Source organism: Aegilops tauschii, chromosome 1 (genome assembly GCF_002575655.3).
Source record: "Aegilops tauschii subsp. strangulata cultivar AL8/78 chromosome 1, Aet v6.0, whole genome shotgun sequence".
In the NCBI taxonomy this organism is placed as follows: Eukaryota; Viridiplantae; Streptophyta; class Magnoliopsida; order Poales; family Poaceae; genus Aegilops; species Aegilops tauschii.
Window position 1 is genome coordinate 70,949,569 of NC_053035.3, and position 72,089 is coordinate 71,021,657.

The window sequence follows — 72,089 nt, forward strand, 5'->3', positions numbered from 1 at the left end:
CATGCAATATGATAAAAAAACCATCTTGTTATCCTCGATGGCAACAATACTATACGTGCCTTGCTGCCCCTACTGTCACTGGGAAAGGACACCGCAAGATTGAACCCAAAGCTAAGCACTTCTCCCATTGCAAGAAAGATCAATCTAGTAGGCCAAACCAAACTGATAATTCGAAGAGACTTGCAAAGATAACCAATCATACATAAAAGAATTCAGAAGATTCAAATATTATTCATAGATAAACTTGATCATAAACCCACAATTCATCAGTCTCAACAAACACACCGCAAAAGAAGATTACATCGAATAGATCTCCACGAGAGAGGGGGAGAACATTGTATTGAGATACAAAAAGAGAGAAGAAGCCATCTAGCTAATAACTATGGACCCGAAGGTCTGAGGTAAACTACTCACACTTCATCGGAGGGGCTATGGTGATGATGTAGAAGCCCTCCGTGATCGATGCCCCCTCCGACGGAGCTCTGGAACAGGCCCCAAGATGGGATCCCGTGGGTACAGAAGGTTGCGGCGGTGGAATTAGGTTTTTGGCTCCGTATCTGATCGTTTGGGGGTACGTAGGTATATATAGGAGGAAGGAGTACGTCGGTGGAGCAACAGGGGGCCCACGAGGGTGGATGGCGCGCCCTGGGGGGGTAGGCGCGCCCCCCTACCTCATGGCCTCCTCCTTTATTTCTTGACGTAGGGTCCAAGTCTCCTGGATCTTGTTCGTTCTGAAAATCACGTTCCCGAAGGTTTCATTCCGTTTGGACTCCGTTTGATATTCCTTTGCTGCGAAACTCTGAAATAGGCAAAAAACAGCAATTCTGGGCTGGGCCTCCGGTTAATAGGTTAGTCCCAAAAATAATATAAAAGTGAATAATAAAGCCCAATAATGTACAAAACAGTAGATAATATAGCATGGGGCAATCAAAAATTATAGATACGTTGGAGACGTATCAGAGGCCTGAGTTGGAATTTGATATGAGATCTCATTCCATTTACATAACACTTAATGAACCATTGCTCTGATAGAGATGGGTTTTCCTCTTGCATTTCAGCCATCATTGATTCAAATTGATCAGTATATTCAGCAATGGGTAAGTTGCCCTGTTTGAAAGCGTTAAATCTGTCTGCAAGATCATAGGAACTAGTGGGTGAAAGTCTCTTCAGAATTTCTTCACAGAATTGTGGCCAGGTAGGATGTTTTTTGAGCAGTCTAGATCTTCTTAACCAAACATCAGCTCTATCGACAAAATAAAGTTGGGCCAATGAAACTTTATAATCATTAGGGGCCCCTGACATGTGAAAGTATTTCTCACACTGCCTAATCCATCCACCAGGATTTTCCCCATCAAACTTAGGGAAATCCATCCTAGGTCCCTTAGTGATGTTCTTGAGAAATTGGGTTCTCATCTCCTTCTCATAATTCCTGTAGTATTCGTCCCAAATCACATTGACTTCAGGTTGGTTTGACAGGGGAAAAGCTGAAGTTCTAGCAGTTTTCATTTGAGCAGTAGGGCTAGCAGGTTCAGACTGGATTTCCTGGGTGTTGCCTCTGTTGAATCTTGGAGGAGCTGATTTTTGTCCTATTTGAATAGGAGGTAATCTATTTGCATTCAACAGAGTATACCGCCTAGTTATCTCTTGTTCCAACAGCAGCCTTTTTCGCAGGTCATCAATTAAGGGTCTTGTTGCCGTCTGATCTGGAACTTCTTTCTGCTGGTCATTGTTCTGCTGAATTGCAGTTACTTGTTCCACTCGAGGAGCAGGTTGTTCAGGGACTCTACCAGGTGTTGGGTTAGAGCTTGAAGCTCCTGGTGTACTCAGTGTCTTCAACACATCAGTGATAGTGGATAACTGCTCACTTAATGAAAACACTGCTTTCTGCACTGCTGACAGAACTGTAGTCATATCATCTTGTTTGGAATTTGTGACTTGTACCTCTTTCCGCAACAGATCCACTTCGCCCCGTAGATCTGAGGTCTCTTCACGATTTGCGAGCATATCTTCTTTCAGTTGAAGGAGTTCTGCCAGATCTGACTCATCGATGCTTGCCTTTGAACACCCCATGTTCAGGTCGCGTGGAGAGGAATTTTACCACCGCAAATACGGCAACCCGATCCATGACACCGAACCTTCCGCCGCCCACAAGGATCGCCGCCGAACAGCACCACTCGTGCACGTACCTGGGATTTTACCACTGAGACAGGATGGCTCAGCAACCAGTACTGCCGTCCGAGCTGCCGTCGAATATCACCACCGCCTGCGCCACCGGTCACCGCCGCCGAAACAGGGTGGGAACGGGAGGGAATTTTTTTTTGCCTACTCCGCTTGATCTCGCCGCCGAGGAAACGTCTGGCTCATGATACCAATTGTCACCCCCAACAATCAGATCTGGGGAAATTTGGGGATGAACACGAACTAGGGTTGCGATCTGGATAGTATTATCTCGAATATGCTAGGTATATTCCTCACAGAGGGAGGTTTTTATGTATACATTGTTTTGAGGTTGAGCTCAGCTGGAATGCATGGTTACAAGCGCATGGCGCTGGCATATATATAGCCACTCTCTGAAACGGAACAGTAACAGAATGACAATAGAAACGGTACAGTAACGGTGAGCGAATGCGAGCCGTTAGATCTTCATAGCTTCAGCTGATTGCATCCGTCCGATAACTTAACCCGTTTGATACCGAATCTCATCTCAGGTCCTGACAGGGGGGCCCTTCGCCAAACGTCTAAATCTAGTAGTCCAAAACTCCAAATTGCGAGGGTAAAAAAAGCCACACAAAAATGGCGAGGGTAAAAACACATGTTGTGCGATGTATTCATTGCGCCGGACTGTTTGGAAGTAATCAGAGACGTCCAGGACAAGGCAGGAGGCCGCTACAGTGCTATTTGTTCGGGAGATTGTCCAACGAATTAATGATTTTGATGTGTGCCAGTACACTCACGAAGGTAGAAGCCACAACTTTGAAGCTGATAGATTAGCAAAATTATCACAGTCATTAGATTACGGCCGTCGTGTCTGGCTGGGAATGCCACAAGATCATGTATCTGCACCTCTTAATATCCTTGAATAAAATTGCATGATCCCTACAGAAAACTACAGTAGTAAAAGTTGTATGTATACATGTTTATTTTATTTTTTACAAAATCAAGGTAGGGGCGGCTGCCCTACCTTGTCCTACGCACAACAAACAAATCCCCCATTGCCCAGGATCTTCTCTCCCTCAGGTTCCACATTAATTTAGTTTTTTTAAGAGAATTTAGCATTTCAATTCAATTCAAAGGTGGCCAAAGATCCAGGCAAATTTTTTTGCCCAAGAAGTAACCGCAGAAAATCTGGGATTAACCCCAAAGAAAATACACAAGGAAAATATGAGAACCAACAGCTGCTCACAAAACAACGAAAGACAGCAAATGATCGTAAGACCATAACCCGAGATAGCAAGTATCAGATAAACATGACAACTCAACAGCCGAACAATACACTGTGTGAATCCTAAAGTTTTTTCTCTTTGTTGGTTCAGTGTTCTGTGTGTTTATGATGTGGTTTGTCGCTCCAGGAAGAAATCCACAAAAATTAGGGCTCAAGAAGCAAACGAAGCAATTGCATCCATCTCTTCTTGCAGCAGCAGTGCTTCGATGAAGACGTCCAGGCTCTCTCCCTCCATGACGTCCACTATGGAGTGGTGCGTGACCCCGACACGGTGGTCGGTGACACGCCCTTGTGGGAAGTTGTATGTCCGGATGCGTTCAGACCTGTCACCACTTCCAATCTACAAGAAGGTTAGGGCTTAGTGATCCCACCATTGCATTGATATGGGAAGCTGCCGAATAGTGAGGTACCTGCTCTGATCGGAGCTTCGACCGGTCTGCATGGAGCCTATGCCTTTCCAATTCATATAGTCTTGCCCGGAGAACTTTGAGAGCCTTGGCCTTGTTCTACAGAGATATATAAAATTAATGGAGCAGACTCATTTATCAACACATAATAATGGACATGAGATGTACAAACAGTTCATTGGGAGTGAAGCAATCCTTTTAAGTTTATTATGCTAATGACATCAATGCTATGAATGGACAAGCCAAAAAAGATGGGCCACACAAGTATACGTTTTCTGACTTAAAAGGGAAACATATGGCAAAAGCAGCAGATTAGTGTGTGTGTTTTCCAACCTGATGCTGTGATCTCTCATCTTGTATTGCAACCACTGTTCCAGTTGGAAGATGAGTTATCCTAACAGCACTATCAGTCGTATTGACAGACTGGCCTCCAGAGCCACCTGATCTGTAGGTATCAATTCTCAAATCCTCATTACGCAGTTGGACATCAACCTGCACTTGCAGAAGCGATTTTTAGAACTAGTCATGCCACAAATTGCAGAGATGAAAAGAAAGGACTTCAGAAGAAAGGGGCTATCGAAATTGCTATAGCCAATTCCAACCTCATCCGCTTGAGGAAGAACAGCGACTGATACAGCACTAGTGTGTACACGTCCAGATTTCTCAGTTACTGGCACTCGCTGCAAGGAATTGGATTTAGTCAAATAACTGAAAGGACGAGAAGGCCAATGTGATGGATAACAGAAAAATGACTTGTTATCAACTTATCATACCTGAACTCTATGAATACCACTCTCAAATTTAAGTTTCCCGTATACCCCAGAACCTGAAATGGTCCCACTAGCTTCCTATGTATTGAAGAAAAATGCAAGTTAGAACTTCAGAGAGATTCTGTATGTACAATATCATAGAGACAATTATGCTTTAGTGATAAACCATGTGCACATTCACAACAGGGAACTGCCAACAAAGTTGTACCTTGTATCCTTTTACAGCAGACTCCATTATGTCAATAGTATCAAATTTCCACCCATTATTTTGGGAATACTTCTCATACCTATAACATAGAAGAATGAAGTTAGTTGATAAGACAGACCAAGGGTCACAACAGACATTTGATCCGGCGAAACATGAACATCCACCCGACATTTTGAATATATCCATAGCAAACAAAGACGCTTCTTCTCCTCCAGTTCCTGCAACAGTATATCATCATCAACCACTACCGGCCTGATAAAAATGAGCAAACACAAGCAGGCAACTAAAAGGACGGATTATATTGATGGAGAGGGCAGGGTCTGTCTTACCTGCTCGCACCTCCAATATACAGTCCCTCTCATCAGCTTCATCTTTCGGAAGCAAAGTTCTGAACAACTCATGCTGCAGTCGTTTCTCCTCCTCAACAGCCTCAAGGAGCTCCTCGGCTGCCATTTCACGCATGTCTTTCTCTTCAACGGAGTTTGTCACCAAGGATGTCAATCCCTCAATTTCCTACTAACAATGAACAGACTGCTCACAACCTTTCATACCGTAAGTCGGACAATATACAACGTGATGGGATTTTCACCTTCTGCTTTGACCGTAGCTCCTTGATCAATTCCATGGTGCTCTCCAGCTTGTGGAACTCCTTGTTAGCCCTCGAGTATTCCTCCGGTGAGGCAGCCGGCTGACTTCATTAACACCACACCCAAATCAAACCAAAGATAATCGCAGTATGGATGTGTTGGTTCTTAGACAAGGATCAAGAACAACACTATACTTGTTTTGACACCTTACCACCTTAGGAACGAACAGAAGTGCACAAGAGGCATAAAGAGGAGGTCTTCCATCCGAAATTACCTGGTTGATTTGCTCCTGGAGGTATGCACTCTTCTGCTCTATCAATTTCATTCTCTGCTCCATGATCTGTACCAGGTTTGCAGGCAGCTGGTGGCTCATGTCTGATGCAAAATTGGGGGAAAGCAAAATTAGTGCCCGAATCAAATAAATGAGATCAAATTTGGACTTCTCTCCCCCTCCTCGAGCCAGAAAGGTTTCTCCTCTTGGAGCGGCGGAAATGTCAAAAGAGAGACCTAAAAATAAATACGCAAATCCCTAGCGGATACACGGCACAGTTCTACTATCGCACACAAACCCCAAGCTAAAGGGGGGCGGAGGAAGCGGAGATAGATCATAGATGGAGCAAGGAGAGACGCGGGAGGTGCTCACCGGCGGTGGAGTAGAGGCGGGGAGTGTAAGGGCATCTCCACGCCGCAGTAGGAGGTGCAGCGGCGGCGACGGCGGGATGAGGGAACTGGCGGACCCGCCGGAGCGCGGCGAAGGCGACGGCGCCGCATCGCCGTATTTGGTGCTGCATCGAGGTGGCTGGGAACCTAATGCTGCCTGCCTTTTCTTTCTCGGCCTTTTCAGGGGGTTTAGACTTATAATTCCGTCTTCTACATGGCGTTTACGTAGTTTGTGTGATCTCTTTCATGCCGCTTTCAAAACATTCTCCTCATTTCTTTCCGGGCTAATAATTTGATGACTCTATTTGTCTTGTGACTAATAATTTGACCTTGTTTTATCATAAGGAGATATTGCATCATACCGAAGGAAACGAAACAAGACCATCCAAACTTTAAAATTACAGCAATGTATAATTCACCGTCTGTCAGTTAAATCTCGATGTTCTTCGATACCTCGATAAAGAATTCACATAAGAGTATACATGTATTTAAAAAGCCAACTTTAGTTCGGTCTTCATATCGGACCGATCGGCATAATAATCGTTGATATGACAATTTTAATCAAAAATGCGAAAATCCATATCTGCACCTGCGCTGACGAAAAAAATCAAAACAAATACAAGAAAAATTAAAAAAATTCCAATTTTTTTTGTGTGGCAGACAATTTGATGTGTGAGGTCCGCTCCGATTTTCAAGTCATTTGGACATATGAGGAGCTCTCAGGAAAAAAACAAATTGGGGGTCTGTAAAAATGTTTACTCTTCATGTACTATTTTGGCTCGATTTGTCTTTTTTGCTGAGAGCTGCTCAGATGTCCAAATGACTTGAAATATGGAACGGGCCTCACGCATCAAATTTTCTACCGCACAAAAAAAATTGAATTTTTTTGATTTTTTTCGATTTTTTACGAATCTTTTTCTAGCCAGATGCAGATGAGTCTGGGCACCGAAACGCCCTACTCCCAAAAATGCCACTATTGTAGAGTCGTCATGTGCTCCTCTGCTTGCATAATTTATGAAACACGCTTTAAATCGAGTCCACAAGGCGAGGGGGTCAATATGGAGTGACCTCCATCTCGAACCACTCGCAAGGGAGAGAAGTTTCAGCCCGACCACTTCCTCTTCCACACAGCCCAGTCAATGATGCAGTCGCTTGTACAACAACCGCTTTCACCCCTGCCAATGCTGCAACCACTTTTCCGTCGAAAGCCAATTAATGGTTGCCGTCGCGTTTCGCATCCGTTTCCCCACCAACATGTGGCAAATCCACCCCTGTTTCCCGCTAGAGCGCACCCATTCGCGGGTATATAAATCCTCATCGCTCCCACCGCCGGCGCCACCACACTCACCCTATCTTCCCTCATCATTGTCGCTGCCACACTCACCCTCATTGACCATGTTAGTGCGGCCACGCCATCTCCATGGATCTTTCCTTGGCGAGACTGAAGAGGATTTCGCTAAGTGAGAGTTCTTTGAGGTGGCGTGAGACTACTCCAAGTGGGTTGAGGACAAAGCATCATAAGGGCATAAGGATGAATCGGCTGGCGGCCGCTCCTCACCTACTTTGACCGCATCTCAATGGCCGTCTGTGCAGAAATGGAAATTGCACTCACGTCAGCCTTATCCTGCATCCGAGACGCACAGGCGTTTGTCTACTGCGTGATTGTGGAAATTGTTGTCAAAGCCCTCCCGCGGCCTACGAGGTCACTTTCAAGAGAAGGGCGAACCCGTAGTTCAATTAGTACAGAATCATAGTTTTAAAATTGTTCAAATCATAGTTGTTATCTTTTTAAAATCCATGATTGAGGTGGGCAGATTTATTGAGGTGGGCAACGAAGATATCATCTAGCCACTGATAAACGGGTCCTACATGGGAAAATTTATGGAGCACACTTTATGTCGATCCAGAGTTTGTGCGTTGCCTCTCCAGCCTTCAAATGCATATCAAGCGCATTTTATATGCATTATGACGGTCGTAAATATGACGACTCTGTTAGAGTTACCTCGAAGGCTTTGAAAAGCTGCATTAGTTATCCATCACAAAGGTTGAGAATTTTAGACTATTGAACGCAGCATGGTCGGTGACACACCTCTTGCAATGATGAGGACAACACAACGATGAATACAGCCACAATAATTTCTTCTTCGACTATAGTTGATCAGGACATGATGGTCAAGTAATGAGATGGACTTTGGTTGTGTTGTCCTCTCCAACATCGCTTTGGATCCAAGAGAAACTAGTTTAAAATTTGACAACTACAAATGTTAACATTTTATCATCAATTTGCAAGCGGAAGCACCAAAATAAGCACATGAGCTTGCGAGTAACACTATGGCAAATTTGAGAAACTGTCAGTGTATGATCCTAACATATACCTCGGCAAAGCTGAAAGTTCAGTATTAAAGGCATATATAAGAATGATCGTTATGGCCAACCAAAGCATACAGATACACCATCTCTGAAGAACATAGAAAGATCGCTATGGTTATTCCTAGTTCAAGAACGTAGAAAGATCGCTACGGTGATAAAGGCCAGATGAGAAATAGATCCGCACATGTAAAAAAAGCATCACCATCTCAAAAGTTTTTCCAGACAAAATTGACATCAGTCATCTGTGCTCTTAAAATACACCAGACCGAAAGTCATGTTTTTAGTAGAGGGCACGACACCTCCCCTTCCATGGCACACATCACCAAAGGAAAAATATTAGGCAGAGGGGAAGCTTGCTGGGTACTGGATCGAGATTTCCAGAATTGCTGTAACCAGAAATCTTGGTGACTCTGTTTTCTTTGAACTGAATCGACGTTCGCTGCGTTTTCAAAAAACATCTATAGAGGTAGTACATGAGACAATGCGCCGAGCAATATATATGAGAATAAAAGTATAAAACGACTGCTAGGGAACTTGCACAGTGCGGCAATGCAGATCAATATTGACGCTTATACCTGAATTTATAAAATCATTTATATCAACCATATTGACGCTTATACCTGAATTTACAGGATCATTTATTCCACGACCACATGTCATGAATCAAAAGTAAGACACACAACCTATGACCGGAGTATTATCAGATGTAATTACGCTTTCGCAGCAAGTTTGGCAATGAGCTCGTTCAAAACAGAGGGATATGTGACTGTAATATGCTCCCAGTCACTGGTTGACATTACTTCTTGCAAACTGGAGGAGGATTGGACTCTGAGGAAATTCAAGCATGCCTCCTTCAAATCGTGGCAATGGTGCTGCTCAGCTATCGCAAGTGTGGACGTCACCGAGCTCACATCCATGCACTCAGACAATCCCTCTTCACAGCAAAACTTGAGCCGTTGGATATCATATCTGTCCGCAGCTACAAGCAAGTCTTGCATCCATTGCAGCCACGTTGCATAAACTACTTCATCCGCTTCTTGTCCTTCCTCAACATCTGCCTCATCATCCTCCATCTCGGGAAACAAGTCTGTGTAGATGAAACTAAGCAAAGCCCTGAACACATTTGCTTCCATGTCTTCGATCTGTATGTCACACGTTGCAGCCCCCTCCTTCATGGGACCAAAGAGTTGTGCCATGAAGACCGGAGATCGGGCTGCAAGCACACACCGGTGTGCGGCGATTGTCTCGCCGTTGACATTGAACGTCACATCAGCGCCTACCTTGGTTTCAAAGAGATGGTTCAGATGCTGCTGTATGTCAGGCAGCGGCACCTCGGTGGCACCGGCGTCCACGGTGTCGTGATCCCTGTAGACCATGACACCACACCGTATGGTGAAACTATCACCCTTGAGATGCTTTGATTGTTCGAGGGCATCTCTTCTCACAGCATCATCGAAGCCCCTAACAGAATCATCGCTGGAGAAGCTGTGTGTCTGAGTTTCACGAATATATATTGGATTTTGCCACTCAACCTGATCAATGAAACTAAACCCGAACTGCACCTTCACGGGCTTGGCGACATCGTCATCAAGGAGGACAAGATGGAGAGAAACACAGTCGGCACTGTGCGAGCTGTCACCGTTTGGCGCGTAACTGATGCACCAGCGATGGCCTCCTACGACGAATGGGCGAGACATGATGTGCTTGCCATTGGGTACCATCTCTTTTGTTTGCGAGTAGCCCTCCACCACAAGCAGGTGGTAGCCGCTGGCCGCGCCGGCGTCGACGTCCGACGTGGTGGGAAGGCACAGCTTGCCGTTGGCGATGACAGACACGCCGGCGAATGGCATGACGGATCTGCAGATCAGAACAGATATAGCTCGAGTGAAACTAGTGAACTGAACATTGACATATTCCAGAGTTGAGATCGCGGATTTGAGGGGCCAAACCTGATCACGTCCTGCCGCCGCGCAACGGAGGAAGTTTCGGCTTGCATGCTCCCGCTCGCACTTGCCGCGTCGCGCCCGGAGGCAGCACGAAGACGCTGCGCGGCCCCCGAGCCGCCGGAGACACCAAGACGCCCGCGACCACGCGCCGCGCCGCTCGTCTGGTTTCTCTGCACCATGCTGCCCCGGTCGCTGCCCCGCCGAGAGACGCCAGGGGCTCCTGGGTGCTTGCCTTTTCTTTTTTGAGGCAATCGTGGGTGCTTGCTGAGAGTTAGGGTTTTGTCACTTGGCAGGTATTTGGGCTGATATGGACCTTGCAGTCTTTTTGTGCGGCCCATTTTCATTGCACCTATAGATATTGTCTAATTACTGGCTGTGTGAAGTTTTTCATCGAGAGCAACTAATCAGCGAGTACTCCTTCGAGAGCCCCGCAAGGATCACTTTTGGTGGGCTGGAGCGCACCACTTGCCGCACTCTCAACCGTCGCCACGTGTTGAGCGCTGGGCGCTCCCTCTGGATTTTTTTCTGTACGGTTTTCGGCTTTTAGATGTGTTTTTGGTTTTTTTGGCTTTTCCATTCCACTTGATTTTTCTTAGGTTTTGGACACAAAAAAATTGAAAAAAAAATCTTGAAAAAACACGTTTTTTTGTGAGAGGCACACATTTAATTCTCATGGAGGCACGGATTTACTTCCACGAGAGGCATAGTCATGCCTCTCGAAAAATGTAAAAAAAACTGTTTTCTTTTGCCTTCTGCAGAGACACAAATTTACTTCCCGTGGAGTCACGAATTTGCTTCCGCGAAAGGCATAGACGTGCCTCTTAAAAAAGGAAAAAAAAATGTGTTTTTCCCTTTCGTGAGAGGCACAACCGTGCCTCTTAGAAAAAAAGTTCCATTTTTTATTTCTTCCACGAGATGCACACATATTTGCTTTCGCTAGAGGCACAGCTGTGCCTCTTTGGAAAGGGGAAAAACATGCTCCTGATTCGGGTTTTCTTGTGAAAAAAAAGTTCGTCGAAACCTATCAATATGTGATCTAGTTTTGAAGATTTCGATGCGAGGAATCCAACGGTGAAAACATTTCAAAATTGGATGCACGTTTTAAGAGATAAAACATTTGAAGAAACGACTCTACGAAAAAAAATGAAAACTCCCATGTTGCGACAAGTGATTTCGCTTATTTTCTTTTGAAATTGTGAAGATTTTTCATTTTGCAGTTCCTTGCTGCGTCAAAATTCTAGGCCACGTGCAGCCCAATTTGTTTTTGGTTTCTTTTCTGATTTGTATTACATGAAATGTGTGAATTGAGGATAGCTCCGATGGTAAAGTTCCTTGTGGTAAAACAGCCCACCGGGATTCGAAGTTCTAAACTTGGCATTGGTGCTCGCATATTCTCATATTTATTTTAAGCTTTCCAGTGATGTTTGTTCAGTGAGAAGAGACGTTTTTGTTGACTACGATACGCTTGTGATGGCTTCCTCAATCTCAAGATATTGTGTCGGCTCAATATCTCAGAGGTAGGGGTAGGATGTGTGTGCGTGCATTGATACGAGTGAGTGTGTGCGAGTATGTGAGCGTCTGCGTTTGTTTTTGTGTCAAAAAATTCAGAAAAAAACACAAAATATTTTTGAACTTCAAAAAAATATTCTATAACTCCTCAATTTTTAAATTATTTTGATTGTTTTTGAATATTTACATATTTTCTGAAATTATTAATTCATTTTTAAAAGTGTTCAACTCTTTTTTTAAATAGCTCACATATTTAAAAAAACGTCCACATAGTTTCTGAAATGTTCATACATTTTTCAAACTGTTCACGTCTCTTAAAGTAGTTCACACATTTAAAAAATCATTCACTTATTTGTTGAACATGTTGATGGTTTTCGAACAAAATATTCATTTATTTTTAATAAAATGGCCAGGCACTTTTCTGAAAAAAGTTCTCCACACTTTTAAAAAATATTCATGATTTTATGAACAAATAAAACAAATGGGAACCGAGCAAACTAAAAAAAAGTCACTAAGAAAACCAAATGAGCACTCCCGTAATTATGCAAATGCCAAACAGGGTTGGCCGACCACATCTGCTTGCGTTTGCTCAACTACATGGTTCTATTGTTAGTGAGATTCTTCAAAGAGCTACTTCTTTTAGTTGTCATTTTATGTTTGAGAGCCCCCGAATAGCGAAACTCATAATCTAGCCAAGTTTACTAATTCTTTAGGTCAGGGGCGCCATATGTGGCTTGGTTAACCCCATCATCGAAGGTGTATTCCATATTTTGTGGCTTATGATGAATAAAACTTGGTTATCCCTCAAAAAAAAAGAAAACCTACCATAGTGAGGGGACCTCCTAGAGGTGCCGGTGAGAGGTTCCAGCAGCCACGCGCCTGCACATATGGGCCGGCCCATCGCGTGCGACCCAGTTCTCTTCCATGACAAGGCACCCAGCTCCATCCTACCCTGGTGTTATGCTTCTAAACTTCAAGAAAAAAAGACCTACATCTAACTAGGAAACCTTGGTGGTGCCACAACATGCACACTCTGTGAGCTATTACCCAATCATATTTTGACAAATTTAGGTAATAGATATATCCCTTTTTGGTTGATGTTCAAAATTTCCTCACTAATAAGTCACTTTACTTAATAATGTATACTTAGAAACTAAAATATCATATTTTCCCTTCAAATAAAATGTTTTTAGTGCTTTAGTGAGTTCAACAATAATCACACAACTATGTATAGTAAACAATAATCGCTCATTGTCAGCAGGTGCATAAGAGGCTAAACAATAATACCACTCATTGATCTATCAAATATGTCCACTTGAACGATCCAGATGTGATGGAAAAAAAGTCCACTTTTTAGTTTTTATCGTTAAGCTCATAACTGCGGCGTTTCTGCACCCAGGTTCAGCTGCACCCGCTGATGAATGGTGAAATAAAAAAATAACAAAAAGATTTAAAAAATTGAAATTTTTAAACACGGTGGACATTAATGACGCACCATGTATGTGGTGCGCCACTGAGCAATGGCGCACCAGATACAGGTGCGCCATTAGTGTCCTCATTACTAATGGCGCACCACACACACGATGCGCCATTACTAACAATTTTTTTCCAAAACTATTAATGGCGCACCAAGGCACAATGCGCCATTACTAGTTTTAACTAGTAATGGCGTACCATACACTCTGTGCGTCACTACTAACATTTTTTTTTACTTTTTTTTTCAAAACTAGTAGTGGCGCGCCGGTGTACAGTGCGCCATTACTAGTTCAAACTAGTAATAGCGCACCACAACCACGGTGCGCCACTACTAACAATTTTTTTTTGCAAAATTAGTAATGGCGCACCACGTAACAGGTGCGCCATTGGTAACCAGGGTTACTAATGGCGCATTATTAGGTGGTGCACCATTGGTAACCCGAGAGCAGCTAGATATTTTGGACAGCCATCTACCACACTCACTTTTCCCACTTCATTCTCTCCACCTGCTTCTCCAAGCTTGTCTCGGCTGCCTCCTCCTCCTCACCTCATTTGCACCATAGATTCACCCAAATTAAGTGGTTAAATTACCTTTTTTTTATAGGTAAGTAAGGGGAAAGCTTTCTTTATGTTGTAGATCTACTTTTTTCTCCCTCCAACAATGTGCACATGCACTTTTTATGGCCTAGATCTACGTATGTTTGTGGTGTTGCATATGTTTGTGTTTGCAGGTACCGGTATTTGAAATGCGATAGTTGCCAATATTTTGCCGGAATGTTGATTCATTTCCGTTTCGGCGAGAATTTGGCACTATGCATTCTTTTTGGTCCTATTTTTAGGCAAAGTCATGCCAAATTTTTTCTTGGTTCTAAAATATCGTTTTGCTCTACCCCGCAGGCGACCATGGTCCGCACGATGACCGAAGGCATCATGAATAGTTTTTTGAGCTCTGCGAAGGCCGAGATGCTTCAAAAGAACGAGACGGAGATAAGATGTCCGTGTCGAAGATGCAAGCTGAAGAGCCTTATTACGGACCCGGATTCCGGACAGGTGCGGGACCACCTGCTCTTGCGTGGTTTCATGGATGGCTATCGGTGGCAAGGTGATGAAGATGACTATGAAGTCGTCCATGGGGGCCGGGCAAGAAATGAGGAAGGGCAGCAAGACAACCACCGCGGCGAGGGCGGGCGAGAAGACGAAGAATCTCCAGGACATGATCACGACGATGATGCAGTACACAGTCATCGTGTAGAAGATGCCGGACATGATGATGAGGAAGATCAAGACGAAGGGCATGATCATGAAGATGAAGATGCCGGAGCAGACGACGATGGACCATCGATGGGCTGGGTGCAGGACCCTCATATTCAAGATCTGCTTCTCAAGCAGACGGATAACGCAAGAACTGCCGCCCGAGAGAAAGCCAAGCTGGATCAACTGGAGATAGACGCGGTTACTCCATTGTATGAAGGATGCAGGCCCGAGGATACCCGCCTGAAAGTAACGCTCATGGCTCTGGAGATGAAGGTAAAACACAAAATGACCGACGCATGCTTCGACGAGAACATGTCATTCTGGCACGAACGTCTTCCCAAGGGGAACAAGTGCCCGACCAGTTTCGAGGAGGCGAAGAAAATCGTGTGTCCTCTTGATTTACCGCACGTGAAATACCACGTGTGCATGAACAATTGCATCATTTATCGGAACGAGCACGCGGAGTCTACCATATGTCCGGTGTGCGGCGTCACTCGATACAAGAAGAGGAAGAAAGCTCCTCGAAAAGTGGTGTGGTACTTTTCGATCACTCCTCGTCTGCAGCGGTATTTCACGGACCCTAAGCTAGCAAAGCTCCTGCGTTGGCACGCGGATAGGGAGGAGAAGAAGCGAGAAGATGACGGAAATGATCCGGAGATAAATAAAAAAGACAAGATGCTGAGTCACCCTAAGGATGCGAGCCAGTGGCAAGCGTTGAACTTCAAACACCCAGAATTTGGGGACGATCCAAGGAACAACGTGCTGGGCGTGAGCACCGATGGAGTCAATCCGTTTGGCAGCCAGAGAAGCACACATAGCACCTGGCCTGTGTTTGTGTGGATGTACAACCTTCCCCCTGGTTGTGCATGAAGAGGAAGTACATTCACATGAGTATGCTAATTGAAGGGCCGAAACAACCAGGAAACGATATCAATCTGTATCTGGGGCTGCTGAAAGAGGAGCTAGACACGCTGTGGAAAACGCCAGCCAATACGTGGACGCCGCAGAGAAAGAATATTTCCCTATGAGAGCCGCACTGCTCACGACGATGCACGACTATCTCGGTTACGGATATCTCGCGGGGCAGGTGGTCCCCGGATTTTCTGGATGCGTCAGGTGCATGGATGACACAACGTATCGCCAACTAGATAGAGATCCCGGGTCTTCAAAAACCGTGTTCATGGGACATCGAAGGTGGCTTCGCGACGATGACTCATGGAGAAAACGCAAGGATCTGTTCGATGGTGAAACCGAACCCCGAAGTCGCCCGCGTACGAGGAGCGGCAAGGAAATAGATGAGCTGTTGAAAAATTGGAAAGAGTGCCCAGAGCCGGGAAAGAAGCGAAAGGCGCCAGAGCCGCTGCTGAAGGTATGGAAAACGAGGCCTGTTTTCTGGGACTTGCCGTACTGGAAGATCCATCGTGTGCCTCACAGCCTTGATGTCATGCATATCACGAAGAACGTGTGCGAGAGTCTCCTTGGTACCCTGCTCAACATGCCAGAGAGGACCAAAGATGGGCCGAAAGCAAGGGCAGACTTGAAATCAATGGGCATCAGGGAGGAGCTTCACGCTAATGATGATGATGATGAGGCGAAGCAGGACACGGAAAGTCGTCGCAAAGGCAAAAAGGCCAAGAAGACCGGAAATGACTACCCTCCCGCGTGCTTCACTCTAAGTCAGGAGGAGATCGAGCAGTTTTTCACCTGCCTCGTAGGACTAAAACTTCCTTACGGTTACGCGGGGAAAATAAGCAGATACCTAGACTCTGCGAGGCAGAAGTTCAGCGGGATGAAGTCTCACGACTGTCACGTGCTGATGACGCAGATACTTCTAGTTGCAATCCGTGGGATCATGGACGCGCATGTCCGTGAAACGCTATTTGGCCTATGCAACTTTTTCGACGTCATCTCTCGGAAGTCGGTTGGCGTGAGGCAACTCAGAAGGCTACAGGAAGAGATCGTGGTGATACTATGCGAGCTTGAGATGTACGTCCCGCCCGCATTCTTCAGTGTTATGGTGCATCTGCTGGTCCATATCGTGGAGGATATCATCCAACTCGGGCCGACGTTCCTGCACAGCATGATGCCGTTCGAAAGGATGAATGGTGTCATCAAAGGATACGTTCGCAACATGTCACGTCCAGAGGGAAGCATAGCCAGGGGCTTTCTGACCGAAGAGTGCATCTCCTACTGCACGAATTATCTAGGCATCGAGAACCCCGTTGGTCTGCTAGTCAACAGGCACCTCGGCAGGCTCGCTGGATGGGGTCACCGCGATGGTCGCCGCGAAATGCATGTCGACTTCGAGGTCGACTCGCCGACTTTGAAAGAGCAAACCTAGTCGTGCTACAACACATAGACGTGGTCGATCCTTGGGTGGTAGAGCACAAAACCTTTATTGAGAAGACGTACAATGACCGAGGCCAACAGAGGACGGACGGAGATATAATCAAAGAGCACAACTCATGTTTCACGCGTTGGTTCCAGGAGAAGCTTCTGTCGTACCCTTTACATGATGATTCTTCCGCGGAAGAAAAACTCATATTCGCCTTGTCACAGGGCGCCGAGCACAACCTGATGACCTATGAGGCGTACGATATCTACGGCTACACATTCTACACCGAGGGAAAGGACATAAAGAGCGATGTTTATCAGAACTCCGGGGTAACGATGAAATCCTACACCGGTAACGACAAGGACAAATACTACGGAAAGATCAAGGAGATCTGGGAGCTGAACTACGCTGGAGAGAAGGTTCCGATGTTCCGTGTCAGATGGGCCAAGAGCGTCCTAAAAGAAGACCGGTATTTCACCACCATGGTTATACCCGAAGCCAAATCCAAGACCGCGGGCGCAAACGTCATCGCGAAAAATGAGCCATGGGTACTGGCTTCCCAAGTGGACCAATGCTTCTTCATTACCGACCCGTCAAAGCCCAGTCGTGTTGTCGTGAGGAGAGGTAAAAGGAAGATCATCGGAATGGATGGAGTCGCCAATGAGTAAGACTTCGACAAGTACGGCGACCCAAAGATGGAATATGACAACGACGATAAAGTGCCATACACCACAAGAAGAAGCAGGACCACCCTACCTAAAGGACGTCCGTTCAACAGAAGAACTCCATTTGCGAAAAAGAAGTTCAGAAGATTGTGAAAAGATAGCTAGCTAAGATCGATTGTATTTAAATCGTAGTCTTCATTTCTCGATTGTATTTCGACATATTGAAATGATATTTCTTCTGTTCTAGTCCTCATGAATATTTTTTTATGTTTATTATGGTATTGAATTTTTAACTCACAAAAAGTATTGGATTTGTTAATATTTTTTGAACTCATGAATATTTTTAAATTTCATGGGCATGTTTTGAATTCATGAATATTTTTTCAAATTTGATGATATTTTTTCATATTCATAAATGTTTTACCAATTCACAAATGAATGCAATTAAAAATCCAAAAAAAATTTTGATGATATTTTCAAATAACAAATTTGATGATATTTTCAAATAACAAATTTGATGATATTTTTTCATATTCATAAATATTTTTAAATAACAAATTTGATGATATTTTTTCACATTCATAAATGTTTTCAAATTTAATCGTCATTTTCTAAAAATTATTAGATGCAACAAAAAATAATAAAAAAAAGTTACTAATGGCGCATCAGAGGAGGGTGCGCCATTGCTATCACTGTTTTTATGGCGCACCCCTAGATGGTGCGCCATTACTAACCTTCCCCCCTCTAGCTATGTATGTGTGTTCTGTCCATCGCTCGCCAGATCCCCCTTCCTCCCTCGCTAGATCCCCGCGCCCGCTCCACCGCCGCCGCCGACCCCCCGTGCCCGCTCCGACGACCCCCGCGCCCGCTCCTACGACCGTCGCGCCCGCTTCAATGAGGTGCACTGCCCACTGCTTCTTCCTCCTGGACCACCAGCTGGAGCCGGGAAGCTCTCCTCCGCCGGATCGCCTCGCTCCACCACCGTCGGCATCGCCGCTGCCGCCGCCTCGACATGCAACACCGGCGCCCCCCGACCTCTCCAAGCACGCCTCGACCTCACTGTGAGCCGCCGTTCGTATCCCCTCTCTCCCCACGCTTGATTTTCTGCCGTAGCACCGTCCTGGACGAGGCCGAAGCCAGCGTCCGCCATGGCCAAGGAGCCCCGTGCTCCAGAACTCCCCCTGTCCGTCCGCCATGGCCAGCGTACCGCGCCCGGCTGCGGCCTACAGCGTGCGCGCGCGCCCACACTCCCATGGCCAGGGTTTTCTTTCCAGTGAAACAAATTCTGGAAATTTAATCTCTTTATATGTTTGATTGGGGCCTTTTGTCTCTTTGGAATTCTGCATCTCTGTTCCCATGGAGGCAAGGGGAAGAAAACATGTCTTCTTTTTCTGCCTTGTGCCTTTCTCTCTGGATTTTTTTCATCTTTCCTGTATTCCTACACTTTTTATCACTGTCAGATGGCTTACTTATAACTTGTTTGTGTGCAGCAGGTCAGTTCAGCGGTTCCGGCTCCTCGGGACCATTGTCGGTTCGCCCAAGTAAGTAAACTCTGTTTCATGTTTTTTTCTTTTTTAATCCTTGTGCTCTGAGGACGACCTGCTATATATATGACTGATGCCTGAGAGATCTTTTTTTACCGATTCCCTCACTGGAATGACCTTATCTCATTATAACAAGAAGAAAGACTTGATTATTTGGCTCGTTAATAAAACATTGTTGTGACCTCTGTTTCCTTGGATCAACTAAAGAATGGTTTCTTTATGTGCCCTTCATACTTGATTTGTTAACTTGTGCCATATAACTTACATATATACTCCCTCTTGTACCACCTGTGTTTGTGTTGGTCTGCTAGATAACTTGTTTCACTTGTTTTTATGCAAGCAAAACTTCTGCTTGACTGTTAAGTTGTACAATATGTACTTGTACTGTTGGAAGCTGATTAATTTGGCGCAATTTTATTTTTGTTTTGTCAAGTCTATGCACTGATTGAGTTAGATGAAAATGTTTAGTGGCACCAATTTCTGCAAGTCTGTTCAGTCAGCAGGGCTATCTAGCCTAGTGACTAGCACTATGGTCTTTCTGTTTCGTACAACTGCAATTTCATTTATGTTGTTATAAGTTTGTTGCTGTCAGCATGAGTTAACTTGGTATGCAGTAGGCACTGGTCTCATTCTTAGACCGACACACCCGCAGCGCGCATTCAGACATCATTTGGTTGTTAGACTGTTTAGCTATGCAGAGTGAAATACCAGTTCATTTGTGCTAGCAAAGAGGAGGCCTCCAGATTTTTTTTCTTTGCCTAGCTTCAAGTATTACAAATCGTTTGCTGTAATTCCTTCATTGGAAAATCATTGCTTAAACTATTTAGGCAGCAGTGTGCGGCGCAACTCTTTGCAAGATGTTTTTTGAGAAGCACAGTACCAGCATGTCGATAATGATTTTGGCAGCAGTGTGCGGCGCAATTCCTTAATTGGATAATGATTTTGCAGGTACCCCGAGAGGCCCTTGAGTTTGCCGGAATGTCGATTAACTTCCGTTCCGGCAAATTCGGGTACTCCATCTGTCCTATTTTCAGCAAAGGTCATGCTGAAATTTTTCATGAATTTTAGCATGACTTTGCTAAAAATAGGACATATGGGGTACTTGCGACTAATGCATGGGCCGGGGTATCTTAGTACTTAATTAAGTAGGATCAACTGCCTCTTGTGTTATACATATAGAAGTATGATATCAACTCATAGTTATTACTAATGTCAGTTGCTCTCTTTCTGTGCCTTTTTACAACATGAGCAATGCATAGTTATTACTAATGGTGCCTCGGTGTCGATAAAAACCTAAATGATGAAAGCTTAGGATTTTAGGGTGCCTCGGCGTCGACAAACCCTAAATGATAAAAGCTTAGCTTTTAGGATGCCTCGGTGTCGACAAACCCTAAATGATGAGAGCATGATAATTCCTCACAAACCAACCCTTAAATAACACTGAGCCATTATGCCGTCACCCTTGAAGCCTTGCGGGCATTTGCAGCCCTTAGCTTGTTCATTCTGTAGATTTCCAAAATTCAGTTTTGTACTGCACACCGAAGCCCCAAGAAAGAAAACCGCAATCTGAAACAGAGGATCAATTTTCAGCCCTTGGATTAGTTTAGTATTTTTTTCACACACTCAGACACCCTTGCTTGCCATGTGTGTGAGAGAGATAGTGAGAGGAGACAAGAAAAAGGGGGTTAGGAAGGGACTTGGACCTTAGCAACAACACACTAACAGGTTCCATCCCCAAACACCTAGGCAATATCACAAACATCTCTCAATTGTTCCTTGACAATAACCAACTTTTTGGCGACATTCCTCGAGAATTAGGTTATTTGGTCAACTTAGAGATCTTGTTCCTTGACAATAACCAACTTTTTGACCAAACTTTTTTCCTATTTAGAGCGAAACATGGCCCACAACAATGAGGCCGGCGGTTCGGGCAAGGCATTCTGGGAGCTGTCCCAGGAGATGGAGGAAGAACCTCACCGCTATGAGGACGCCGCGGAAGACACCGATCCTGACTACACAACCCCTAGTGGCATCGGGGATGACACCACTGATGGTGCCGCCGAGGATGCCACCACTGATGATGGCAGCGCACGCACAGATGACAGCCAACCGAAGAGGCAACGGAAGGACCAGCGCCCGAACGTGCTCGGCACCGTCAAGGAGGAATTTACTGAAGTGTCCTCCGAGGGACATCCAACGGCGCCCAAAAAATTAGTCAAGGGGTACGCGGGACAACTCGGGTGCATTCTTCGGAGCACCGTCTCAATCAACACCGAGAACCTAAGGCATCGTGACCGAGGGAATTTGCGCAACCTCCTCTTCACGAAGATGCAAGAACGATACAAGTTCCCCGGTGACTTCGCAAACACACGCCTCTTAGGGAATAAAGTGAACAGTGCCGCCCTCACAAAGATGAGCACGGCCCTGGCTACTTGGAGAGCCGCGGTGAAGAGAATGATTGAAAAAGGTGATAGTTATGAGAAGATCAAGGAGAAAAATCCTTCGATCAGCGAAGTTGACTACCTGGAGTTCAAGATCAAGTGCGAGAGCAACACAACCGTGGAATCAAGTCAGTGGGGGAAAGATATGCGGGACTTGAACTTAGGGGTCCACAAACTCGGTCCCGGCGGTTACAGAGTGGCGGAACCTATATGGGACAAGGAGGACGCGGAGCGTGCCGAGCAAGGCCTACCGCCCCTCTTCGAGAAATACCGTGACAAGCAGACTAGTAACTATGTCAGGGCCCGGTACAAGATTGACCCGGTAACCAAGGAGCTTACCACGGATCCAAAGACCAAGGCGCTTGAGCGTGTTCTGGTAAGGGATACACCCCCGCGTAATTAGCTCCATATGGTTGCATTCTAATTAATGAAGCCAAATTTCTAAATGGTTCACGTTCCTTTCGCAGGACACTGAAAGCAGTAGCACGGGGTCGTCTCAGAGCTCCCCTTTCGACACCCCTTTAAATAGGGCGTTGAACGTAATGAAAAACAAGGATAAGCTTAGTAAGCCGTCGTCAGCTGGTCGTGTGGCCGACAAAGGCTTGTCCACGAAATGGTCAGAATACTATACCGCTGGGCGAAAGGAGAGAAAGACCAGCTCGGAAAGCCAGGAGCGCGAGGTTCAACAACTCAAGGCACAAGTGGCGCGGATTCCGGAGATGGTCGAAGAGCAAGTGCGAGACCAACTGGGAGCGACGATCACCGCCATTATACCTACCTTGGTTTCTGGGCTGCAGGCGTGGATTGCGGGCAGCCAACAGGGGCCGCCCTCGATTCCCAGCTTCACGGGCAGCAACTCGCGCAACGCGCCGGCGGCGCCATTGGTGTCTCCGGCGGAGGCGGCATTGGTGTCTCCCGCGGCGGCGCCGGCATTGCAGCTTAATGCACCCGGGTATGGGAAGAATACGCCGGCCGGCACCTCGGCAGCAAGCGGCCCCTCCGTCACTTGCACGCCCGCCGTTGGCGGTGCCTTGACATTAGCCGAGCTCGACGCCATCACGGTAACTAATTAAGCCTCTCGGCCGATGACTTCATCTCCTTGCCTTTGACTGGGCATCCCTGACGCCCTACATGTTTTCGCAGGGCGCCGCCGACGTTCCATGCACTCTCCTGCACTTCGTGGACGGCGAGTTGATCGATGTCGCCAAGGCCAAAATCGTTCAACCGGGCAACCGCCTGTTCCACGGTAATCCGATGCCACCCAACGTGTAAAGGGTTCAATTGGTTTGGGTGCTACGGGGCTGCGACGACTTGTTACCTCCGTTTCGACCCCCTGGGGCCGACGAAAATGATGTGATGACCCTCAGCGCCTACTTAAGCTGGCCCCTGCTTTGGCCGAAGAGCCTGATTCGTTTGGGGGCAAGGGACACCACTCCATAGACAACACCGCCAGTCGTGCCGGCGCCAAGCCATGGCCAGACCGCCGCAACGCTACCGGACATGCCGGACATGCATATGGCACAGGATCCGGACGACGACGACGACGACGGTACATTTACCAACATCGATAAGTACTTCAACGAACATGGGTACGGTGACGAATTCTTGGGGCCTCCTTCTCAAGAATCCAACCCTGCAAAAGATGATCGCGATCTAGCTGGTACCGCGGAGAAACCCAATTGCAACAGGCGTCGTCTGGCGTTCAGTTCTCAGGAGACGCCTCCAGCTGCCGCCTTCACCGAGCCTCAGATAGCCGAGGTGCGAAATATTATCAGCCCCAACACACTCAAGAAGGCGGTCTCTGAGCAGAACTCGATCCCATTACAGCAGAAGAAGAAGGGACGGAAAAGAAAGAGTAACAAGGGTGCGAGCCAGCCGGCACCGAGTACGATCCGTGCTCAGGACGGGCCACCTTCACCTAAGGATCTCGAGGAGGGTGCATGTGGCGGGTAGGCCGATGCTACCGACTAATCTGCTCAATGCTGCAACCGGTGCTATGCAGAGTCTGCATGACAGTGTTCTTTCTTTGGAGAAGCGGCGTCTCTCCGAGAATGATGTGGCATACCCGGTTTTCGTGGCCAAGGTGCCAGAGGGCAAGGGCTTTGTGGATAGCACCATCGGGGGTATGATCGTCCTGCGGTTTGATGACATCTTCGCTATGTTTAACCTTCATCCGCTGCACTACACCTTCGTTCGGCTATTTTCGCTGAGTATGGAGATGCGGATCATTAGAGACAAGACCCCGGACATCATGATAGTCGACCCCTTCTACATGCGCGCCAAGATCTTGGGCAGCGCTAGGGACCGGCAAGTCGCGAGTTCATACCTCGAAGGCGTCATTCTGGCAAACCCAGATAAGGATAACTTCCTCGTGCCTTACTTTCCCGAGTAAGTCATCCCCTCACCGCCTTATAACATATGATTTCTTAGATTTCGATCGTTCTTTTTTTCCTAACATTTCGTGTTTTGTGCAGTGACACACATTGCACACTCATCCTCTTAAGCCCGAAATATTCCATGACCACGTATTTCGACTCGGACCGTCAGTCAAAGAAAGACTACACAAATATCAAGAAAGTTCTTGATGATGTTCTCCCCGGCTACGCCAGATCTGGAGGCACCTTCAGTAGGCCAATTCGTAGGTACGACAAGCACGTGTTCACCCACAATACAACATTCCCCTGCGTCAAGCAGTCGCCTGGCAGTCAGAAGGATGCCTACTACGCCCTCCATCACATGCGGGCGATCGTACGGGACCATAATCACCTTCTGCTACCAAATAATCTCAAAGATTGGGCCGCACGCTTGTCGGCAATCCAGGACGCGGACATCAGACAAGAATTCTTTCGCATCCAGTCGGAGTTTGCGGAAATCATCCATCAAGATGTCCTTCGTACCTCGGGGCAGTTCTACCTCAGATATCAACCGTCCAACAGTGAGATAGAAACAACGCTACAAATGCAGGCTGACAACGCCCGCGATTTCATGACCATCACGACAGACGGCGGCTTCATCCACACTCCGGTCCCTGAGTCGAGTCGAAAGTAGTGATGCTATGTAGTTCTGAAATATCGATTAGCTCATGTTGTAATTAAACTTTAATGAACTTGTATGTCTCTTTGGTTTGGACAGTCGTTCAACTTATATGTAATCGATGCTATTTATTAGTAGGACCATGAATCATGCTATTAATGTCTTGTTTCTCTTCCGATCCTTTTGTTGCATACTTATATATTGCTTATGTATTGTCTGTGAATTGCTACTAACGTTTTGTTTGTCTAGTGCATAGAGATGCCGTCGTATGTCGTGTACAAGGGTAAGGTTCCCGGAGTCTACGACGACTGGGAGGAGTGTCGGAGACAAGTTCATCGTTTCAGCGGAAACAGTTACAAAGGGTACACCACTAGGGCGGAGGCGGAAGCTAGATACGCGCGCTATCTAGCGGGAGAGAGGAAGGAGCGGAGGAGGAACCGAATGAAGACCAGTTTCATCGCGATGATGCTAATCGTGATGACCGCAGCTCTCTTCTATGTGATGGTAGTTTAGATGATCGATATCGACTTGTAATGTGAAGACAAACTCGCTACTCTCGGTCTCGAGACTTGTAATGTTCTAACTTTGTTCGGTCTTTTAAATTCGGAGACTAATATGATGAATTGTATTCGGAGACTAATCTTCTATTGTATTCGATAAATCTGCTGTTTATATATTGTGTTGTCTATATTCTGTGCAGTAATATATTTTGTAACATGTGCAAATATCAAAAAAATAAAAAAAATCCTAATATTCATACTAGTGGCGCACCACACTGCACTTTAGTGGCGCATTATTTAGAAGTGCGCCATTAGTAACCCAGAGCACAAGGTAAATATGCCCCCCTGGGAGGCATAGTAATGGCGCACCGTTTGACATACTAATGGCGCACTCCCTGGTGCGCCACTATTGTCTGGTATACTAATGGCGCACCAAGGGTGCGCCATTAGTATTAGTTACTAGTGGCGTGATGATAGTGGCGCACCTGTAGTGCGCCATTAATGGCCAAAACAGGTGCGCCACTAATTAGCCTTTTTCTAATAGTGTTTAGGTCAGGGGCGCCATGTGTGGCTTGGTTAACCCCATCATCCAAGGTGTATTCCACATTTTGTGGCTTATGATGAATAAAACTTGGTTATCCCTCAAAAAAAGAAAACCTACCATAGTGAGGGGACCTCCTAATCGGCGCCTCTGCGCCGGTTAGAGGTTTCAGCAACCACGCGCCTGCACATATGGGCCGGCCCATCGCGTGCGACCCAGTTCTCTTCCATGACAAGGCACCCAGCTCCATCCTACCCTCGTGTTATGCTTCTAAACTTCAAGAAAAAAAGACCTACATCTAACTAGGAAACCTTGGCGGTGCCACAACATGCACACTCGTGAGCTATTACCCAATCATATTTTGACAAATTTAGGTAATAGATATATCCTTTTTTGGTTGATGTTCAAATTTTCCTCACTAATAAGTCACTTTACTTAATAATGTATACTTAGAAACTGAAATATCATATTTTCCCTTCAAATAAAATGTTTTTAGTGCTTTAGTGAGTTCAACAATAATCACACAACTATGTATAGTAAACAATAATCGCTCATTGTCAGCAGGTGCATAAGAGGCTAAACAATAATACCACTCGTTGATCTATTAAATATGTCCACTTGAACGATCCAAACGTGATGGAAAAAAATGTCCACTTTTTAGTTTTTATCATTAAGCTCATAACTGCGGCGTTTCTGCACCCAGGTTCAGCTGCACCCGCCGATGAATAGTGAAATAAAAAATAACAAAAAGATTCAAAAAAATTGAAATTTTTAGACACGGTAGTTGAGGGAATCAACTAAGTGCGGGCCAAATTTCAAGATGTTTGGATATTTGAGGAGCTCATGGTAAAAATAACAAATTTGGCTTGTCAAAGAAACTTTCAAAAAGTGCACTATGTAGACTCGATCTTGTTATTTTTGGCACGAGCTCCTCAAATGTCCAAACACCTTGAAATTTTGCACGCACCTAGAATATTGCCTAAAATTTCATGTGTAAAAATTTCAATATTTATTGAATTATTTTGCTTTCTTCCGATTTTACTGTTCACTAGTAGCAGATGAGCCTCGGCACCGTTTTGAATTGTCGCTCATGAATTTAGTCCAGATATATGGACCAATGTGTAGTCTCTAGTTTTATTTGGAAAGTAGTCGGTGAACATTTTGGTATCTCTCTAGGTGTTGATTACCTTTCCATTGCTAAGTTTTGGGTCCCAAATAAGAAAATTTCTGCTCTAAATACTGCCTGCGCATCAACTATGTGAAAAATTAGAAACTCCGTGATTTTTAACAACACCATATGGATCTCTGTGAACCAGGTGATAGGGAGTATTCTCAGAACAATCAAGAACTGGATGATGTTGTCACCGAAATTGGTGAGAGGGAGACTGAAATCTTTCTCACAATTACTGACAAATCATATGAGAGCACCTATACAGATCCTAGGTGGGTAAAAGGTTTGCCTGACTCCGCCACCCGCTCGGCAACTCATCTCCACAATACTCGGCGACAAGGTCAAAATCTCTGACCCGAGGCAACCTCTCTTTGGATTTCCTGACATGAAAGCCAAACCGGGATCAATTGCCTGGCCCACATATGTCCTGGAGCTCAGCTGATCTCCTCAGCAAGAAGCGACGCCGCCCCTGAAAGGTCGACGTGCTCAGATAATCTGCGACGTTCTCTTTGGCTAGCAACTTTCTACCTCTTTTTCCCCGAAAAAAAAAAAACTTTCTACCTCTTTTTAGCTTCTTCTGCACCTGCGTGTCCTGTACCTTAGTAGTTTAGTTTTAGTTTCTATTAGTTCGTGGTCTACTACTTTTGGACACCTGAACTATGTAGTATGAGCTACTCGTGGTTTCATTCAGGCTCATGGAACCAGGAATCGCCACCCTATTTTTCTAAAACATTGTCTTGAGCAGTATGATAGAGTAATACTTTCTCCGTTCAAGATGTTCCATTTTTTTTGTGAATCGGGTGCATATAGGCACATTTAAGTAAGTTTGCTCACTCATTTTAATCCGTATGTAGTCAATATTGAAATATCTGAAACATCTTATATTTGTGAACTCTTTTAAGGGATAGTAATTGTTCATTTTGAATTTTTGCTTCCACAGTTTTTTTTTAAATCGCTAGTACTTCACGGTCGTATATTTATTTTAGAACAGGGATCCTTCTCATACTCTTGATGTATTGGTTAGAACAAGTGGACATGAATGACACAGATAAGAAGTAACAAAACCAGCTCAATAATTCATCTCTTATATGTTAATGTTCCTTTCTTTTCTTCTGTTTTTTTTTTCATTTACATGGCTGACAGTCAGTTCTCACCAGTCAGTTTTCTGTACTTCTGTACAGTATGATCCAATCCTTACTCCCTCGCCGTCATTTCCAAACCCTGAAGAGCTATGATCCTAGGGTCCTACAACATCTTGTCAGTGTGGGGGTACAACGCAACGCTCGTCACAAGGCAACTAGTGGCGTCGCGCCTCTGCTGTCGAAGCTGGGGAGATTGTCGTCAAAGAGCTGCTCCATCCTGAATATCTTGTCAATCCCCAGGTCACTCGAGATCCTATCGCAGAGCTGCAAAATACATTCCAAGAAAGCAACATCATTAGTCATTCACTCAGTAACCACCAGCACTGAAGATATGTACAGTGAAGTCATGGCAGTGGCAAATCCAGTTGTTGTTAGCCCTTGTCTACCTCTCTGTACACTGCAGCGTCACCCTGGGACTTCCTAAGCTCAACAACATGCAGAGAGGGACCAAGCTCAAACACCTGGGATAGAAAAGCAGCACCCCAGATGTTAGCAGCTGATCTCCATCGGTTACCGTTCCCACGCATTTCACTGAAGAAAAGTGCAGCTCGCCGAATTATACCTCGGCACAGACTAAGAATGGCGAAGGGTTGTTCGCTCCATGACAATTGCCCGTTATTTTGAGCTGAAATATAACACAGCACAACATTTTCAGTTCCTTCAAAAGTTGTACTCAATCATGTGATGACGAAAAATCTCTACAATGTGATGATGAGAAACTTGTGCTCACCTTGCTATGCGCTCTTTGAACATGGAACCCCGACTGTGTTGCAGACTCTTCAATCTTGTCGAACAAATCCTTCGGTGGAAGTGCTGATGTGAACATGATCTTTCTCTGGGACACTCCCTGCAATAAGTCCAGCTGGATGAGATGAGTTGTTCTATAAGGCCCCATGGCAGCATTCAGTGATCATCTTGAGAAACTATGCATATGAGTTTTCTTCCCAGTTTTGCAGATTAAATCATTCTGATCACAGCAAGGGAGGTGCAGGAAAGAAATTACTGAAAATATTTTTGTACCTCTTCCTCAAAAAACCCTGAAAGATCGAGGGAAGATGCCATTCCGATCAGCTGAAAAGCGTTCATCTGACGTGTACTCTTGTCCCCAGGTGCTTCACTAATTTGCTTCAGGATGGAAAAATGAAACAAAAAATCACCGATCAGCGGCTACAAATACGTAGTGTATTTGCCTATATTAGGACATAAATTGGTCTTCAGCATTATACAGTTTGTGTCATCTTGCCATACCTGTTTGACAGGCAGAATTGCACCATGCCGTACATCATCATCATCGTCATCATATGGACCAACAGGAATATAGTCTTTCTGAAACCATTCGTGTAGTTTGATCTCTGCCATGTTGATCCTCTTCATCGGATTTGGTTCAAGAATCCTCTTAAGAAGGTTTTGTGCACCAGGCGAAAGCCACTCCGGGATCTTAGTGTCAGCCTTGAAAATCTACACGCAACCAGATAACAGTAGTATTATTGGAATGGAATCACAGAACTATCAGAACAAAGCACCAGATATCACTTAGGTTTTTAGTTGTTTTAAATGAATGTGTACCTTCTGATAAAGAACAACCATATTTCGGTCATCAAACGGAAGCTGGCCTATGAGCATTATGTAAAGAATTACTCCACAAGACCAGATATCCGACAGTGATCCGTCATAACCTCTGTTCTGCAGAACCTGGATATATTTGGCACAAGAATTAGCAAATATACCGTAAAACAGATAACTGGTCCCAAGGTGGCTAGTCTCTTACCTCAGGTGCAATATAGTTGGGGCTACCACAGGTTGTATGCAGCAATCCATCCTTCTGAAAAGTTGCAGACCTTAAATTCAATGAAATGAAAATATCCTCGCAACAGAAAAATCAAGGAAAATTTTCTGCCATACCCCGAGATGTTGAGGTAAAGCACATAGACCAAAATCAGAGATCTTGATGTTGCCTTTTCGGTCAATCAGAACGTTTTCAGGCTGTAACATGTAGCAGTGGGATAAGTCAGGAGAACACAGAGCAATCAACCATAATGCCATGATTCATGAGAAATAATAATGTTAGACAATAGTTTGCCCCAAATTCTTCAAAAGAAAAGAAAATAAAACTTCAGTGATCAGTACCTTAAGGTCTCTGTGGTAGACACCCTTTCCATGGCAATAGCTCACGCCATCAATTAGCTGCTGAAAAAGTCTTCTTCCTTCTCGTTCGGATAGTTTTCCCCTCATTGCCTTTTATTTGCACAAAAAAAAATCAACTCGAAGTGTTAGAACTGACCAATGTACCTGGCAGGGAATTTTATAATGCAAAGCAAGCTTTCAGATAGTTGAAAATAAAAGTTATGCGGGCTTACAATCCTGTCAAACAGCTCTCCTCCATTGACAAACTCAAGCACCATGTAGATCTTTGTTTTGCTAGCAGCAACCTGAATCAAGAGTTAGAACAATTACAAGATTAATAATATGACACTGATGTTATTTAAACGGGCCATGTCGACGAATTCATATGCTCATGTGCACCACAAAAGACCCGAAGAAATTCTGTCTCTCAGAAAATAAAGAAGATTATGGCAAAGTCATAAAGATAAGGACGGGGCAGCAGCTGGTTGGCATTATTGGATATACTTGGCGTCGACACATGCGCTCCAAATCAGGCATTAATCTTGAAATGGAGAAGTGCATGGCCTGGAGCTGAATCAGCCTCCAACTCCACGTGCTGCTACAGGTCTAGTGGTCTACGTGCAACGCGCTACGTATAGACAAAATACTAATATCCAATGCAATCCCTACAGGCTAAAATTATTGATAAGTGCTGTGAATGTACGAAAACATATATAGACAAATATTATGATGGTGCTTGAAATCCCCGCGTTCTTTTTCAAGGAATTTCTGGTTGATAGTTGCCGCTGTGGCGTGCCCGGATGTACAGGTACGTTCTCACCGTCCCGAGTACAAGCCTCCCGCAACCGTCGAGTTGATAGAACATTCTCCTTATACTACCCCATAAAAGACCAACGGGCTCTTCTCTTCCCCCCTCCGGCGTCAAATTTTTAAATAATTGCAGCACGATTCTTCCAGCTCATCAAGATGGTCAATGTTTTGTAGCCCAGTCCGACATGGTCCATGTCACCATGTGTAACGCGGAATGAACTCTCTATGTATGTAGACTCTTAATATACAAAGTAGAATCCCCAAATTATAGGTTTGTGTTGCTATGAATGCAGGAAAACATATGTAGATAAACATTATGATGATGATGATGATGCTTGCCATCTCCACCACGAGCTATCCCTTTCCTTAAGGAATCTCTGGTTGATAATTGTAGCGTCATTCCAACCGTGGCGTGCCCGTAGTTCAAGCATCCTTGCTCTCAGGCTCGACAAGGTATTTAAATTTAAAACCGTCTTTTCCTCATTTTTTCCACCGAAGGTACTCTATCTATGGATTCTATACACGCATCTAGCAGAGGCAGCAGCGCAGCAGCGAGGGAAGAATAGGAGCCGAGATCGCGATTACTAGTAGTAATAATATTTACCTCGTGGAGGCGGACGACGTTGGGGTGCGCGAGCATGGTGAGCGTGGCGATCTCCCTGCGGACCTGGTCGTCGGCGCCGCGGAGGGAGAGCACCCTGCCGCGGTCCAGGATCTTCACGGCGAAGTGGTCCCCGGTGCCGCGGTGCCGCGCGTGCTTCACCTTGCCGAAGCTGCCTTCCCCCAGCGTCCGCCCGAGCTCGTACGCGCCCAGCAGCGCCGCACGCGCGCGGCACCCCGCCGCCGCCTCTTCCGCGTCCCCCGTCGCCACCATCTGCTGCCCGCTGCTCCCCGGAGAGCGACTCGTTCCGTCGTTCGTGGTGAATTGGGATTTCGGCCGGTGGCGTGTTTCGCGTGCTGACGAGGCGAATTGGAATGTGGACGGGGCTTATTTATAGCCCTGGATCCTCTCAGAAGTTGCTGTGTGCGTGCGTGTGGTTGTGTGTGGGGTGGGGTTTGCTCGCTGTTTGGATTACCTTAATCCTGAAGCCAATCCAACAGAATAAATTAACAATTTTACTACTGTGAAGGTGTGGCGAGCGGAGAAGGAAGTTTAGAACAAAAATAAATAAATAATAAGAGTAACTCCAACGCGTCGATCCAAACAGACGGTGATTTTGTCCGTTTGAGTCCGCCTGCTCGGTGTCCGCTCTGTTTAAGATTTGGGTCGGCAGTGCGCCCAACGCGCCGACCCATATTCGCCGGCATGGCCAACGCGTGTCTCCTCTGGACCAGGGCCTGCGGCGTCCGACGAGCATGGCGGCGTCAGGCCAGCGGGCGGTGTCGGATGAAGGAGCTGGTCGGGCCGGGGGAGGCGCCTTCCTGCTCGCAGCGGTGTCGGAGTGGGGCGGGGGGGGGGGGGGGTGGTGGGAAGCTGCGGTGGCCCTGGCGGCAAGGCGGTGGTGGCGGCGACAGGGAGAAGGTGTGTCGGCACGGGCTGCTGGCAGAGGCATCGGAAATGGGCGGCGGCAGCGACGGGGCGGAGCGGGCGAGGGCATGATGTCGATAGGGGTGGAAGAGGATAGCCAATGTGCCACCGACTGGCGGGCCAGGGGGAGGAGTAGGCGCGCGTCCGTTTCGTGTCCGCGCCGACGCAAACCAGTCTCAAAATTGGGTCGGAAATGGGTCGGCACGCAGACGAAAAGCGAACACGCATCCGTTTGGGTCGGCGCGTTGGGCCGACTTTTCTGTCCGCGCCGAACCAAATGGACGCGTGCAGACGAAACGGGCCGGCGCGTTGGAGTTGCTCTAACGGTGTGGATGTCTGGTTTTGACCGTCGCAAGAGAGCACTCCTGTCTTCATCCTTATGAGAGAGAAGTTTCGCTCGTACGTTTAGCATCGTCGGTGACCGTGCGGATGCATGTATTCGGTGGATATGTTTTTGATGGATTTGTTCGGATCTGGTCATCATTCGCCTATGGGTTGGACTCTTATGATCACGCTATTATTTATCGGCGACGGTTGCTAACATTTTCCGAGCATCGATTTTTTTACCACGCCTTTCATCAATGTCATTTCGTGATAAAATTTGGCATGCAGAACAAACATTTCTTAAAGCATGCCACAAAAATCAGAATTTTTAAAATGTTTTTCTATTTTATCTATTTTACTGTTCATAGCAGGAGCATTTGAGCTTGGATGTAGAAACTCCACGCCCCTGTGGCTATATTCAGGTTTACTAGAGGGGGGGGGGGGGGCATAAAGCAGTTTGGATTTTATTAAATCTCGTAGTTTATTGATCCAACATGCTTCCATGCATCTAATCTTGTCATTTGGATTTTAGAATTTTAAATTTGTAATTTGATTATGCCTTTTGTTTTTCTTTGGCTACTCCATCTTTCTAGAGGGACGCTAGGTTATTAAATATCGGTCATAAATTGAATCTTCAACATGTTTGCACATTTTGGGCAACAAACGTCCACATTGACTCGGTCCTACCATCCACCATTACGGCTTGTTTGGTTTGAAGAGTCTTTGTGGGATTTTATTCCATCGGATATTTTCCCTTCAAATAGAGCTAGATATGAATGGTGCTACTCCTAGCAAGTTTCAAATAATGAATTAGAGCAACCACTCTGACCTACTGTTTTACAATCATTTTGAGTATGTTTGAGACACACACAGTCTATATCTTGTATCTAAATGACTACTTTTGTGATTTTCCTTTCATTTGTATCTGCATTGTTATCTTATAAAATTGATGCATGTTTTGTACTTATGTGTTTTCATTCATATGATTCAAAGAAGCTCCTACAAAGGGTTTGTGAAGGACATCTAAGCCCCTAACTGTGTTTTGTTGTTGATTTCGAGTATTAGTGGGACTAACCATCCATTGACACTGCCATAGATAACACTGCTAGGATGGAAAGGCTCAAGGAAGAATTATTTGCCGGAGAGACACCACCGACATCATCGACAATGCGCCACCGAAAATGACTTCATTGTACAATTTTTTTAATTGTCACTTGGGGGGGGGGGGGGGGGTGGGGGAATTCTCCCAACCTGAATATATTTCATAGTTTTTTTTACATGAGAGCGCTTAAGAGATATGAGAGGAGAGGTAATCACGCCACAATCTGGTACATTCTATCCCCTATAGGGGCTAAAGTGATGGACAATGAAGACCTACCTAAAATCTCTCCAAAATGGGGGGGGGGGGGGGGGGGGGTACATCTCCATCTAGTAGATCGGCGCCGACACACCAGCATGTCCGACGAAGGAGAGAGATGGCATGACACTTCCAAAATCACGTCTTGGTAGAGTTAAGAGACAAAACAGAGTCAATAAGTCACCTTGCTGCGGAGGTCAGGTCGTTGATGGAAGACATGATGTTTATTCTACAAAAACTTAGACGAGAACAAAATATGGTAGCAGATCGGCTGGCAATGTACACTCGAGCTGAGTGTAGCATTGTTGTATATATAGCTCCAAAGAGGACCCCATGTATCGCGAAACTTTTGCCTCGTTGTTGTAGCCCTATATAATACTCCCTCTGTAAAGAAATATAAGATTGTTTAGATCACTAAAGTAGTAATCTAAACGCTCTTATATTTGTTTATAGAGGGAGTAGAAGATAACTCCATCCCTCCGAAGAAAAAAGACTTTCGCACTCCACGTATCTAGGCAACCGCCCCCGCGTTTGAGCTCGAGCCATAGCCACTGCATGGATTAGTGAGACAGACGTGGATGTGGGCTTCCACGTTTCTAGCAACGCCAGGGCCGAAGTAGGAGTACCGGGAGGAGTACGAGGTCGAGTAGTAGGAGGCGCCATCTATGCCACCACGAGCGCCGACGGTAGGGCCACCGCCACCAGCATGGCCAGGGTTTCCTGCAACGTACACCGACCTTGTCGGCTACAAGGACTACAAGGACAAGCAGTGGGCTCTAGCTCCACCGTGTGCGCGTGCTCCGTTAACCACCATAGTTAGATCTAGGGTTTATTTAATTTTTAGTTATATTATTTTAGTTTAATTAATGGAACATACTTTTGACGGCCGTTTATCTACTCTCTCTCTGTAAAGAAATATAAAAGCGTTTAGATCACTATTGGGGGAGTACTTTAAATCAAAAAGAAAAAAAAAACTTAAAATGTGTTGCGTGCGTTGGGCGGGCTGGCGGGCTGGCGGATACAGACGAATATTTGGTGTCCGCTTGCCACCCAAAAGGACAAAAAAAGATATTTTTTTTGTCCATTTGAGTCAGCCCGTTGGAGTTTCCCTTATGTACATGCCTTTTATTTCATATTCTCCTTTTGTAATTTTAAGATAAAGTTTTTAACTTTTTTTGCGAGAAACTTCCCATCTATGAGTATGTACAATGGTGTTATATTAGGAGTGTCACGTAGAATAGGTGAAAGAGAGAGAAATCATAAGAAAAGACTTGTCTTCTGTTATTTAAGAGATGATCTCTTAGCACAATACGTCTCACCTTGTTTTAAAAAATAGCTAGTTATTGAAGATAAGACTGAGAGATAACCCATTGTAGACATATTTTTATTGTCATCTCTAAATTACATGCAAGGTTTAAGATAAAATTGTTTTATCAACCACTGTACATGCCCTATTCATCTTCAATTATGGCTGTACAAAGAACAACAGAGGTAATAAAAATTATAACCATGTTCGTGGACCACCTATCGGCGACTACAAGTACTGGCGAGCCGACGTGACGCTGTCATTGCCCCTCCCTCACCGGAGCCGAGCAAACCTTGTTGTAGTAGGTAGTCGGGAAGTCGTCGTGTTAAGGCCCCATAGGACCAGAGCAGCAACCATCACCGATGAAGAAAGTCGTAGATCAGAAGGATCAAACCTGTGAACACCCAAACGAAGACGAATGAAGACCGGATCCAAACAGATCCACCGAAGACGAGCACCGACCGAATCCCGTGAGATCCAGTGGAGACACATCTTTACACGCCCTTCGACGATGCTAGATGCGACGGAATAGAACGTGAAAGACATTATTCCTACTAAAGGACATCAAAGCCACAGTCTGAACCAATACGCTGAACCTATCAAGAACGTGAACGGGGTCCCTCTCGCCGGCAGGGTGCCGAGATCCTCCGCACCTCCATGGCCCAGAGGCCATCAAAGATGAGGTATATACAAGAAAAACAAACCCATGAAAAGTAGTAGTACGTACTAGGATAACTGGATGAGGGCACGCGGACGTGGACAAAATGATCCTGGACTAGTTCCTTTAGCCGCCCCAGCTGTTGCTTCCAAACTCGATTAATCCAAGCGGGGCCCGTCTTCTCAGTCGTTGTATTTACCTGAAAATATGTTCATTTCATAAGTGTGCGTGGGGTAGCTTGGCGTGACGAGACCGTATCTCGTCTGGCTGGCCTGGCAATATTCCGTTTTCTTACGTAATCTCTCCTCAGCCTGTCCTAGCTGAAGCTGATGCCGTGATGAAATAATTGGTTTCGGTGCAGTACGACGTCGACCGTAACAGAAGCATAGCATTAAGGCGTAGCCCTTAGTTCATTTCTCTTCGGAGGAAAGAAATAAGTGCAGATTCGGAGACGCCATTGCTTTGATGCTCACGTGCAATCGGACGGCTGTCGACAAGTGATACGACTCCTCTCAGTAAAAAGACAAGTGATACGACTGTGCTCGCTGCATGTGCCTAGTCACAAGTGATACGGCTGTGGATTAGCTAGGTACGTGACGACCCCAGCGGGACGCGTCGCGCTGTCGGTACAAAGTGGTTAATTTGAGAAGATTACCATTTTCTTAGTCTATCCCTCTGACACTTTGTTCTATTCCCTCTTGTCTTTTCTTTTGTACCTGAGACGTGGCAGTGCGTGTCAAGCATGGTCATGGACACCATGCTGTTGCCGTATAGTGTCTCGTGCGCTAGTTGCCTGTTACGTGCATGTTGCATGCAGCATAGAAGTCGGCATGCACACACTGCACCATATAAAGGCGTCATGTCTGTGTGACTGTGTACAAGAAAACAATTTTTTTTCCAAGAAACTTTCTATTTATTCATCAACTGTCAAGATAGTACAAAGAACATCTGAAGTAAAAATTACATCCAGGCCCATAGACCAACTAGCAACGACTTCATTCACTGGAGCGAGCCGAAGCCGGGCAAACCTTGTTATACTTGACAGTCGAGAAACCTTATTGTGCAAAAAAAAAATTAACCATTGATTCTCACTAACTTTAATTATCTTAACATGCAACTATCTTATTTCATGATGCCATTATGCATGGAGAACATTCACATTAAAATGCACATGCATGCTAATCATACTCAGCACCAACTTCAATTATCTTAACAAATGCAACTATGTCACCTCATCATGTCATCATGCATGGGAAAATACCCTCGTTAGAATGCACCATGCATTCTACTCATATTCAATAAATATTGTACAATTATAGAATAGTAAAATGAAACAAATTATATGTATTTTGGTTTCAGTACACATATTGTTAGTATAAATAGTAATGTTTCATACAACCAAATCGCACTGAAACAGTTACAACCAGTTGCTTAGCAATGCACGGGATATCATCTAGTAAGTATGATGATGCGTGCAAATACGGAAGCAATATACACAACAATTTTAGTAGTATTCGTTTCGAGTGGACGCTTGATTGACTGAAAGGTGATAAAAGTTGATAATTATTGCATTACATGCCTTGATACCCATGAGGGGAACCAAGCTACTAACATTCTGACATGCCAACATTTAGCAACTCCATGACTCACCAATTCATGCCAAATTTTGTGGGATTGAAAAAGTAAGCTGGTAGGTAAATTTTTGGCTTGTCAAAATGTTGGCTAGCCATTTTCTTGTAACCAACCAATCGTGCTCAATGTCTTGTCTACGTTCTTCAGATTCTTACCCGCACATATATAAATACTAACAATTTCTCTCTATTTATACACAGATGATATTCTAAAGACGGACATCCGCAAAAAAAAATAATCCTAAAGATGGAGTAGTCAAACTTTTTTTAGTCCGACTATGATGGTGATAAACTAGGTCATTAAACTTGATTATTGCATAAAGAAATATCAAGATGCGAATAATGGAACTACAGATGTAGACTTTGAAGAATCTTGATGTAGCTTTCGAGTCTATTCCAAATCTTTAATACGTATTAATTGGCTTATTTTGATATTTTTGTTCCCTCATTAGTCGTTACGGAATCAATAAAATCATGTTGTTATGCATGTCACTGACCACTTTGGTGTAAACAAGACTTGCCAGTGACCTGCCTAACATATCCTTATTCCGATGATCTGGTCTTGTGTACTTCCGTACGGATCAGTGTCTCTCAAAATAAATACTTATATCGTTGTTCTGAGAAGATGCATATCTAACCACGCCGGTGTAAACAGGGCCTGCCAGTGATCTCCTACGCCAAACGTAGGTGCCTATCTATCTTCTAGAGACTTCTATCTCCTTATGTTTGATAAGGACTCCAGAAGGGACGAGCTGTCCCTTTTGGTTGATGCAACCCTCCTGTGCATCTCCTCCTTCCCGGGTCCTCTGGTTTGGCCTTTTGTTTATACCGTTCTTCTTCGACGGAGGCAAAATATTTACCTCGTGTATTAATTAAAAAAGAATAGAGTTTAAGCTACGAGCAAAAACAACAGGTTGTCACTATCCCGGCATAGTAGTGCCCAACTTCTTCGCACCGGCGGTAATCCAAAGGATGGCCTCACCCTTGATGATATTTAGCAATATTGGGGGAGGGGTCAGGGGTGCTCTTTTTCCTGAGATCACTATATATTATTATTATGATTCTCGTCACTCCCATATATACCGGACGAGCTGTACATACATCGATCAATACCTCTAGGCCAGGTCGAGGGGTCGGCGTGCATGGCAGGAAGTTAGGGTGCACGCAAAAATCAGCTCTTGGCGCATGCAGCGAGACATAACCCGCTGCACCGCGTCCCTGTCGACGATGGAAATCGGAGCGCTCTACGCCTCTACATTTTCAAATTTTTGCTTTCAGAAAAGAAGACCGCGATGCAGCAACTAGCCAGTAGTTAATTAGTGATATAGCTGTGCCCGGTACGTTGCCGTCAGAACCGCGATGGCCGCTCGTTGCTTGCACCGCAGCTAGAGCTAGTCCACACACTTGCTCGTCGCCATGCGGCGGTGAATTCAACCGGACACCCGTCACATTCCCTGTGGCTATCCGGCGGTAAGGGCATGGCCAATGGGTAGCTTCAAACTGATGCCCCGCAGGTTCACCTAGGTTCGGAGCTAGCTTCGGATAAAAAGGTATAGCCTCGCAGGTGGAGGTGTAGCCTACAGAAGAGCCGGTCTCTTCGGCTGTAAGAGCTAAGCAAAAGAAGAAAAGTAGCAGCAACCGTGATGCATGCAAGGAGAGAGATAGAGAGAGGGAAAGAAAAATGGCATGCATGTGAAAGGAGAGATGTTGCAAGATGGGGTCCACTGGAGTGCAGCCTCGGTTGGATGAAAAAATTCACAAACGATAGTTTCATTTACTTTTGCTCAGTTTAAGAGCTGGGGCAGCACCTAAGTGCTGCCTCCATTGTACATGCCCTAATACAACCCGGTACACGTGGGTGATCGGGTGCACCTACCGGTCCGGGTGCCCGTGAACGAAGTATTATTTGTATTAAATGACCCATGGGCCACCTTATTTCACTGACTGACCCCTCTCCAAAAAAAAACTTATTTCATCGCCTGTCACCCCCTCCCCCCGCCCGCGCCGGCCCGATAGACGCTACACATGCACTTCACCGCGCCGCCCGCCAAGGCGCCATTGACCGGTCACGGTCCACGGTCATCGGTCACGCCGCCAGCGTGGCGCCTGCCTGACGCGCCACATTATAAGACGCAGCACCCGTTAGAATATCTAGACTGCTAGCAAGTAGCAATGCCCAGAACCGTCGAGTCAGTACATCCAGCTTCCTGCTCAGATGTTCTGATATGCGGCTGAGACGCCTAAGTATGCACATGAACATGAACACGTCAATGAATATGGCGTCTCCACTCCCTGACACGCCTTCCTTTTTGGCATTTCCACATTGTAAGTACGCCCTTGTATGGCGTGGCTGTACACCTCCTTCCCCGCCTTTCAAATTGGCGCTATACAACCTTGAGCCGTCTGTGTACTAGGCGTGTCAGGCCGTCTATGGTGCCGCCTTAGAGTTAGGCGTGTCAGTCAGTTAGGCTGGTCATGCCGTCGGGTGACGTGTCCTTTTTAGGGCGCCTTGGAATTTGTCCATTTGAGCTTCGCTCGCTCCACCCACCTCCCCCCCCCCCCCACCCCGAAACAAGTCGTCCCCTCCACAGAGCCACACTTGCGGTTCACCCAACCTCGTCGACTCCTCCGGGTGTTCCCCATGGAAGCGGCAGCCCATTCGAGTAAGGCTTGCTGCCGGCGGTAGGCCCCTCTTCCCTACGATCCATCTTACCAACCTCGACCCCAACCCCAAATCGACGGTGGTCGGATAGTCCGAGGGTGGAGACGACACAGATGCTTCCAGATCTGGGCAAACCAGTAGGTAATCTTGTTACGAATCAACCTTAGAGGATGCATATCAGTTGTTCATTAGGTAAATAGGAGGGTGCTAGCCAGTGGGAATCGAATCGTTTCTTATATTACGAACCTGTTACTGGGTTAATGTTGGCTATATTGCCTTTTTATGTAGGATGGCATATCGTAACATAGTCCATTTACATCATGGCGGTGTTTTAATATCCAATCTAGCAGCACCGGTGTGGAGTTTGTGAACACCCAAAGCCGTGCGTTATGTTTTCCAAAGGATCCAACTCTTGTTGAACTTGTTGATAAGGTGAAGCAAGTGATGGATGTCGATGGAAGTTCTGTAGTAAGGTTGGAAGGAAGATATGACGCCGGCACATGCCCTAGGTCGTTCTGCACCATGATCCCCTTGGCCGAGGATTATGCTTGGGATAACTACAAGGCAATGGTCGGTGAATCTTGCATGAAGATCTTTGTTATATATGCAGTGGTCGAGGCAGGTCAGAACCTCTCGGACATAGACCTCAATTGCATGCCTCAAGGTTGTGATGGTCACGGACATAGGTCAGGTGTAGGCAGCCATAGTGTACCTAGTCATTGTATCCTTAGTCCAGATATCTACGATACCATGACCGACAGTCAGCCAACGGTGGAAGTTAGCATCCCTGTAACACAAGAGTTTGTAGAAGTTGAGGAAAATGTGGTTGGTGGTTTAGATCTGGACAACGACGTGGCGACCGAGGACGAGAGTGATGCGGTTTCGCCAGAAAGGACTCAGTTGGAGGTGGATGTAGAGGAGGTGGATGGAGAGGACGATGATGCAGAGGAGGTGGATGCAGAGGAAGTTGGGAAGATGATGAAGAGGAAGACCCAGTCTTTGAAACAATGGCCCCAAAGCTCCCTCTAATAGAAATATCAACCGAGTTATGCGTAGAGGAAACAACCTTTGCATCAGACGATCTTAACGAGGCAAGTTATGATTCTCAGGAAGAGGGAGAGGAAGACGTCGAGCGGGGATACCTGACTAGACAGGCAGAGAACTCCGATGACGATTGCCCTGCTAATGAATTCGAGTTAAGTTTGTTGGAAAAGATAGTCTTCTGCACTGTATACCAGAGAGACATGAGCACACATGAGTTTAGAGATTTGACCGGCGCTGACCTAGCAGTTGTGACGGAGGAAGATATGTATGATACAGAGGCATTGGCGGTGCCAAGGCCTCAGACAGCGGAAGAAGAGAAGATAAATCCAAGGTCCAAGCCTTTATTATATCCAGGGCTTGTTTTCAGCTCAATGCTATACATGAAGATATGGCTACAGGAATACGCAGTGCGACACTATCGGCCTTACATAGTCCCAAAGTCAGACAAAAAAGAGAGATTTGTGGTGTGTGATGTCTACTACGCAACCTTCTCCTTGTAGACGTTGTTGGGCCTCCAAATGCAGAGGTTTGTAGGACAGTAGCAAATTTCCCTCAAGTGGATGACCTAAGGTTTATCAATCCGTGGGAGGCGTAGGATGAAGATGGTCTCTCTCAAGCAACCCTGCAACCAAATAACAAAGAGTCTCTTGTGTCCCCAACACACCCGATACAATGGTAAATTGTATAGGTGCACTAGTTCGGCGAAGAGATGGTGATACAAGTGCAATATGGATGGTAGATATAGGTTTTTGTAATCTGAAAATATAAAAACAGCAAGGTAACTAATGATAAAAGTGAGCGTAAACGGTATTGCAATGCTAGGAAACAAGGCCTAGGGTTCATACTTTCACTAGTGCAAATTCTCTCAACAATAATAACATAATTGGATCATATAACTATCCCTCAACATGCAACAAAGAGTCACTCCAACGTCACTAATAGTGGAGAACAAACGAAGATATTATGGTAGGGTACGAAACCACCTCAAAGTTATTCTTTCTGATCGATCTATTCAAGAGTCCGTAGTAAAATAACACGAAGCTATTCTTTCCGTTCAATCTATCATAGAGTTCGTACTAGAATAACACCTTAAGACACAAATCAACCAAAACCCTAATGTCACCTAGATACTCCAATGTCACCTCAAGTATCCGTGGGTATGATTATACGATATGCATCACACAATCTCAGATTCATCTATTCAAACCAACACAAAGTACTTCAAAGAGTGCCCCAAAGTTTCTACCGGAGAGTCAAGACGAAAAACATGTGCCAACTCCTATGCATAGGTTCATGGGCGGAACCCGCAAGTTGATCACCAAAACAGACATCAAGTGGATCACGTGATATTCCATTGTCACCACAGATAAGCACGACAAGACATACATCAAGTGTTCTCAAATCCTTAAAGACTCAATCCAATAAGATAACTTCAAAGGGAAAACTCAATCCATTACAAGAGAGTAGAGGGGGAGAAACATCATAAGATCCAACTATAATAGCAAAGCTCGCGATACATCAAGATCGTACCACCTCAAGAACACGAGAGAGAGAGATCAAACACATAGCTACTGGTACATACCCTCAGCCCCGAGGGTGAACTACCCCCTCCTCGTCATGGAGAGCGCCGGGATGATGAAGATGGCCACCGGTGAGGGATCCCCCCTCCGGCAGGGTGCCGAAACAGGGTCCCGATTGGTTTTTGATGGCTACAGAGGCTTGCGGCGGCGGAACTCCCGATCTATTCTGTTCCCCGATGTTTTTATGGTATATGGACATATATAGGTGAAAGAAGTCGGTCAGGGGAGCCACGAGGGGCCCACGAGGGTGGGGGCCGCGCCCAGGGGGGCAGGCGCGCCTCCCTGCCTTGTGGCAACCTCGAAGCTTCCCTGACTTCAACTCCAAGTCTTCTGGATCATGTTCGTTCCAAAAATCATGCTCCCGAAGGTTTCATTCCGTTTGGACTCCGTTTGATATTCCTTTTCTGCGAAACACTGAAACAAGGGAAAAAAACAGAAACTGGCACTGGGCTCTGGGTTAATAGGTTAGTCCCAAAAATAATATAAAAGTGCATAGTAAAACCCATTAAACATCCAAGATGGATAATATAATAGCATGGAACAATCAAAAATTATAGATACGTTGGAGACGTATCAGCATCCCCAAGCTTAATTCCTGCTCGTCCTCGAGTAGGTAAATGATAAAAATAGAATTTTTGATGTGGAATGCTACCTAACATATTTATCCATGTAATTCTCTTTATTGTGGCATGAGTGTTTAGATCCGAAAGATTCAAGACAAAAGTTTAATATTGACATAAAAATAATAATACTTCAAGCATACTAACTAAGCAATCATGTCTTCTCAAAATAACATGGCCAAAGAAAGTTATCCCTACAAAATCATATAGTCTGGCTATGCTCTATCTTCATCACACAAAATATTTAAATCATGCACAACCCCGATGACAAGCCAAGCAATTGTTTCATACTTTTGATGTTCTCAAACTTTTTCAATCTTCACGCAATACATGAGCGTGAGCCATGGACATAGCACTATATGTGGAATAGAATGGTGGTTGTGGAGAAGACAAAAAGGAGAAGATAGTCTCACATCAACTAGGCGTATCAACGGGCTATGGAGATGCCCATTAATAGATATCAATGTGAGTCAGTAGGGATTGCCATGCAACGGATGCACTAGAGCTATAAGTGTATGAAAGCTCAAAAAGAAACTAAGTGGGTGTGCATCCAACTCGCTTGCTCACGAAGACCTAGGGCATTTTGAGGAAGCCCATCATTGGAATATACAAGCCAAGTTCTATAATGAAAGATTACCAGTATATGAAAGTGACAACATAGGAGACTCTCTATCATGAAGATCACGGTGCTACTTTGAAGCACAAGTGTGGTAAAAGGATAGTAACATTGTCCCTTCTCTCTTTTTCTCTCATTTTTTATTTGGGCCTTTTCTCTCTTTTCTTTTTTTTATTTCCTCTTTTTTTTTCGTCCGGAGTCTCATCCCGACTTGTGGGGGAATCATAGTCTCCATCATCCTTTCCTCACTGGGACAATGCTCTAATAATGATGATCATCACACTTTTATTTACTTACAACTCAAGAATTACAACTCAATACTTAGAACAAAAATATGACTCTATGTGAATGCCTCCGGCGGTGTACCGGGATGTGCAATGACTCATGAGTGACATGTATGAAAGAATTATGAACGGTGGCTTTGCCACAAATACGATGTCAACTGCATGATCATGCAAAGCAATATGACAATGATGGAGCGTGTTATAATAAACGGAACGGTGGAAAGTTGCATGGCAATATATCTCGGAATGACTATGGAAATTCCATAATAGGTAGGTATGGTGGCTGTTTTGAGGAAGGTATATGGTGGGTGTATGATACCGGCGAAAGGTGCGCGGTATTAGAGAGGCTGGCAATGGTGGAAGGGTGAGAGTGCATATAATCCATGGACTCAACATTAGTCATAAAGAACTCACATACTTATTGCAAAAATCTATTAGTTATCGAAACGAAGTACTACGCGCTTGGTAGGAAAAGACCATCGCTCGTCCCCGACCGCCACTCATAAGGAAGACAATCAATAAATAAATCATGCTCCGACTTTATCACATAACGGTTCACCATACGTGCATGCTACGGGAATCACAAACTTTAACACAAGTATTTCTCAAATTCACAACTACTCAACTAGCATGACTCTAATATCACCATCTTCATATCTCAAAACAATCATAAAGAATCAAACTTCTCATAGTATTTAATGCACTTTATATGAAAGTTTTTATTATACCCATCTTGGATGCCCATCATATTAGGACTAAATTCATAACCAAAGCAAATTACCATGCTGTTTAGGACTCTCAAAATAATATAAGTGAAGCATGAGAGTTCATCTATTTCTTCAAAATAAAACCACCATCGTGCTCTAAAAGATATAAGTGAAGCACTAGAGCAAATGACAAACTACTCCAAAAGATATAAGTGAAGATCAATGAGTAGCCGAATAATTATGCAACTAAGTGAAGACTCTCTCTCATTTAATAATTTCAGATCTGGGTATTTTATTCAAACAGCAAGCAAAACAAAAGAAAATAAAATGACGCTCCAAGCAAAACACATATCATGTGGTGAATAAAAATATAGCTCCAGGTAAAGTTACTGATGAACGAAGACGAAAGAGGGGATGTCATCCGGGGCATCCCCAAGATTAGGCTCTTGGTTATCCTTGAATATTACCTTGGGGTGCCTTGGGCATCCCCAAGCTTAGGCTCTTGCCACTCCTTATTCTATAGTCCATTGAATCTTTACCCAAACTTGAAAACTTCACAACACAAAACTCAACAGAAAACTCGTAAGCTCCGTTAGTATAAGAAAATAAATCACCACTTAGGTACTGTTGTGAACTCATTCTAAATTCATATTGTTGTAATATCTACTGTATTCCAACTTCTCTATGGTTCATACCCTCCGATACTACTCACAGATTCATCAAAATAAGCAAACAACACAATGAAAACAGAATCTGTCAAAAACAGAACAGTCTGTAGTAATCTGTATCATTCGAATACTTTTTTAACTCCAAAAATTCTGAAATAAATTGGTGGACGTGAGGAATTTGTTTATTAATCATCTGCAAAAAGAATCAACCTAAAATCACTCTCCAGTAAACAACGGCAGCTAATCTCGTGAACGCAAAAGTTTCTGTTTTTTTACAGCAAGATCGCGTAGACTTCACCCAAGTCTTCCCAAAGGTTCTACTTGGCACAAACACTAATTCAAACATAAAACCACATCTAACCAGAGGCTAGATGAATTATTTATTACTAAACAAGAGCAAAAAGCAAAAATAAAAATTGGGTTGCCTCCCAACAAACGCTAACGTTTAACGCCCCTAGCTAGGCATGATGAAATGATGCTCGTATAAAAGATAAGAATTGAAACATAAAGAGAGCATCTTGAAGAATATGACTAGCACATTTAAGTCTAACCCACTTCTTATTCATAGGGATTTTGTGATCAAACAACTTATGGGAACAATAATCAACTAGCATAGGAAGGCAAAACAAGCATAACTTTAAAACTTTAAGGACATAGAGAGGAAACTTGATATTATTGCAATTCGTACAAGCATATGTTCCTCCCTCATAATAATTTTAAGTAGCATCATGAATAAATTCAACAATATAACCATCACATAAAGCATTCTTTCCATGATCTACAAGCATAGAATTTTTATTACTCTCCACATAAGCAAAATTCTTCTCATTCGGAATAGTGGGAGTATCATAAGAGACTCGAATACTATAAATTGTTTCCACATTAAAAGAGTAATGTTCAGAGAAAGGGTACTCATAATCATGACAAGTTTTATAAATATAATCATCACTACTTTTTATAGCATAAGTATCATCACAATAATCATCATAAGTAGCAACTTTGTTCTCATCATAATCAATTGAAACCTCTTCCAAGATAGTGGAATCATCACTAAATAAAGTCATGACCTCTCCAAATCCACTTTCATCAATATAATTATCATAAGTAGGAGGCATGCTATCATCATAACAAATTTGCATATCAAAACCTGGGAGGCTAAAAACATCATCTTTATTAAACATAGCATCCCCAAGCTTGGGACAAACATTAATTTCAGCAAATATATTCTCAAACTTGTCATTCTCATCAAACATAGCATCCCCAAGCTTGGGCCTTTTCATATCATAAGCATAATCACTCTCATCATTAATAGTATGGATAGCACCAATATTATAGCAATCATCATCATCACAATGAGTAATAAGAGCAACATCATTTGGGAGGGATACCTTTCTACCTTTGCTTCTACGTCTTTTCTTTTTCTTCTTCACCTCATGTGTGGGTTTAACCCTCTTTTTTGAGCTCCTTATTAATGAGATTGGTTGAATAGAAAGCTCCTCCTCGTTACCTGATTCATCATTAGAAATAATAGGAGGATATTGGGAAGTCTCTTCCCTTTCATTAGCATTCTCTTCATCTTCTATTTGTTTTATTTTCTTTATGTAATTGGCAATATAAGGATTTTCAATGCAATTCACCGCGCAATACATAAAAATTTCTTCTACATCAATATCAAGAACTTTATCAAGGACAAATTCTGGAAGATCCTTAGTTATACGTTTCATTTCTTCATAACCCAAAAGCAAACTAAGTTCATTATGATGTGCAAGGGAAATCAAGTCATCACAATTTTTGGACACGATACAATCATGAAACAATTTGCATTGGGTATTGAAATGATCACGTTCATTCCAAAGTTCACAAGGACGGCAAAGAAAGTTTAAATTTTCAGCACAAACATCTAGCCTTTCTTGCAACCATTTAGTTTCCAAATACTTATGCCTCTTGCAAAATCTATTTTCCCTATTTGGTGTGTACTTGCAAGCTCTATGCACTCCACAGAAATTGACATGCTTATAAGAGACATTTTCATCATGACTAGTGCAATCATCATTAGTAATATGGATATTCAAAGAGTTCATACTAACAACATTGCAATCATGCTCATCAATCAGAGATTTAGTGCCAAACATTCTAATGCATTCTTCCTCTAGCAATTGAGCACAATTATCGGAATCCTTATTCTCATGAAAGATATTAAAAAGATGAAGCATATGAGGCACCCTCAATTCCATTTTTTGTAGTTTTCTTTTATAGACTAAACTAGTGATAAAACAAGAAACAAAAAGATTCGATTGCAAGATCTAAAGATACCTTCAAGCACTCACCTCCCCGGCAACGGCGCCAGAAAAGAGCTTGATGTCTACTACACAACCTTCTCCTTGTAGACGTTGTTGGGCCTCCAAGTGAGAGGTTTGTAGGACAGTAGCAAATTTCCCTCAAGTGGATGACCTAAGGTTTATCAATCCGTGGGAGGCGTAGGATGAAGATGGTCTCTCTCAAGCAACCCTGCAACCAGATAACATAGAGTCTCTTGTGTCCCCAACACACCCGATACAATGGTAAATTGTATAGGTGCAATAGTTCGGCGAAGAGATGGTGATACAAGTGCAATATGGATGGTAGATATAGGTTTTTGTAATCTAAAAATATGAAAACAGCAAGGTAACTAATAATAAAAGTGAGCGTAAACGGTATTGCAATGCTAGGAAACAAGGCCTAGGGTTCATACTTTCACTAGTGCAAGTTCTCTCAACAATAATAACATAATTGGATCATATAACTATCCCTCAACATGCAACAAAGAGTCACTCCAAAGTCACTAATAGAGGAGAACAAACGAAGAGATTATGGTAGGGTACGAAACCACCTCAAAGTTATTCTTTCTGATCGATCTATTCAAGAGTCCGTAGTAAAATAACACGAAGCTATTCTTTCCGTTCAATCTATCATAGAGTTCATACTAGAATAACATCTTAAGACACAAATCAACCAAAACCCTAATGTGACCTAGATACTCCAATGTCACCTCAAGTATCCGTGGGTATGATTATACGATATGCATCACACAATCTCAGATTCATCTATTCAAACCAACACAAAGTACTTCAAAGAGTGCCCCAAAGTTTCTACCGGAGAGTCAAGACGAAAAACGTGTGCCAACCCCTATGCATAGGTTCATGGGCGGAACCCGCAAGTTGATCACCAAAACATACATCAAGTGATTCACGTGATATCCCATTGTCACCACAAATAAGCACGGCAAGACATACATCAAGTGTTCTCAAATCCTTAAAGACTCAATCCGATAAGATAACTTCAAAGGGAAAACTCAATCCATTACAAGAGAGTAGAGGGGGAGAAACATCATAAGATCCAACTGTAATAGCAAAGCTCGCGATACATCAAGATCGTACCACGTCAAGAATACAAGAGAGAGAGATCAAACACATAGCTACTGGTACATACCCTCAGCCCCGAGGGTGAACTACTCCCTCCTTGTCATGGAGAGCGCCGGGATGATGAAGATGGCCACCGGTGAGGGATCCCCCCTCCGGCATGGTGCCGGAACAGGGTCCCGATTGGTTTTTGGTGGCTATAGAGGCTTGCGGCGGCGGAACTCCCGATCTATTATGTTCCCCGATGTTTTTATGGTATATGGACATATATAGGCGAAAGAAGTCGGTCAGGGGAGCCACGAGGGGCCCACGAGGGTGGGGGCGCGCCTAGGGGGTAGGCGCGCCTCCCTGCCTTGTGGCCACCTCGAAGCTTCCCCTGACTTCAACTCCAAGTCTCCTGGATCACGTTCGTTCCAAAAATCACGCTCCCGAAGGTTTCATTCCGTTTGGACTCCGTTTGATATTCCTTTTCTGTGAAACACTGAAACATGGGAAAAAACAGAAACTGGCACTGGGCTCTGGGTTAATAGGTTAGTCCCAAAAATAATATAAAAGTGCATAGTAAAGCCCACTAAACATCCAAGATGGACAATATAATAGCATGGAACAATAAAAAATTATTGATACGTTGGAGACGTATCAGTGTGGTGTGAGAACAGGGAGCAGGGATGTCCCTGGAAGCTGTGTGCAAGGAAGCGCAACCCGGACGATCGATGGAAGATCGTTAGCTGCGTAGGATCGCACATTTGGTGGAGAGACCGCATAGAAGGTCATCATCGGCAGCTGACGTCCAGCTTCATCGGCCAGCGTCTGAAACATGCCATAGGCGCTACTCTTCCTCTTAGTTGTACCAACTGGGCCACTGGCCTGGGGGAAGTTGTTGCCATACTGACTGACTGAGGTGAAAGGCTAAAGCGGGTTGATGTCGCTGAAGTCGCAGGCTCGGATGATAGGTTGACGAGCTTTGGTGTTGAAGCTCTGCCTGTGTTAACTGTAGGGTTATGGGAAATGAGGACGCGACTCCCACCGCCGACGGAGGCGATGCGTTCAACCTTGGCGGTACAGGTGACTCAGGCCACTTTGACGGACTGGCCGAAAACAAATTGGTCACCTTTGCCTTCCTGCTGATTTTTTAACACTTCTTTCCAACCCTTGCTCTTCCATAGCCTTTCTCTTCTCTGCCACTTTGTCTGCCTTTCTATTCTCAACCTCAAGGATGGACATTCTTCTTCGTCGCTTCAAGGTACATTGTTTGCATCGCGCTAAGGTTCATGGGTTCCTTTCCCTTCTCGTCTGTCGATGAAGGTGCAAAGAAATGTATATCCACCATTGGCACCACTGCATCCAACGCTGAACTAGCGGCCTCATTCATGTTATATTCACCATCACTCAAGTTGATGTTCTTAGACAACTGACTTGGATGAAGACTTCCTTCACACGAAACAGGGTGAGGTCCAGATTTTTCCTTGGTGTACATGATCTTCTCAGATCTAGGAGACTTCAGAGCTATAGGGGTGATGAAGCCAGCGTTCAACAAAACTGAACTGATGCTTCCATTCACTGCTTCTGCTCCACATTGCTCTTGTTGGGGAATGCAGCAGATAACAAAAAATATTCGACTTATGCACCAGCCCAGGACCACTATGGAGACTGCATACAAGGTTTGATCTTTTCATTACCGACTCATAGCGCAGCGGAAGTAGAGTCGATGACGATCGGCGGTGCAGATCCCTGCAGCTAGGATTTACAACCTCCCAACCGCGAGGATGTATACCCTCATCTGCCCCTCGGATAGCCCTCTAGGAGGCGGTCGGACGGTGTCGCGGAAAGCCCTTCGGGAGGACCTTCGAAACTCGGACGGTCACTCGGACATCCCTTTGGGAGGACCTTCGAAACTCGGACGATCACACGGACAGCCCTTCGGGAGGCACTCTCGAACTAAGACCGAAACTACGATCTCTCTACAGAGTTGCACACATACGGTGTCATCTATCCGGCAGGGCTTCGCCGTCCAGAACTAGTTCCCACCGGAACCCAGACAACCTTTCGGCTCTACGAAACTATTTCGCTGGAGGGAGAGAGAAGCCAGATCATTGCATGGAACTTGTATGTTACAAAGAGTGAGTCTTTAGGCAGCCCCTCCACCCCCTATTTATAGGCCAAGCCCAAGGGTGGCTTCTCCAAGAAGCCAAGGGGAAAATACCAAAAGGCCCTCAAGGTGGCTTCTCCAAGAATCCAAGCAAAAAACACTTCCACTATTAATTCATGACAACATTTTTCAGCGTCCGTTCGAACCGAAAATATTTATGTGGGTCTAGAACATTTCCAGTACCCACTAAAATAATTTTCGACGCGTTTCGGAACAATTCCGGATTAGTGATTTTCATCTGCGAAAAGCAAACAAGAATGTATTTTAACTATTCATGAAGACAATTTCTCGCGTCCATTAAATCCGAAAATATTTCTGTGGGTCTTAGAATAATTCCAGTACCCACTAAAATGATTTTGGATTCGTTCCGAAACAATTTCAGATTAGTGAATTTCATCTGCGAAAAGCAACCAAACCGGTACCGGCAGCTCTGGAACATTTCCGGTTTTTATCCCGAAAAATTCCCAGAAGTTTCCAGAATAATTCTGGCACCCTCCAAGAATTATCGGGCGTGTCCCAAAACCAATTTAACTTAATGGTATACCCCGAAACAACTTTTCGGTTTTACGAAACTATTTTGCTATTCTCTCTCCGGAACTCTTCCGTTGTCTCCGAAACTTTTTCAGCGAATTTCTCTCAGACTCCCTGTGTAGTCAGCAGATAGATGACCCTTAAGCGTGCGACCCAATAGGTTCGATGAAGTATAGACATGACCAGAAGCCTTTCCAATCAATGATCAACATCGAAGCCGTGGACACCCATCACTACAAAAAAAGACACATCCGTGACATTTTGGTTCGAACGAATTTTTTCCCTGTCATGCTTATGACACTTCTATGACGATAATTGTGACAAAACCCAGTATCATCATAGATGTGGTGGGCTCCTACTTCTATGACAAAAAATCATGACAAAAAATGGGCTTTTCGTCCTAGGCGGGCCGGAGACGCAGCTGCATGACATTCTTTGGGCCGTCCATGACGGGAAAAACCGTGGTAGAAGCGAGGGCGAGGAAAATATCGGGGAGTTCCCGGTTACGGTGGGTGGTCGGGGCCGAGCGATGCACAGAGGTTTGCGTGTTTCTCTCATACACGTACGCGCGTGTGTGCGAGGCGTTGCGCTCTAACTGAACCCGAGCGAGGCGTTGGGCTCTAATTGAACCCGAGCGATTGCACTAGCTACGTTACTGAACCCCGATCGATCCCTTGATGTTAACTGAACCCGAGTGATTTCTTCGCTACTGCTGCTAACTGAAGCCGATCGATGCTGCCTCTGGATGAACAGAGCGTTGTTGGGGGGGGGGGTGGATGAACAGTTCCCGGCGGTGGGTTGGATGGACAGGACCCCGTGGTAGTAGAGGTCGTTGCCGCTGGATGAACAGGACCCCGATCGATCGAGCCGGTTGGGGGTGGATGAACAGGACCCTGTGGAGGGATGGATGAACATGACGACCCCGTGGAGGGTTGGTTGAACAGTAGCCGGTGGAGGGCTCGATGAACAGTAGCGCGTGGAGGGGTGGTTGAACAGGACCCCATGGAGAGGGCTGGTTGAATAGTAGCCGGTGGAGGAGCGGTGGAAGCTGGATGAATAGGAGCCCGTGGATGAACAGTCACAGGTGGAGGCTGGAGGAGGTCGGCGGTGGATGAACAGTAGCCCGTGGAGTCTCGTTTTGCGGTACGCCCCACCCCTCCCGATGAACAGGACCCCCGTTTCGACCGTAGCGCTCCAACACAAGTTCGTTTCCTCTGTTTTGCGGTACGCCACACCCCTCCCGATCAACAGGAACCCGTTTCGATCGTAGGAGGTCCAAGAGAAGTCCGTTTCCTCCGTTTTCCGGTACACCAGACCCCTCCCGATGAACAGGATCCCATTTCGACCGTGGCCAGTCGAACACAAGGCCGTTTCCTTCGTTCTGCGGTACGCCATGCCTTGTTTCGATCGGCTGTTTCGTCCAAGCCGGTTCGCTCCCGATGAACAGGCCGACGATGCAGTTTCTCCGATCCAACCCAGCCATGTACACGAGCCCTGGTCGTACGTATGCGCGAGTAGGCGTTCAAGACGCCGCCCGTATGTACGTACGTGGCCGTATTTACTTTCTTGCACCCTGGCCGCTGTACGTATGTGTACACGATATTAATGGGACTGCGTGACATGCTACATGCGCGCCTCTACTACGACACGTGCCCTTCCTTACACGGCCACGGTTCATCGCTGTAGCCTGCAGACAGACCGATCGTATGTACATACACGTTCGCGACTAGAATGACAACGCTACGTACGCTTCGACCAGGTGGGTCCCGACTGTCAGGCACTTCCTTGTGTGCGAAGATGTAGCTGGTGGGTCCCAGCAGTCAGGGGGAAACATTTTGTCGCGAAATACGGTGGCCCGTCCGGTGGGTCCCTGCTGTCAGGTGGAGGAATCATTATTTTGCGCGTAATAAGGAGGCACTTCCTTGCTGCGGCCGTGGACCCTGCTGTCAGCCTCTCCACGTACAGTACTCTTCCGATGGAAGTCGTTCCTTGACCAAATTGACCACGCCGCGCCGAGAGCACCAAGGAGGTGGACGATGGCGAGCCCTAGGAAGGGGACGACACGGAGCCGGGGAAGACCGACAGTGGATGCCCAGGCGGAGAGGAGTAGGGTTCACTGGTTCGGCTTCGGTGTGAGGCTGCTGTCGCCGCAGAATAATAGGGGGTGTGGGTGAGTGGAGGGATGGCCTGGCCAACAGTGGGACTAGTAGGGGGCGGTGAGGCCTCCGCGGCAGCACAGCCGGCCACGGGAGGCAGGAGCAGGCGGCACGACCGGCGCTGCTTTGGCCGGCTGGAGCAAGAAGAACAGAGGTTGAAGAAGCACTACGGCCGTTGGATGGACATCGTACGGTCACTGGAGCTAGAATCGTTCATATTGACTAAGTTGGCAAAGCCCTCCATCCCCATCAACTTAGTAGGCCCACAAGTCAGCCTCCCACTATGGTGGGTCCCAGCTAGCAGGGGTATTCTTTTTTTTATGTGTAATAAGGAGGCACTTCCTTGCGTGCGAAGATATAGCTCGTGGGTCCGATCTGTCAGTGGGGGGAACATTTTTTTGCGAAATACAGAGGCCCTTCCGGTGGGTCCCAGCTGTCAGGTGGAGGAATAATCATTTTGCGCGTAATAAGGAGGCATTTCCTTGCGTGCGGCCGTGGACCCAGCTGTCAGCCTCTCCACGTACAGTCCACTTCCGATGGATGTCGTTCGTTGACCACGCCGCGCCGAGAGCACCCTGGTGGTGGACGACAACGAGGCCTAGGAAGGGAATGACACGGAGCCAGGGAAGACTCGGCAGTTGTTTCCCACGCGAAGGGGAGTGCGAGGGCTTACTGGTTCGTCTGCCATCGCCGGAGAATAACAACAGGTGTGGGTGAGTAGAGGGATGGCTAGGCCAGCGATGGGAGTACGGTGGGGCTGTGAGGCCTGCGCGGCAGCATAGTCAGCCGCGGGAGGAGGGAGCAGGCAGTCCCGCCGGCGCTTGTTTGAGCGGCTGGAGCAGGAAGAGCAGAGATTGAAGAAGCACGACGGCCGTTGGATGGACATCCAACAGTCACTGCTTGTGCGTCAACCTTTTTTTAGGAAAGCCTCAAATCTATGGAAAATAGCATACAACCCATCTGCCATTATTTCTAATAATTTACACCCCATTTGCTAATTCTTAAGGTTTTTTGGAGCCCATATTCTTTTTGTTACCATTACAACCCATATCGTGGCCACGGTTAAAAAATATACGAAATTTTGCATATTTCGGTGCGGTCTGAACTGTTTTTAATCCCAAATTTTTGAGTCACATTCAAAATGATTTTAAAAATAATTGTATATCAATATAAAATCCAACAAATTGTCCACGCATAAAATCAATGGAATTTAAAATCTCGAAATAAAAAAAAGAAAATTGAAACTAATTGCCGGTTTGATGTGTTTTAAAAATGTACAACCCATTTCTCATTACTGATAGGCCATTTTCTGGGCTAGTCGAATGAAGCTCTCCTCGTCTTGAAAGATTTGCAGCCCAACATGCCTGACAACGCGACTTACTTGACGAAGCACAAAAAACGGAGCTAGCCATTTTTAGAAAGAAAAAAACTATTGGGCTGGTCTGTGGTAAACATAAAAGAAAAGGTTGTCTAGACAGGCGAGAGTGCCCCGCATAGCCCAGTTGACACCCTGCTTCCATCTCAAAAACAAATTAGATAAATGCCACTCCAATTATGGCGATTCATAAAAATGCCACTGCATTTTCCAAACTTTGAAAAAATTTACTGCAATTTTTGCAAACTTTGAAAAACGCCACTGCAATTTTTGCAAACTTTGAAAAACGCCACTCCAGACTTTGAAAAAGCCACTGGAAATGGCATTTTTCAAAGTTTGGAAATTGCAGTGGCATTTCTCAGAATCACCAGATTTGGAGTAGCATTTATCAAATTAACCCAAAACAAAAATAACTGGGCGAGCTGCTGGGTCCCTGGTGTCAGCTGCTCGTTGTGCAATTCTCTCGTTTATTGACTACGTTGATAATGGCATGGGACCCAGATGTCAGAAATCCATTAGGAGGAGCCATTTTTATTGGCTTGAAATAAGGAGGCACTTGCTTGTGTACTGCCATGACCTTGGTGGGTCCTTGCTGTCATCCTCTCCACGTACAATCATCTCCTGATTGTGTACGCGTCAACCTGGTAGGCCCACAAGTCAGCCTCTAAACCCATGGCGGACAAATACAACCCATTTAAAAAAATAACAACCCATTCCATACGTTCAAACGGAAAGTTCAACATTCAGAGCAAAGTAACAGGTCTGATCCAGATATAGAGTACTGAACTTCCACGTTGACAACCATCATAGCCAAGTTAACTATCCACTCCCACTAATACTCTAGTAGTGTACAAGTACTAACTTACTCTTAGCTAACTAGACGATGCCGGCCGCCATCTGCGATACACGCTAAACGCCGGCACTGGCGTCCTCCGCCTCGCCTCTGACTTGCCAGAGGTGCGATAGGGCGCGTTGCTCACGCGCATTGGCCCTTTTCATGCCGGCGTGGTCCACCGAAGCTTCCGCTTCTAAGCGGGAAACCCACTTGACGAGCTGGTAGTAAAATTCGGCGTCGCGAACGCGTGCGTGCCCGACAGCCTCCAGGGCTATTTTCCGGGTGCGGGCCTCCACGTAGTCGGCCCAGTTGCGGGCGCTCTGCTCGCGACTCAGAGCGTCGGTGCACTGCTGCTCCATGTCCCACTAACGGCGCAAATCAGCGATACGCTGCTCCTCCGCCAGGCGGTCGCGCTCCAACAAGTCCTCGTACTCCGCATTGCCATCTAAAGACCGATAGAATGCCTCCTCCCTCCGTCTTCCTTCCGATGAAAAATCGAACACTAGTTCCGGCGGTGACCGCCTCCGGCGTCGCCTATTGCGGACGGGAGAGGGCATGGCGGACGTGGTGAGAGCAAGGATAAGTGGTGAGCGACGTCGGGCCGGTGGGGGCTTATGAGGATAGGGCGAGTTGGGTGATGGTGCCACCGAAGAAGGCCGGGAAACAGTAATTATAGGCGGAAGGTAGGCGAACCAGCGTGTCATGGGAAACGCGACGGTCATCGCGGTCATCGGAATTCAATGCATAACCAGGCATGGCTTAGCGTGCCAGCTTGCCATGGAAAACTAGGAAAACTGAAATTATGACTGTGCCGTCCCGTCCCATCAATGGTGCATCCCGTCCGTGCTGGGTCGCACGTCGGCATGACGGTCAAACGAGTGCACTCGAATCATCCAGATGAGGTACTCCCTCCTTGTCAAAAATGATTCCACCACTCATCATCTACCTTGGTTGGTAAGATTTTTGAAGTAAGCCTTGCAAACCGGAAAGGAGGTAGTACGTGCGTGATCCGCTATTTATTCATGTAGGATCGAGTAGGTCGTTTATTGAATTGAGCCCTGCAAACCGGAAAGGAGGTAGTACGTGCGTGATCTGATATTTATTCGTGTAGGATCGAGTGGGTCGGATAGTGTATGTGTAGGATCGAGTAGGTCGTGTAGGAGATATGCCCTAGAGGCAATAATAAATGATATTATTTATCTCCGAGTTCATAATTATGTTTATGTTCCATGCTATAACTGCAATGATTCTCGAGTCTGCAATATCCACGAGGCTCGGAGGAAGACTCATATGCACGTGTGGAATAATAAACGGTAAGAAGTATTCCTAGTCTGGCCTCTAAGACTAGCTCAAGTGTTGCATGATGATTCTGTTTTCCTGGTCATGGGCATGTCTATGCCAGCAACTTTGAGGGCACAATGTTAAGAGAACATTTGTGTTGAATCGACCCGGATTGATGTTATGCTATGAGATTCATTCGTCACAAGTTTATTGGTACATAACACAGAGATGGTTAACGTTTGCATGATTCCTTAGACCATGAGAGTATCGAGTTTCTTCATGCTTGCTTCATGAACTTTGGGGTTTGTTAAACGTCATCCGTAAATGGGTGGCTATTACGGCGGCTTACGGGTTCATGGAAAAGTGTGTCAAGTAACTTGATAGCTCAAGATTGGGATTTGCTCCTCCGACGATGGAGAGATATCTCTGGGCCCTCTCGGTGTATACACAGGGAACATAGTAAATGCTCCTCTTGATAGCTAGAAATGAGGTTAAGGTATACACAGGGAACATAGTAAATGTTACTATACCTTCCATCGGTGTATTGCCGTCTGTATTTATTTTCATAATTCATTTAGAGTTTTACAAACTCTATCCCATTGCATAAGGTATCTTGCAAGAAGGTTGTTCATAAGAGAACTTTTTATGTTCGATGTTATGAATAACACAAGGGCCATACTTTCATTATGAATGAGATGTATGTTATGAATATTGATAATAATACAATACCTCTGGGTTTACTTTCAAATTCATTTTAGAGTTTCATACACTCTAGCCCATTGCACAATGTTTGTTGCAAAAGAGTTGTTCATAAAAACAACAATTGTTGTTAAGTATTATGAATAACATAAGGGCCATACTTCCATCATCGATGGGACGATTGTTATGAATATTGAGGGTAATATGATACATCCATAACACTGACGCTAAATGTCGCAAGACTAAAAGAATACCACACAAGTGTGGCACTACATTTGGTCACATTGGAGAAACCCGCATGGAAAATTCCATTATGATGGATTTTGAAGTCTTTTTGATTTTGAATCATCTGACACTTGCAACTTTCCTCCGAAAAGTGAAGTGACTAAAATACCGTTCACAGGCCATAAGGAACGAACAACAAACTTATTAGTGATCATACATTTGATGTGTGTAGTCCGATAAGTGTTGTTAGTGGTGGATTTATTTATCTTCAGAAATGACTCAAGTAGATATATGGATATTTACTTGATGAGACGTAAGTCTGGATCTTTTGAAATCATTCGAAAGGTTCTCAAAAATGATGTAGAAGTTATTGTAACAAGAAAATTATGTTTCTGCAATTTGATTGCACAAAGGAATATTTGAGTTACATGTTTAGCGAATGTCTGATGAGTTGTGAAAGGGGTTTCATAAACTTGCACCTCCCGGAACACCACTGCAAGTGGAAAGTCCGTGGAGATGTAATCAAACCATTTATGACATGGTAAGGTCAAAGATGACATAAATAAATTTGCCATTATCCCTTTTAAAGTGATGCTTTAGAGACTGCGGCTTTTACACTGAAAAGAGCTACATCGGGTCTGCTGAAATGAAGCCATGGTATGGTACGCCCAACCATGTTATATCTTTTCTTAACATTTGGAATATGGGGCTTGTGTAAAAGGTTACAAACCTATTCCAAATCAGACAAGTGCTACTTTGTAGGTTATACGTGCGTGATCTGATATTTATTCATTCATGTAGGATCGAGTGGGTCGTTTATTGAATTGAGCCCTGCAAACCGGAAAGGAGGTAGTACGTGCGTGATCTGATATTTATTCGTGTAGGATCGAGTGGGTCGGATAGTGTATGTGTAGGATCGAGTAGGTCGTGTAGGAGATATGCCCTAGAGGCAATAATAAATGATATTATTTATCTCCGAGTTCATAATTATGTTTATGTTCCATGCTATAACTGCAATGATTCTCGAGTCTGCAATATCCACGAGGCTCGGAGGAAGACTCATATGCACGTGTGGAATAATAAACGGTAAGAAGTATTCCTAGTCTGGCCTCTAAGACTAGCTCAAGTGTTGCATGATGATTCTGTTTTCCTGGTCATGGGCATGTCTATGCCAGCAACTTTGAGGGCACAATGTTAAGAGAACATTTGTGTTGAATCGACCCGGATTGATGTTATGCTATGAGATTCATTCGTCACAAGTTTATTGGTACATAACACAGAGATGGTTAACGTTTGCATGATTCCTTAGACCATGAGAGTATCGAGTTTCTTCATGCTTGCTTCATGAACTTTGGGGTTTGTTAAACGTCATCCGTAAATGGGTGGCTATTACGGCGGCTTACGGGTTCATGGAAAAGTGAGTCAAGTAACTTGATAGCTCAAGATTGGGATTTGCTCCTCCGAGGATGGAGAGATATCTCTGGGCCCTCTCGCTTAAGGGTCATCTATCTGCTGAATACTAGACAGGGAGTCTGAGAGAAAATCACCGAAAAAGTTTCGGACAGCGGAATCGTACCGCAGAGAGAGGTCATCGGATAAGTTTCGATGATACCGAAAAGTTGTTTCGGGATACACCATTAAGTCAAATTGGTTTCGGCACATGCCTGATAATTCTTGGAGGATGCCAGAATCATTCTGGAAGCTTTTTGGAATTTTCTGAGATAAAAACCGGAAATGTTCCGGAGCTGCCGGAGCCACTTCAGATGCGTTTCGCAGATGAAAATCACTAAAACCGGAATTGTTTCGGAATGCGTTGAAAATCATTTTAGTGGGTACTGGAAATGTTCTTAGCCCACATAAATATTTTCAGTTCAATCAGACGCTGAAAAATGTCGTCGTGAATAGTGATAATCAGCTTTATGGTTACTTTATGGAAAGCCACCTTTTGGGGCTTTGCTCCAAAAGATCTTGGGGATGACATGGATGGATAGGAGCCATTTTTTGGGCCCCTCATGGGGGTGTGGCCGGCCACATGGGGTATCCCCCCTTGGGGACCCTCTTGTTCCTTGGTTTCACTCCTAGGTCCTTGTGGAAGGACTTCATTCATGTGCATTTTGGGTTTTTTGTGAAACTACCCTACCCCCTTGGGATTTCCTATAAATAGAGGTGGAGGGGCAGCCCTCCACAATCATCCCTTGCTCTCATACACATGCCATGCATTATCTGGCTTCTTCTCTCCCTCCCACGAAAAGAGTTTCGTAGAGCCGTAAGGCTGTCTGGGTTCCGGCAGGAACTAGTTCTGGACGGCGAAGCCCTGCCGGATAGATGACACCGTATGTGTGCAACTCTGTAGAGAGATCGTAGTTTCGGTCTTAGTTCGTGAGTGCCTCCCGAAGGGCTGTCCATCTGACCGTCCGAGTTTCGAAGGTCCTCCCGAAGGGCTGTCCGAGAGACCGTTCGAGTTTCGAAGGTCCTCCCGAAGGGCTGTCCGCGACACCGTCCGGGGGGCTGTTCGACCGCCTGCCGGAGGGCTGTCTGAGGAGCAGATGAGGGTTTACATCCTCGCGGTTGGGAGGTTGTAAATCCTAGCTGCGGGGATCTGCACCGCCGATCGTCATCGACTCTACTTCCCGCTGCGCTACGAGTCGGTAACGAAAAAGATCAAACCATGTATGCAGTCTCCATAGTGGTCCTGGGCTGGTGCGTAGGTCGGAAAATTTTTGTTTTCTGCTGCGTTACCCTACAGGTCGGATGGTGTACTTGTAGGATCGCATTAGCTGATGAACGTTCGCTGGGAGATAAGGCATTTGCGAACATTTTTCTGGCAGTTTCTTCAAATTCACATGGCATTTTCTTCAGAGCAGCTTGTCAGTTTCTTCAGAGGTAGGCATTTTTATTCAAAAAACTGCCACTTCGGATCTTGTGTCACAACTAAAACTGTGAGGAGCGCATTAGTAGGCTAGCTAGTGATCGATCAGTAACTTGTAAACACTGAGCGAACAGAAATAAGGAACTATTAGTAACTTGTAAACACTGAGAATACATAAATAAGGATCATGCTGTGCACAGCAGTAAGAGCCGATCCATTCGAAATGTTCACACGAGACTCACAGGCCTGGCATTGTAATATGTTCATATTAGTAGCCCAAATTCAAAACCAACTAGTACGATTCCCATACATAAGATCAACATGTTAATGCATCTCAATGATTCACAGATCATATACAAATATGTAGCTCCAAAAGCAAAGATCTAGAAAAAACATATGTTCTTCCTACTAACATGAATGCTTCTCTTGGCCAACATTCAGTACAGAGTGAAAGACAAATTTGTTTGTGAAGTCTACAATTCCTCTTGCAAACGTAAGTGGTTTCACCAACAGCTGGAACCATGAGAATGAACCACACATGATGGAGGAACATCCACTGCAATATGATTTGGTCTTCTCTCGATCACACGGCGAGACTATTTTCGGAATACAAACTTTAACTTAGGCAAAATGATGCCCATTTTATAATCAAACCAAAGCAATGAAGCACCTAGTGTTGGCCAATAAATAGTACAGTACTACTTTTCTGCAGTCCATGAAGTGACTATCCAATCTTTCTATGTCTATTTTCAAATGGCACTGCATGCAGTGACTATACTATTCTCTTGTGCAGTTCAACCAAAATTGCGGTCACTTTGTTTGTTTGCCAAATAGCAACGGGCAGACATCTCTGTCTGCACAAATATCAAGCAGCTAGTAAACATATACCCCACCTTGTATTTTCGGTTTAAACACGTCTCTTCCGCTTAGCATCTGTCATGTTTTGCACTGGACAATTTGATACAGTCATGTTTTGCCCTGGACAATTTCATACTGAATTGATTTGCTGGTTCAAAGCAGAAATATAGCACCTATTCTTCAGGAGACCAAGGATATCCATGTTCGCAGTGATGGAAGAGGTGAAATCGATACAACCGAAATTGAGCATCCAATCATTGAATCATGTCCTGCACCTCCAATGTAGGTCCACCCTGCCAATAAATTCACATGCAAACCGCTAGTATTACTATCTAATGATAGTACAAAAAGAGTATCAAGATAGTAGCAAACCATGTACCTTCGTAATGAACAAATCATAGTGCCACCAATTGGATATAAAGGTTTGGAAGAAAAGATGATCCTAATGTTGAGCCATTTGGACTTTTTGTGCAGTTCCACTAAAATCGAGCATCCCTGTTTGCATAGATATCACTACAAAAAATACACTTCCGTGATGATACGTGTTTGTCACAGTAGGTCGCGTTTTCTGTCATGCATGTACATCCATGATGAATTTATGACAGAATCAAGATAGTCATACATGTGCTGTCGTATAAGTGTTCCATGACATTACCAAAATTATCATCACAGAAGTGTTCACTTCCATGACGACAAATACCGCGTCATGGAAGTGCTTTCGTCAAGGGTGACCAACACGTGGAATCCACCGTAACGGGTCGCCGTTAAGCTATCGGGTCCAGTTTTGGATCCGATAACCCGCTAACAGCCACGACCAATGTCGATTTTCCACGTGTAAAATTCTCATTGGCCGACGAAACCACGTGTCAGCTCCACATTGGCACAGGTGTCACTCATCCAATGGGCGAGATGCGCCTATGATATGTTGACACGTGGACCGGCCCAAAAGTAGCCCATAAAGATTAAATGGGCCGGCCCAACTAAAGGTCCACAAGATTTTGCAGACCATAATGGGTCGGCCTAGCTAAAGGCCCATGAGATTTTGCCGACCATAATGGGCCGGCCCAGCTAAAGGCCCATGAGATTTGGCCAACCATAATAGTCCAGCCCAGCTAAAGGCCCACAAGATTTCACCGACCATAATGGGCCGACCCAGCTAAAGGCCCACGAGATTTTGAGGACACTAGTGGGCCGGCCCGTTAACAGGCTGCCATGTTTTGGGCCAAATGCCGGCCCATATTTGATCTGGTTCATTAACAGCCTGCCACATTCCGGGCCTAATAAAGACCCATATGAGATCCGGCCCGTTAAAAGCCTACCACGTTCTGGACCAAATTACGGCCCAGATCAGATCCGACCCTTTAAGAGGCTTTGGGCTTGGCCCATATCATATTCGGCCCGTCAACTGGACGCTATGCTTTTGGGACCACTTGCTAAAGGCCCATTTAGTAATTCAGCCTGATATTAGTTTCGGCCTGTTAAAGGCCAGTTTAACATTTCAGCCCTATATTTATTTCAGCCTGTTAAAAGCCCATCATATAGTTGGGCCTAACTACGGCCCGGTTTGCATCCGGCCTGCTCACATCCGATAATCTGATTGGGCCAAACAAGGACCGAGACAATTTTGTCCTGTTAACGGCCCGTGATGTGATTGGCACAGTCATGGGCCGGGGTCTATTTCGGCCTGCTGCCGGCCCGTGAGCTGTTCGGCATGTTTCAGGCCCAACCTACTTTTCAGCCTCCTAAAAGTCCATTGAGTTTTCTTGCGAAAATAGGGCCGGTGGTTTACTTGGCCTATTAAAGGCCTGAATCTACTAGTGGGCCAGTTTACATTTAGGCCTGTTAACGAACCAAGATGACTGGGCCCATGATGCGGATCATACATAGTGATTTGCATGACGGCCCGATTATGTACCATAATTTTACGGTTTGGCCGGTTTACTGCGAAGTCAAGATATATATACAGTAAAATAACTGCAGCATCATGAATAAGAAAAAACCTAGACTATGCAATAAAGAAATTATGACATATTACATCCACTATGCATCAAAGTTCGCCACTATGATAATAAAGCACAAGAATACAGCAGATTACATACACTGGGCATCAAAGATCGCCACCAGTGCAAATAAACACGCCGACAAAATAATATACAAAACCGACAACACTTCAATAGAGTTCAAGAAAGGTTAGCCCTGCTCGGGAGCTGCAGCACAAGCAGCTGAGCAAGCTGATGAGACTGCGCTTGTTTGACACTTATATCCTTCTCACTCTGAAAGATAAACAAGCAGACAGATGACAGGTTTTGCACATATAAGTATCAGTGCTGACAATTCATCACATTCTTACTGACGAATAAAGTGACATAGTTTAAAATAGCACTAACACAATATGGTATTGTTCAGGTTAAGACATGGCAGGAAATGACATTGTGAAGGAGTTGGCAGCTTCACGACACCACTGGATTACAGATCAAGAACTCATAAGTATCAATGGTTAGTGTGCTGCCAATTTATCCCATTTCAGATGGGCAAATAAAGAGACGGTTTAAATAATAGTAGAATGATATGACATTGTTCATTGTTAAGACATTGCAGAATATGACATTGTGCTGTAGTGGGTAGGTTCACCACACCACTGGATTACGGATCAAGAACAGAAGCATACCATGCAGTGCAAAAGAAGATCACTTGCTCTGTATAGTTTAATTTACATGGTATGAAGAAGGAACTTGGTTGTGCAACTGAAAACTTAAATTGAGAAGGACAAACTTTTGTTTATGAACTACATAATAAACTTTAAACATGCAATTTGATGCAAACACCAAAAATAAACAGTTGTTGCAGTCATGCCTAACAATATATACACAACAAAGTTTGAAGGCTTGAGAAGGACAAACTTACATTATTGGTGAAGGCAGGATCTATAAAGCCCTTGTCCATGTTGATGGGGGGGGGGGCAATTCAAGAAGTTTACCATAGAATCTTCTTCCTAAGCATTTCCTTTATTCTACATTTTGTTAAGAGTAAATATAGATGTGATAATATAAGAAAAAAGGGAGAATATTTAAGATAAGATGAAGAGTGATGCTACATAACCAAGTAGCTATAAATGCAAGTACATCGATACAGGCAAAAGGTACAGCCAAGAGCAATGCAGAGCTAAACTTCTTCAGTACCATCGGTGTTATCCAACCTTATGGTAAGAGTAAATATAGATCAGATGTGTAGAAAATGGAGGGCACAGGAAAATAAGCTGCAGAGTGATGGTACATGAACAACTGCCTGTCAATATAAGTACACTAATAAAGGACAGCAGGTACTTACAAGAACAATGCAGAGCTAAAAAAATTCATAGGCATTGGATATATTCTACACTAATGTAACCATTCATACAAATCAGATAATTTGGAGCGAACAATTGATAAGCAAGCTGTCATGCATACTACTGTCACATAATAAACCAGGTATGAATGCAAGTACAATGATACAGGACAATAGGTACTAACAAGAGCAAAGCAGCGGGCGGCATATTTGCAATATCCTGTCGTTCTTTTCAAACCGGAATTCTTCTTTGAGCAGATTTCCTGCAAAAAAGATCCGTAAGGCACATGCGGAAAAGTAGAAGTTCAAATTGTCATGTGATATCATAGACAATACCTCATCCTGGGAATGAGACCAGTGCATAACAAGGTTTTTCCATTCAATGTCTTCTAAATTTAGCACAAGAGACTTCACCGGAAATTCGTTTATAGACTTGCCATCAAAGTGTGATTTCCTCAGGTAACACCGATACCGCTGCAATGCTTCCTTGAAAAGCGCAAGCAAGCTTTGCTCGTCATGACTATCCAGATTGACCCTCGCCTACTTACGACAATGTAATGTAAATCATTGATGTGTTCAATCAGCAGAAAACAGGAAAATAATCACCATGAATAATAACACTTACACATAAGTGGGACACGAAGATGTGAAAATGGTGTTTGTCTTCACTATAATCTTCCCATGATGGGAATATATGCACGTAGTCCCTAACAACATTGAAAGCATCGTCTTTTAAACTAGGAATAACTGGATGGGGTTCCAATCTGCAGGAATTGGCCATCTCTGCAGTTGGGATAGGTCTTTGGCCGGTGGACTTGCTATAATTTTTGCTGGAGTGGGAGTTTTCTGTGGTACGGCTGGTGTTATGGCAACTGAAATTGGCATACCTTTTGCTGGAGTGCAGGTCCTGTGTGGTGGGGCTAGTGGTGTGGCCAGTGAAGTATGGGTACAATCTGCTGGAGTCGGTTCTACTTTTGTGTCACTGGCTGTACAGCCAATATAAGTGAGGTGTTGTCTGATTTCTCCGGCACCACCACATTTTTCAAGGACTTTGCTGGTGATCCTTCAGGTTCGGCAATCACCCTCTTCCTTTTTGATGTCTGATGCACAAGAACAACATTTGAGTGAAAAAACATGGTATGATGACAGATGGAATATGTCTTGATAATGGATGGGCATGGCATCTTCACATATATGATGAGTAAACTAAGCAGATGGCGGTGCAACAAAGTAGAAGAAATGCAAGACAACATATGCAAGATACGTGCAATCAATAAAACCTGCCAAATTAGAATAGGCACCTTGATGGGCGAACAGGACAGGCCATCCGCCTTTGACTCCTCGAGGTCAGAATAGTCATTAGGATCATATTCTGAACAAGAATCTACAGGTGGAGAGCGTATGAGTTTCATTGCATCCAGAATAGCACTCAATGCCTTGGTGCCAATTTTGTAAGTCATTGAAGTGTTCCACAATATACTTCTAAGAACCATGAAAACATAAATAGTAGTGACATTATCTTTGTAATGCAGAGGATATTCTAATATAGGGGTGCCCCTGTAAACCCTTGTGTGCTATTGATACGTCTCCGTCGTATCTACTTTTCCAAATACTTTTGCCCTTGTTTTGGACTCTAACTTGCATGATTTGAATGGAACTAACCTGGACTGACGATGTTTTCAGCAGAATTGCCATGGTGTTATTTTTGTGCAGAAATAAAAGTTCTCGGAATGACCTGAAACTTCACGGAGAATATTTTTGGAAATAATAAAAAATACTGGCGAAAGAATCAAGGCCAGGGGGCCCACACCCTGTCCACGAGGGTGGGGGGCGCGCCTACCCCTGCCTCGGTGGGCCCCTGGTGCTCCACCGACCTCAACTCCAACTCTATATATTCACGTTCGGGGAGAAAAAATCAGAGAGAAGAATTCATCGCATTTTATGATACGGAGCTGCCGCCAAGCCCTAATCTCTCTCGGGAGGGCTGATCTGGAGTCCGTTCGGGGCTCCGGAGAGGGGGATCCGCCGCGGTCGTCATCATCAACCTTCCTCCATCACCAATTTCATGATGCTCACCGCCGTGCGTGAGTAATTCCATTGTAGGCTTGCTAGACGGTGATGGGTTGGATGAGATTTATCATGCAATCGAGTTATTTTTGTTAGGGTTTGATCCCTAGTATCCACTATGTTCTGAGATTGATGTTGCTATGACTTTGCTATGCTTAATGCTTGTCACTAGGGCCCGAGTGCCATGATTTCAGATCTGAACCTATTATGTTTTCATGAATATATGTGAGTTCTTGATCCTATCTTGCAAGTCAATAGTCACCTACTATGTGTTATGATCCGGCAACCCCGAAGTGACAATAATCGGGACCACTCCCGGTGATGACCGTGGTTTGAGGAGTTCATGTATTCACTAGGTGTTAATGCTTTGGTCCGGTACTCTATTAAAAGGAGGCCTTAATATCCCTTAGTTCCCAATAGGAGCCCGCTGCCACGGGAGGGTAGGACAAACGATGTCATGCAAGTTCTTTTCCATAAGCATGTATGACTATATTCGGAATACATGCCTACATTACATTGATGAACTGGAGCTAGTTCTGTGTCACCCTATGTTATAACTGTTGCATGAATAATCACATCTGGCATAATTATCCATCACTGATACAATGCCTACGAGCTTTTCACATGTTGATCTTTGCTTAGTTACTTTACCGTTGCCACTATTACAATTACTACAAAACTGCTACTGTTACTTTTGCCACCATTACCGTTACTTCCATACTACTTTTCTACTAAATACTTTGCTGCAGATATTAAGTTTTCCAGGTGTGGTTGAATTGACTACTCAACTGCTAATAATTGAGAATATTCTTTGGCTCCCCTTGTGTCGAATCAATAAATTTGGGTTGAATACTCTACCCTCGAAAACTGTTGCGATCCCCTATACTTGTGGGTTATCAAGACTATTTTCAGGCGCCGTTGCCGGGGAGCATAGCTCTATTCTTTGATTCACTTGTTATTTATATCCGCTGGTCACTATGAGGAACTTGAAAGACGAGAAAACCAAAATTTATCCCTCAACTACGAGGGGAGGTAAGGAACTGCCATCTAGCTATGTACTTGATTCACCTTCTGTTTTGAGTAAGCTTGCAACACCTAAACCTGCTTCTGCTATTAACTCTGACATGTCCCATGTTATTGATGATGCTACTTCTGCTTTGCATGATACTTATGATGAAACTACTTCTATGCTTGATAATACTATGCCACTAGGTGAATTTCTTGATGAACAACTTGCTAGGGCTAGAGAGAATGAAATTATTGAAACTGATAATATTGATGAAAGTGATGATGAAGATTCTCCCCCTAGATATGAATTGCCTGTTGTGCCTGAGGGTTATGTTATGGATGAAGAAACTGCTAGAGACTTTCTTGCTTGCAATGATAGCAGTGATCTTAAGAAATTATTAGCTAAGCTGAAGAAAAGTCTTTGAATGCTAGAATGAAATATGACCCTGCTTTTGCTACTTCACCTATCTGTATTACTGATAAGGATTATGATTTCTCTGTTGATCCTGAGATAATTACTTTGGTTGAATCTGATCCTTTCTATGGCTATGAATCTGAAACTGTTGTGGCACATCTTACTAAATTAAATGATATAGCAACCCTGTTCACTAATGATGAGAGAACCCGCTACTATTATATCCTTAAGTTATTTCCGTTCTCATTAAAGGGTGATGCTAAAACATGGTTTAATTCTCTTGATCCTGGTTGTGTGCGTAGTCCCCAGAATATGATTTATTACTTCTCTACTAAATATTTCCCCGCTCATAAGAAACAAGCTGCTTTAAGGGAAATATATAATTTTGTGCAAATTGAAGAAGAGAGGCTCCCACAAGCTTGGGGGAGGCTTCTTCAATTACTTAATGTTTTGCCTGATCATCCTCTCAAGAAAAATGAAATAGTTGATATCTTTTATAATGGACTAACCGATGCTTCCAGAGACCACCTAGATAGTTGGGCTAGTTCTGTTTTCAGGGAAAGAACAGTTGATCAAGCTAAATTGCTGTTGAATAATATGTTGACTAATGAAAATAATTGGACACTTCCTGAACCAACTCCTAAGCCAACTCCGAAGAAAAGGGGCATTCTATTTCTCAGTCCTGAAGATATGCAAAAGGCAAAGAAATCTATGAAAGAAAAAGGTATTAAAGCTGAAGATGTTAAGAGTTTACCTCCTATTGAAGAAATACATGGTCTTAATTTGCCACCTGATGAAGAAATACATGGTCTTAATTTGCCACCTGTTGAAGGAATACATGGTCTTGATAACCCGACATAGGTAGTAAAGGTAAATTCTCTCTATAGATTTGATGAAGGTGATATTCCTCGTTATAAGTCTGCTAGCCAAAGCTTAGATGAGTTTGATAATTTTATTGTTAAACAAGAAAACTTCAATGCTTATGTTGGTAGACAATTGAAACGCAATGCTTATATGATTGAACACTTGAGTGGTTACATGTCTAGAGTTAAAGGTGAACTTAAACTCATTAGTAAACATGCTTCTATGGTTACCACTCAAGTAGAACAAGTGCTTAAAGCTCAAAATGATTTGCTCATTGAATTAAATAATAAGAAAAGGGATAATGCTATTAGAGTTGTGACCAGAGGGGGTAAAATGACTCAGGAACCTTTGTATCCCGAGGGCCACCCTAAGAGAATTGAGCAAGATTCTCAGAGAACTAATGTTGATGCACCTAGTCCTTCTAAGAGGAAGAAAAAGAAAAATGATAGGACTTTGCATGCTTCTAGTGAACCTGTTGTTGACACACCTGAGAATCCCAATGATATTTCTATTTCTAATGCTGAAACACAATCTGGTGAAGAACATGAACCTAGTGATAATGTTAATGATGATGTTCATGTTGATGCTCAACCTAGCAATGCCAATGATGTAGAGATTGAACCTGCTATTGATCTTGATAACCCACAACCAAAGAATCAACGTTATGATAAGAGAGACTTCGTTGCTAGGCATGGTAAAGAAAGAGAACCATGGGTTCAGAAGCCCATGCCTTTTCCTCCTAAACCATCCAAGAAAAAGGATGATGGGGATTTTGAGCGCTTTGCTGAAATGATTAGACCTATCTTTTTGCGTATGCGTTTGACTGATATTCTTAAAATGAATCTATGCTAAGTACATGAAGGACATTGTTACAAATAAAAGAAAGATATCGGAAGCTAAAATTTCCACCATGCTTGCTAATTATACTTTTAAGGGTGGAATACCTAAGAAACTAGGAGATCCAGGAGTACCAACTATACCATGCTCCATTAAAAGAAACTATGTTAGAACTGCTTTATGTGATCTTGGAGCCGGTGTTAGTGTTATGCCTCTCTCTTTATATCGTAGACTTGATTTGAATAAGTTGAAACCTACTGAAATATCTTTGCAAATGGCCGATAAATCAACTGCTATACCTGTCGGTATTTGTGAGGATGTGCCTGTTGTGGTTGCAAACGTTACTATTTTAGCGGACTTTGTTATTCTTGATATTCCCGAGGACGATAGTATGTCGATTATTCTTGGTAGACCCTTTTTGAATACTGCAGGGGCTGTTATTGATTGCAACAAAGGCAATGACACTTTTCATGTTAATGGTAATGAGCATACGGTACACTTTCCGAGGAAACAACCTCAAGTCCACAGTATCAATTCTATTGGAAAAATTCCATCTATCATTATTGGAGGTTTTGAATTTCCTCTTCCTATTGTCAAGAAGAAATATGATATTCTTATTATTGGGGACGTGCATATCCCCGTTGAGGTAACCTAGTGCTATTCAAAAATTCTCCGGTTTCATGCGACTCGGAATGAGTTTGTTAACAAGACTTGATCAACCTTGTTAGTAGATTCCTTTTGATGAGAATGAGACGGATGAAGTTAGAAAGCACAACTCTCTGAACCCTCCTTTTACTTACTGTTATTTAGATTAAATAAAGCAAAAATAGTATTTTGTGTCTGTTTTCTGAATTATCCGTGCAATAAAAAATACCCCGAAAATAAAAGTTCTCCAAATGCCCTGAAATTGAAATATGATTTTTTTTGGAATATTTGAGAATATCTGGCACTCATAACACATCAGGGGGAGCAAGCACCTGGCCACGAGGGTCCAGGGCGCGCCCACCCCCCTGAGCGCGCCCCCTGCCTCGTGGGCCCCTGGTGGCCCCCTCCACTTATTCCAGCACCCACACACTTCGTCTTCCTCCAGAAAAAATCCACACATAGCTCAAACCCGTGTTCTAGCTCATTTTGCTGCTATTTTCGATCTCCTTGCTCAAACCTCCACTCACAAAACTGCTTTGGGGGATTGTTCTTCGGTATGTGACTCCTCCAATGGTCCAATTAGTTTTTTTTCTAGTGCTTTATTTATTGCAAATTTTGGCTGCTTAGGTGACC

General features: G+C 44.6%; 3 protein-coding genes across 5 annotated transcripts; all 3 read right to left on the reverse strand.

Annotated features, from left to right (window-relative positions):
- Nucleotides 1-3,383: 3,383 nt before the first annotated feature.
- Nucleotides 3,384-6,265, reverse strand: LOC109772577 (peptide chain release factor 1, mitochondrial). 3 transcript variants are annotated; one of them, XM_020331259.4, is made up of 11 exons: nt 6,058-6,265; nt 5,689-5,789; nt 5,417-5,515; nt 5,157-5,340; nt 4,997-5,045; nt 4,828-4,906; nt 4,623-4,697; nt 4,452-4,529; nt 4,183-4,341; nt 3,853-3,948; nt 3,384-3,782 (listed from the first exon to the last, which is right to left on the reverse strand). In XM_020331259.4, exons 1-11 carry the CDS (start codon nt 6,203-6,205, stop codon nt 3,594-3,596), a joined length of 1,257 nt encoding a protein of 418 aa, XP_020186848.3. In that variant the 5' UTR covers nt 6,206-6,265; the 3' UTR covers nt 3,384-3,593. The 3 variants fall into 3 exon arrangements, with proteins under 3 accessions (XP_020186848.3, XP_073364607.1, XP_073364608.1); XM_073508506.1 differs by having other exon boundaries at nt 4,828-5,045; XM_073508507.1 differs by having other exon boundaries at nt 4,828-5,045; nt 5,417-5,519; nt 6,058-6,233.
- Nucleotides 6,266-9,055: 2,790 nt separating this feature from the next.
- LOC109772579 (BTB/POZ and MATH domain-containing protein 1-like) lies at nt 9,056-10,817 on the reverse strand. Its single transcript, XM_020331263.4, has 2 exons — nt 10,394-10,817; nt 9,056-10,301 (listed from the first exon to the last, which is right to left on the reverse strand). Exons 1-2 carry the CDS (start codon nt 10,732-10,734, stop codon nt 9,155-9,157), a joined length of 1,488 nt encoding a protein of 495 aa, XP_020186852.3. The 5' UTR covers nt 10,735-10,817; the 3' UTR covers nt 9,056-9,154.
- A 17,098-nt stretch (nt 10,818-27,915) lies between these two features.
- LOC109772576 (CBL-interacting protein kinase 17) lies at nt 27,916-31,904 on the reverse strand. The gene is made up of 12 exons (XM_020331257.4): nt 31,540-31,904; nt 30,359-30,430; nt 30,129-30,236; nt 29,904-29,984; nt 29,770-29,823; nt 29,568-29,693; nt 29,250-29,459; nt 29,022-29,126; nt 28,732-28,848; nt 28,564-28,626; nt 28,388-28,462; nt 27,916-28,265 (listed from the first exon to the last, which is right to left on the reverse strand). The coding sequence occupies exons 1-12, from the start codon at nt 31,807-31,809 to the stop codon at nt 28,146-28,148; spliced, it is 1,401 nt and encodes a 466-aa protein (XP_020186846.1). The 5' UTR covers nt 31,810-31,904; the 3' UTR covers nt 27,916-28,145.
- Nucleotides 31,905-72,089: the final 40,185 nt, after the last annotated feature.

Bases quoted from the DNA above. Each gene is read 5' to 3' on its own strand.
- LOC109772577 (XM_073508506.1), bottom strand. From the start codon at position 6,205: ATGCAGCACCAAATACGGCGATGCGGCGCCGTCGCCTTCGCCGCGCTC. The intron at 5,790-6,057 runs GTGAGCACCTCC...ATTTTGCATCAG, and splicing joins CCGCCTCTACTCCACCGCCG to ACATGAGCCACCAGCTGCCT. The intron at 5,046-5,156 runs GTAAGACAGACC...ATACTGTTGCAG, and splicing joins TATATTGGAGGTGCGAGCAG to GAACTGGAGGAGAAGAAGCG.
- LOC109772579 (XM_020331263.4), bottom strand. From the start codon at position 10,734: ATGAAAATGGGCCGCACAAAAAGACTGCAAGGTCCATATCAGCCCAAA. The intron at 10,302-10,393 runs GTTTGGCCCCTC...TCTGATCTGCAG, and splicing joins CGGCGGCAGGACGTGATCAG to ATCCGTCATGCCATTCGCCG.
- LOC109772576 (XM_020331257.4), bottom strand. From the start codon at position 31,809: ATGGTGGCGACGGGGGACGCGGAAGAGGCGGCGGCGGGGTGCCGCGCG. The intron at 29,460-29,567 runs GTACACATTCAT...GGTTGCGTGTAG, and splicing joins TGGTTGTTCTTTATCAGAAG to ATTTTCAAGGCTGACACTAA. The intron at 28,266-28,387 runs GTAGACAAGGGC...TGTATTTTGCAG, and splicing joins ACGCTGCAGTGTACAGAGAG to CTCTGCGATAGGATCTCGAG.